This window comes from Pan troglodytes, chromosome 18 (genome assembly GCF_028858775.2).
Source record: "Pan troglodytes isolate AG18354 chromosome 18, NHGRI_mPanTro3-v2.0_pri, whole genome shotgun sequence".
In the NCBI taxonomy this organism is placed as follows: Eukaryota; Metazoa; Chordata; class Mammalia; order Primates; family Hominidae; genus Pan; species Pan troglodytes.
The window spans coordinates 38,803,490-38,875,578 of NC_072416.2; the positions used below are offsets into that span (position 1 = coordinate 38,803,490).

Consider the following 72,089-nt stretch of genomic DNA (forward strand, 5'->3'; position numbering starts at 1 on the left):
GGTGGCTGCAATGGCTAAGCTTGCTTCTCTGTCTCTCTCCATCAGTCAGTCAACCAATCAATTGATCAGTCATCTATCAATCAGCTATCCACCTATTAATCTATAATCAATAATCTATTAATCTATATAATTTACTTCTATAATCAATCATTGATCTATCCCATGTACCTTCCTATCTACCCTTTATCATGTCTATCCATCTATCATTTATGCCTCTATCATGTCTATCTTTCAATAATTTATCTATCACCAGGCACAGTAGCATGTGCCTGTAGTCCCAGTAACTCAGGAGGCTGAGGCAGGAGGACTGCTTGATGCTAGCAGATCAAGTCCAGACTGGGCAAGATAGTGAGATCTCATCTCTAAAAAAAATTTTTAAATCATCTGTCATCACTCTCTATTCATCTATCTATCCATGTATCTATCATGTATTTCATCTGTCACTTAGCACCTATGAATCATCCATCATCTATCAATCAATTATCTATATCATGTCTATATATCTATATATCTATGTATCAATTTATCCATCAATCATCTATCTGTCTGTTTTTGAGGCGATATTCACAAAATATACAATCAATCCCTTTAAAGTGCACAATTCAGTGGCATTTATTATGCTCTATAGTTCCAGAACATTTTCTTCGAAATAAAAAAAACGCGAGGCTGAGTGTGATGGCTCATGCCTGTAATCCAGCACTGTGGGAGGCTGAGGCAGGACGATCGCTTGAGCTCAGCAGTTTGAGACCAGCCTGGGCAACATAGTGAGATCCTGTCTACAAAAAAAAAAATCACAAAATTAGCAGGGTATGGTGGCACACGCCTGTGGTTCCAGCTACTCAGGAGGCTGGGGCAGGATTGCTTGAGCCCGGGAGATCAAGGCTGCAGTGAGTTATGACTGCACTGCTGCATTCCAGCCTGGGTGACAGGGTGAGGCCCTGTCTGTCTCATTAAAAAATAAAAAATAAGTACAAAAATTTTAAAAAAGGACTGCCCCTGCCCCATTTTCCTTCCCCTGCCCCAGCCCCTGACACCCACTCATCTGCTTTCTGTCCTGATGAGCCTATTCTGCACATTTGTGTCTGGCTTCTTTCACCCAGCACATACTCTTTGAGGTCTATCCGTCGTGTTATGGTGGAATGGCACCACGCCTTATGGACAGGCTGTTTGTCCATTTGTCTGTTGATGAACACTCAGGCTGTCCCAACTTTGGGAGGCTACGGCCATCCATGCATAAAGGTATGGCCGCACAGCTGTTCTCAGTTCTCATGCCTCTGAGGCCAGATGGGCTGCCACACCCTATTCCCACCAGCCACCCTCACATGCAGCCAAGTGGCCTGCAGTACTCGACACTGCTTCCCTGTTGCTGAAAGCTCCTCGGTGGCCTCTGGGCTAAGTCCTGTCTCTGTAGTGTGGCCTCCAAGGCCCGCCAGCCACAGCCCTCCCTTCCCCTGCCCTCCCTTCCCCTGCATGCAGCACGAACACCCTGCAATGTGCTCCCAGTTCCCCCCAGGCCCCTGCACAAGTGGCCTCCTCTCCCTAGAAGGGCCAGCAGCACCCTGTGTGGCAGCTTAGACATCCTTTCTCTTGCCTTCGTGCTCCTCCCACAGGGACCAGCATGATCCCGTCCCCTAGTCCTATTTGGGCTCAGCCAGTATTTCTGTGCAATGTTGCAGGTTCTGCCCCGCCACCGTCACAGGAATCCTAAGAACATTGGCATGAGGCTTGGTGGAGGGCATGTTGGGCCATGTCTTCTGGTGACTTTCCCCCAAGGAGGGGCTTGGGGATCAGGCCCACTCCTTTCCAAAACTCACTCTTTCCCCCACAGGCAACCCACTCCCTCTCCTCCATCTCTCCCCAAGACCCGCAGCAGACACCACCAGACTCTGAGGCAGGGAGGAAGGACTGCATTTGCCAATGGAGGCTTTTACTGGGGGGGACTCAGGATGGCGCCTGGCCTGAAGGCTGAGGGCCCGGGAAAGGCACACGGTGGCGGTGGGGTCTCTCTCAGGCAGGCGCTGGCTCTGCAGACAGCTCCCCCTGGTGACCCCTCTTTGGCACTGAGTTGGGAACATGGTATCCACACTCCCGGCTAGCAAGCAGAGGCCCGTGTGGCCAGGTGGCGGCTGGCAGTGTAGGCTGGCGGGGTGATGGCCACAGGGGCTGGGTTTGGCACCAGTGGGAGCTGGGGCCCCAGGGGACTCAGAGGCTGGGCAGCCCCCGCTGCTGGCAGGGTAGTCACATTGGCCACGGAGATGGCTACGAATAGGGAATCCAATAAATTAGGCTGTAGAAAGAGGAGGTGAGGGGCCGAGGGGGCGGGGCCTACATTCTCGCTCGGCAGGCAGTGCTGTGCGTCCCTCTCCCGTGGGATCTTCGGGGCTCTTGTGGGGGAGAAGATGCAGGTGAGGTGCTCTGTGTGACCGTGGGTACCACTGGGTGGCTTTTATGGCATCGCATGGGATGGGAGCCTTGGCTGGCCACCCTCAGGGGATGGATCGTGGGGTCTTTGAGAGACTGACGAGGAGGGATGCCACCTGCAGTGCCAGGGGCTGTGGCCTGAGGGGCTCCTGGGGCTCAGATGCGCTGCTGTGCGGTCAGCACTGGGCCCCTTGTACTCTAGCTTCCTCCACGGAGCAAAGTAGAGGACTCACTGCCTTGGACAGGGCCCAGTAACTGTGGAACAGCTCCCCCCAGGGAGTGGGAGGGACAGGGCGAGGGTTACGCAGGGCGCCACCCTCCTCATCTACTTTCCCAAGGTCGGGAAGGGTCTTCTAGGAGGAGGGGCCAGGCATGCAGTGTCGGGGTGCGTGCGCAGGTGGGTGCTGCTGTCTCCTTCATGTGATCCGAGCTTGGGGGCGGGGCAGGGGCTGGGGAGAGTGGTGTCAGGTGGAGGCACCCTGGAGGCCACCAGGGCCTTGTGGGCTAGGTGCCGGCACGTGCGCTGGGGCCACGGCCTCGCCCAGGATTTGGCAGAGCTCCTGGAGGTGCTGCTGCATCTTGGGAATGCCCGCCAGCTGCTGCTCCAGCCGCTGCTTCTCCTCTGTCAGACTCAGGCGGGCAGCCGAGCCCAGCTTCTCGAACTTCCAGCCGCCCTCCCCATTGAACTGTAGCAAGTGTGTGTGGTACTTCCTGGCCAGGAGAGGGACAGGGTCAGGGGCATGGCACGAGGGCTGCTGATGACAGCCGCCTGCTGCTGCCGCGGGGCCCAACAGGCCACCTCCTCCCCTCAGGCAGCCACTCCCACTGACCCCAGGCAGGGAGACAGGGCACCTACCACAGGGAGGGCCAGTGGGTGATGGAGAGCAGGGCAATGCCTGCGTCCTTGGCTGCCTGGAAGATCTTGCCTTCCACGTCGATTCTCATGGCAGCACTGGTGCATTCATCCAGGAGGGCGTACTTGGGTCTAGGGGTCCGGGCTGAGAGGAGAGTCTTTGCACCCTCCAGGGCCCAACACCCCAGCCTGGCTCAGGCTCCACTGAGCCCAGGCCTCCCCACAGCTGCTACTTCTCCTTCCAGGGGACCCCAGGGAGCCTGCCGGCCTGGAGTGCTCACCTGTGGTAGAACATGCGGGCCATGCCGATTCTCTGCTTCTCACCACCCGGCGGGACGTCCTTCCAGTCACACATAGCCTCCCAACCTAGGCAGGGGCAATGGTCTTGGCTCAGTTCCACCAGTACCCAGACCTGGGGGTCAGCCGGGGAGCTGGGGCAGCTGTGGAAATGAGCTAGCTGTGATGACAGGGCCCCTGTCCCTCTGCGTCTTTGTCTGTCTGACAGACATTAATCATGGAGGAGTGGGGACTGGAATCATGCCTTCCCCTAGAAGAGATATGGTGGAGTCCAAGCCCCAACACTTCAGTGTGACCTTATTTGGAGACAGGGCCTTCGCAGAGGTGATCACACTAAGATGAGGTCATCAGACCGGACCCTAATTCAATGACTGTGTCCTCATAAAAAGGGGGTGTGCGGGCAGAGGACGTGCACAGGGGAACACAAGGTGAAGATATACAGGGAGAAGTGGACCATCTGTGAGCCAAGGACAGAGGCCTGGAACACATCCTTCTGTCATGGCACCTGGAAGGAACCCACCCTGCTAGTACCAGGATCTCGGACTGCTGGATCCAGGAGATGATCCACCCCTGTGGTTTATGGCAGCCCCAGGACACCCATACAGTTCCTTAGTACAGAGCTCCAGAGCGGCCTGAGTGCTCTCCCCAGACCGGGGGCTTGTCACCCACAGGGGTTGGGCCTCCTGTCACTGCCCCGTGCCAGCACTTTGGCAAGGCTCGAGTGGGCTGCTTGAACGAGCAGGTGAGCTGGCTGCTCCATTAGGCCAGGGCGCTGTGGCAGAAGTGGCCCCTCCTGTCTTCTCACCCATGCTGCCTTCCCCAGCGGCCCAGGGCTAGAAGTGGCAACAGGGTACATGGCCACCCAGAGTAGAGATTACACTTCCCAGGTGGCCTTGTGGTGAGGTGTAAGCATGAGACTAAGTTGTGGCCAATGAGATATAACCGTAAGTATTCAATATGGCGGCTTCTGGAACCTTCCTTAAAAGATAGAAGGCACGTACCTTTTGCCCCTTCCCTTCTACTTCCTCCATCCTATAGCCTGGGACATGATGTGAGGGCTGCAGCAGCCCTCCTGGATCATGAGGTGACTTTGGGAATGGAGGCCACACACAGCAGAGTGACATGGTAGAAAATCCTAGAGCCTTGGGGCCTTCACAGAGCAGGGCCAGCCCTGGCAACTGTGGCCTGGCTCTCTTGGGACCTAACAGCTCAGTAGGATAAACTCACAGATGATCTTAGCCACTACTGCGGGGAGGCCGGTTCTGTTCCTCGCAGCTCAACTCCATCCTAACGGCTCATGCTGGCCAGCCACAGGCCCTGGGCATTCAGGCTGCCACAGAGGCAGGAGGGGCCATGTGCTCCCAGGCCAAGGGCAGCAGGAGCAAGAGGCAGGGCCGGGCCAGGGGCTGTTCCACCACCATTGCCACCTGTGTTCCTGCTTCCTCCACAGGCAGGTGACAACACCCTGGTCATTTCCTGCAGGAGCCACTTCTTCTCATGTTGCCACTGAGGGAGGGCTTGGTGCCCATGCCCTTGAACCATGAAGGAGAGCCCCAGCAAGGCGAGGTCCTTGCCCAGGGCCATCTCGCACCCAGCAGTGGGGGCTGAAAGCAGAACCCAGAGGCTCAGAATTCAAAGACAGAACTGAATGTTCCATCTACTGTGTCCCTGTAGCTGCACCCCCCTCTCCTACTCCGCTCTCCCGGCCTGACAGACACTGTGGACAAGCAGTATTCCTTGATAAGCCCAGGACAAGAAAACAGCTCAGTCTGGCCTCCTTTTTCAGTGAACTCATCTCTGAATCCACCCGACTCTGCTGGCCCCAGCCCCCTCCAAGCTTCTGCACAGACCTCCTGACAGTAGCCATCACTGCACACATGTGCCTGCCCCTCCCAAGCTGCCCCTGCCCACCAACCCCATGGTCTTTCCAAGAGTGTCTGATCCCGCTCAGGGAAAGCCTAGGCTCCCGCCTGGTCCGGAGGGCCCTCTGTGAGCCAGCCTCTCACACCACCAAGCCTGCGGGCCGCACTCTGCCCTGCTGCCCCTGGCTCCTGGATGGGGTAACCACTCAGCATTCTGCAGGGCTCAGCTCAGACCCCTTTTCTCTGGGAGAGGGTATCCTGGGTCCCCCAATGAGGTGCGCATCCCTGCTAGGTGCCCTCTTCCCTAGAGCACCCATGCCAGCTGGGGCCATCTGTGTGGTGTTGGTCCTCCCTGGTAGGCGGGCCTCAGAGGTAGCACCTTCTGCCCTGCCCCTGTGGCACCTGGCACTTTAGACTCCTGGATGTTGAGATAGTCTTCACTGCCTGGAGGCCAAGGGAGAGGCCAGTGTGGGACAAAGGGCGGCTGCCAGCCCCAGGCCTCCTACCTCCCTCCTGCTGCAGGATGTGGTGCAGGTTCATGATGTCCAGGATGGCTTCCAGGTCCTGCTCTGAGTAGCCCTTCCTTTGCATGTCCTCCACTGAGTCCAGGTAGGTCACCTGGTCATGCAGGGAAACCACAGACATGTAGGGCCTGTGGGAAAGCTGGGTGTCCACGGAGGGAAGGGCCAGCCCTGCCTCACCCAAGATACTCTGCCCCTCCCAAGCAGTGTAGATTCTGTCTGCTGTAGACAAAATAATGGCCCCCCAAAAATGTTCATGTCCTAATTCCCAGAGTCTAACATACAAATATGTTAGATGGCATGGCAGTGGGAAATTAGATTTCAAGTTAAATTAAGGTTGCAAAGGTGGCAGGAGCAAAAAGCCGCAGCAGCAAAAATCCGCGGCGGCGGGGGCAAAAAGCCGCAGCGGGCAAAAAGCCACGGCGGCAAAAAGCCGCGTTGGCGGGGGGGCAAAAAGCCGAGGTGAGGCAAAAAGCCTTGGTGGGCAAAAAGCTGAGGCGGGGTGGAGGCAAAAAGTCACGGCGGGTAAAAAGCCTCGGCGGCGTGGGGGGCCAAAAGCCGCAGCGGCGGGTGGGGGCAAAAAGCCAGGGCGGGCAAAAAGCCACGGCAGCGGAGGGCAAAATAGTGGAGATGGGGTAGAAGGCCGGCACAGCTTGGCATTGCTGGAGTGTGATTTGATAGGAAATGTGCAGCCAAAGACAAAAAAAGATGTAAGTAGGCTTGACTCATTGCAGCTAAGAACCCAGATGTCATCTTGAGGGTATTAACTAATAAGCAGTTTAAATCAGAATGGCACATTCTGATTTGTTGTTTGTATGTTCACATTTGGCAGGCATAGATACTGTTTGAAGAGAGAAAATTCAGTAGAGAGAGGTAACAAACTTAAATATGTGCCAAGTCTAGAAACAAGAGACCAGGGGTATAAGGACCTTTCAAAATAAAATGCAAGATTTGAAAACTGATTGGCTGGGGGATGAGGAAAATGCAGGTCTTTAAGGTCAATCTCTGTTTTGCTTTAAGGTATTAGGGGGTGGTTTTATCACATATTGTAGAATATGTCATTTCAGTTTTGAACATCTTGAGTTAAATTGTCCTAACATATCTTATGAATTTGATTTTCTTCCCTGGGAAGCTAATATTTCAAAAACTTAAAGAGTATAGGTTTCCAACTTGTATCCAATTTATAAAACTATCTCTAGGCTGCTGATTTCAGGAGGAGGCTCATGAATATTCTCTTTGCAGAGAATATATCAGGAGTTAACAACAGCTTCAATATTTGTTGACGACGAGTTAACTAAGCCACCTCTTAGTGTATTTAACAGGAAATCTTAGCTGAAGATATTCAATAATGAACCAACAGTGACTAAAAAATTCAGTATTTAAGTATATTTCATTCTAATTAATTTGAATTGAAGTAGCCGTATACAGCTAGTATTTACTACATTGAACAATGCAAATAAGAGGAAAAAATTAATAACCATCTCTAATACCACATGCCAAAATCCTCATCAATTTATTCTAGCTAAAGGAGTTGATCAGAAGCAGCAGTTGAAAGCACCAACTAAACCAGCTGGGGTTAGTTCACTGTCATTCTCTCAGAACCATCTCTTCTCTGAACAAAACAAGTACAAGAGTTCATTGTGAATCTGCATTATCATTGCCTATTTTAAGGTTTTGATGTTGACACTAATTTGTGAAATCCCTCCTGTGGTGTGATATTTCATTTTCCTTGCTTTCTGTTAGGACAAGAATGCTTCAGCTCTTAATTTAAAATTATGCTTCTCCCTCCTAGGTTGAGTGAACTTAGAATGCATTCTCTGACATGTCCAAGTTTTTGTTAATATGAATTTGGGGAAAAAAGCATACTTAATTAGCTAAGACTTCTTATTCTAGGCTTGACCCTGTGTTCGACATCTTTTGAATTTCTAGTTGCATGGGCTGCTCTCTGACACTGGTTAGTGACCTGGAAGCTATATTAATGTTAGGGGAGGTGGTGTATGAGCATTAGAGGTATCCTTGCAAGGAAAGACTTGTCTTATCTCAATACGTCTTTTTTTTGCCCACAAGAAAGTCAATGTTTGAGTCTTCTAAAATCTTCCTATTTCCAAGTTGCAGAGTACCATTGATTCCTAAACAAAGACCTAATTTTTGACTCAGAGATGTGACAAGGTAGTGAATCACCATTATAATTTAACAATCTTCAAGATAAAATTATCTCTGATATTTAGATTTTGCCCAATTATTAAGATATTTGGGTGTTTCATTAAGAATGGAAGACTCTAGTCTCTTGAGCAGAGACTATAAAGGCCTCAGATGATCATTTTTAATTTTATGCTCTTTTTTTTAACACCTTCAACACAGTTGGAAGCAGCCAATATTCCCCAGAGTTGTTGTGTTTTTTAAACCAAATGCATGGTTCAGTGGTAGAAAACTGGGCTGATCCAAGCTGTTTTCAGTAAACACTTCATTTCAGGTGACCTATTTCATATTAAATAATCTCTAGATCCTGTCTTCGAAACTAACTAGATCAGATAACCTACCCTGGATTTTCTCCTTTTAGGGTCTGTGAGCTGCAGTCACTTTTGTGAAAATGATTGCAATGACAAGATAGAGTTGTAGATGGGGAAAATGTTTTGACTAATTTAAGCATAGTGGTATTTCATATGAGAATTTAAGTTACACACTTTTGAAAATCATAATGGAGTCTCTTGGCTGAGCTTTAAAAAAAATAGCGTTTAGGCTAAAAAGGGAACTGCTACCTCTCCTAAAATCAGAAAGATGTTACAGTAATTCTCCATTCTCTAGAATTATCAGGAAGCACTTTTATGATGATTTACTTTTGCTCTTGGGAGTGTGAGCCTGTGTAGTCGTGGAACCATCAATTAGAATGGTGGCTTTCTGATCCCAAAGTCGTTCATTCTGAAAACAATATTTTTCATAAATTTGAAAGTCAGAAGTTTTGATCTTGCCATTCCCAAGTAACTCTCTTAATGAGAGGCATCAGCATGCTTCAGTGACAGCTGTCACCTTCCACTGCTGAGGGTCATCTTTGAGTTCTCCATTTCACTCCCTACATTCCAATTTAGCTGCAGTTCTCTTGGCCAGTCCTATGAAATACATCCATGGCCTAACGACTCCTCACCACTACTACCACTCATCCTGACAGCATTCTCACCTAAGTCACTACCTTTTTTCTTGGGATTACGGTAGCCTCCCAATTTATTTGCTCACATCACCTATTTATTCTACACAGTGCACCAGATACACCCCTTTGAAATGCAAATACAATCATGTTATTCTCTGGTGAAATTATCTCATATATTCCTATCGCATTTAAAATTAATTCAGAATCATCCCATGATTATCAAAACCCTACATGCTCTTCCACAACATGGTTTACTTCCAAGATATCTCTTCAACTTTTTTTTCACTGTACTGAATTGGTGACTAATAGTCATATTTTTGTTTTTGCTCAAAAAGTCTTGACTTGTGAATTTTTCAGTTTCTCCTTTATCCACAGGTAACTGTTTCCTCATAAGTCTAATTGCTTGCTTCAATGGCCTATTCAGAGAAAGGACATTTGGGAACTTTTCAAGGACAATGACAAAAAGGCAAATAACCCAGGATAAAAATTAGAAAGAAACCAACTGAAAAACTGCTCTGTGATGTGTCCATTCATCTTGCAGATTTATACCTTTCTTGTAATACAGCAGTTTGGAAAGACTTTTGTTGTAGAATGTGTGAAGGGATATTTGTGAGTGCCTTGAGGCCTATGTGAAAAAGAAAATATCTTCAGATAAAAAGTAGAAAGAAGCTCTCTGAGAAACTGCTTTGTGATGTGTGCATTCACCTCACAGAGTTAAACCTTACTTTTGATTTAGTACTTTCAAAACACTGTTTTTCTGCATTCTGCGAATAGACATTTGGGAGATCATTGAGACCAATGGCAAAAAAGCAGATATCCAAGGATGAAAACTAGAAGGAAGCTATCTGAGAAACCACTTTGTGATGTGTGCATTCAACTCACAGATTGAAACCTTTATTTTCATACAGCAGTTTGGAAACACTGTTTTTGTAGAATCTGCAAATTGATATTTGAGAGCACATTGAGGCCTAAGGGGTAAAAGTAAGTATCTTCAGATTAAAACTAGAAAGAAACTTTTTGAGAAACTGCTTTGTGATGTGTGTATTCATCTCACAGACTGAAACCTTTCTTTTGATTCAGCAGTTTGGAAATACTGTTTTTGTCCATTCTGCAAATGAACATTTTGGAGCTCATTGAGGCCAATGGTGAAAAAGAGAATATCCCAGTGTAAAAATTAGAATGAAACTATCTGAGAAATGGTTTTGTGATGTGTGCATTCATCACACAAATTTAAACATTTCTTTTCATTCAGCAGTTAGGAAACTCTGATTTTGTAGATTCTCTGAAGGGCTATTTGGAAGTGCACTGAGATCTACTGTGAAAAAGAAAATATATTTAGATAAAAACTAGAAAGAATCTTTCTGAGAAACTGATTTGTGATGTGTGCATTCATCTCGAAATGTTAAAACTTTATTTAGATTCAGCAGTTTGGGAGCACTGTTTATGTCCATTCTGCGAATGGACATTTGAGAGCTCATTAAGGGCAATGGCAAAAAAATAATATCCCAGGATAAATACTAGAAGGAAGCTATCTGCAAAACCGCTTTGCTATGTGTGCATTCATCTGTCAGAGTTAAAACTTTCCTTTCATTCAGGGGTTTAAAACAGTGTTTTTGTCCATTTTGCAAATGGACATTTGGGAGCTCATTGTGGTCAATGGCAAAAAAGCAATTATCCCAGGATAAATACAAGAAACAAGGTATCTGAGAAACCGCTTTGTGATGTGTGCATTCATCTCACAGAGTTAAACCCTTCTTTTCATTCAGCAGTATAGAAACACTTTTCTTGTAGAATCTGCAAAGGGATATTTGGGAGTGCATTGAGGCCTATGGTGAAAAAGAAAATATCTTCAGATAAAAGCTAGAAAGAAGCTTTTGGAGAAGCTGCTTTGTGACGTGTGCATTCATCTCACAGAGTTAAACCTTTCTTTTGATTCTGGATTTTGGAAACACTGTGTTTGTCCATTCTGGAAATAGCCATTTTTGAGCTCATTGAGGCCAATGGTGAAAAATAAAATATCCCAGCATAAAAACTAGAAGGAAGCTATCTGAGAAACTGCTTTGTGATGTGTGCATTCATCTCACTGATTTAAACCCTTCTTTTATTCAGCAGTTTGGAAACACTGCTTTTGTTCTTACTGTGAAAGGACATTTTGGAGCTCATTGGGGCCAATGGCAAAAAAGCGAATATCCCAGGATAAAAACAAGAGTGAAGCTGTCTGAAAAACTGCTTTTTGATGTGTGCATTCACCTGGCAGAGGTAAACTTTCCTTTTCAGTCAGCAGTTTGGAAACGCTGTTTTTGTAGAATCTGTGAAGGGATATTTGCAAGTGCATTGAGGCCTGTGGTGAAAAAGGAAATATGTTCAGATAAAAATTAGAAAGAAGTTTCCTGAGAAACTGCTTAAAGAGGTGTGCATTCCTCTCACACGGTTAAACCTTTCCTTTGATTCAGCAGTTTGGAAACACTGTTTTTGTACATTCTGGGAATGGACATTAGAGAACTCACTGATGCCATTTGTGAAAAACAGTATACCCCAGGAAAAAAACTGGAAGGATATTATCTGAGAAACCCCTTTGTGAAGTCAGCATTCTTCTCTCAGAGTTAAATCTTTCTTTTCATTCAGAAGTTTGGAAACACTGTTTTTGTTGAATCTGCCAAGTAATATTAGGGCATACGTTGAGGCCTAGGGTGAAAAAGAAAATATATTCAGATAAAAACGAAAAGAAGCTTTCTGAGAAACTGCTTTGTGATGTGTGCATTCATCTCACTGAGTGAAAACTTACTCTTGATTCAGCAGTTTGGAGACACTTCTTTGTGCATTCTGTGAATGGACATTTAGGAGCTCATTGAGTCCAAAGGTGAAAAAGTGAATATCTGAGGATAAAAACTACTACGAAGCTATTGTGAAACCGTTATGTGATGTCTGCATTTATCTCACAGAATTAAATCTTTCTTTTCATTCATTAGTTTGGAAACACTGTTTTTGTGGAAACTGCCAAGGAATATTAGGGAGTTCATTGAGGCTTAGGGTGAAAAAGAAAATATCTTCAAATAAAAACTAGAAAGATGGTTTCTGAGAAATTGCTTTGTTATATGTGCATTCATCTCACAGAGTTACACCTTTCTTTACCTTCAGCAGTTTGTAAACACTGTTGTTGTCCATTCTGACTACGGACATTTGGGAGGTCTTTGAGGCCAAAGGTGAAAAAGCGAACATAACAGGATAAAAATTAGGCGGAAACTATCTGAGAAACTGCTCTGTGTTGTCTGCTTTTATCTCATAAAGTAAAACCTTTCTTTTCATTTGTCAGTTTGGAAACACTGTTTTTCTGGAATCTGCCAAGTAATATTAGGTAGTGCATTGAGGTCTATGGTGAAAAAGAAAATACATTCAGATTAAAACTTGAAAGAAGCTGAGAAACTGCTTTGTCATGTGTGCATTCATCTCTCAGAGTTAAGCTTTTCTTTTGATTCAGCAGTTTGGAAACACTGTTTTTGTCCATTATGCGAGTGGACATTTGGGAGCTCTTTGAGGCCAATGGTGAAAAAGTGAATATCCCAGGATAAAAACTAGAAGGAAGCTATCTGAGAAACCACTTTATGATGTGTGCATTCATATCACAGAGTTAAATTCTTCTTTTCATTCAGCAGTTTGGAAAAATTTTTTGTTTGAATCTGCCAAGGTATATTTGGGAGTGTGTTGAGGACTATGTTGAAAAAGAAAATATGTTGAGATAAAAACTATAAAGAAGCTTTCTGAGAAAATGCTTTGTCATGTGTACATTCCTCTCAGAGTTAAACCTTTCTTTTGATTCAGCAATTTGGAAACACTGTTTTTGTCCATTCTACAAATGGACATTTGGGAGCTTGATGAGGGCAAAGGCAAGAAAGCCAATATTGAAGGATAAAAACTAGAAGGAAGCTATCTGGAAAATATCTTTGTGATGTGTGCATTCATCTCACAGAGTTAAACCTTTCTTTTGATTCAATTGTTTGGAAACACTGTTTTTGTCCATTCTCTGAATGGACATTTTGAAACTCATTGAGGCCAATGGTGAAAAAGTGAATATCTCAGAATAAAAACTAGAAGGAAGTTATCTGAAAAGCCACCTGGTTTGGTGTTCATTCAACTCGCAGAGTTATAACATACTTTTCATTCAGCAGTTCTGAAAAACTGATTTTGTAGAATCTGTGAAGGGATATTTGGGAGCGCATTGAGGCCTATGGTGAAAAAGAAAATGTCTTCAGATAAAAAACAAGACAGAAGCTTTCTGAGAAACTGCTTCATGAGTTGTGCTCTCATCTCAAACAGATAAACCTTTCTTTTGATTCAGCAGTTTGGAAACACGGTTTTTGCCCTTATGCGAATGGACACTTGTGAGCTCCTTAAGGCAATGCCATAAAACTGAATATCACAGGACAAAAACTATAAGGAAGCTATCTGAGAAACTGCTTCATGATGTGTACATTCACCTCATAGAGTTAAACGTTTATTTTCACTCAGCAGTTGCTAAACAATGTTTGTGTAGAAACTGCAAAGGTATATTGGGGAGCACATAGAGGCCTATGGTGAAAATGAAAATGTCTTCAGATATAAATTATAAAGAACCTTTCTGAGAAACTGCTTTGTGATGTGTGCTTTTATTTCACAGAATTAAACCCTCCTCTTGACTCACCTGTTTGGAAACACTGTTTTTGTCTATTGTAAGAGTGGACATTTGGGAGCTCATTGTGGCCAATGGAGAAAAAGCAAATATCCCAAGATAAAAACTAGAAGGAAGCTATCTGGGAAACTGCTTTGTGATGTGGGCATTCATCTCACAGAGTTAAACATTTCTTTTCATTCAGCATTTTGGAAACACCGTTTTGTAGGATCTGTGAAGGGACATTTTCGACCACCTATAGGCCTATGTTGAAAAAAAAATTTTCAGATACTAACTAGAAAGTATGTTACTGAGAAACCACTTTGTGACATGTGCATTTTCTCACAGAGTTAAACCCTTCTTTTCATTCAGTAGTTTGGAAACACTGTTTTTGTACATTCTGTGAATGGACATTTAGGAGCTCACTGAGGCCAATGGCAAAAAAGGAGTGTCCCAGAAAAAAAACAGGAAGGAAGCTGTCTGAGAATCCACTTTGTGATGTGCGTTCACCTCACAGAGTTAAACCTTTCTTTTCATTCAGCAGTTTGGAAACACTGTTTTTGTAGAATCTGCAAAGAGATATTTGGGAGGGCATTGAGAGCTAAGGCAAAAAAGCAAACATCCGAGGAAAAAAACTAGAAAGAAATTATCCGAGAAATGGCATTATGAACTGTGCATTCATTTTACAGTGTTAAACCTTTATTTTCATTCAGTAGTTTGGAAATGCTGTTTTTGTCAAATCAGCAAAGGGATATTTTGGAGTGCATTGAGGCCAATGGTGAAAAAGAAAATATCTTCAGATAAAAAGTAGAAGGAAGCTTTCTGAGAAACTGCTTTTTGATGTGTGCATTCATCTCACAGAGATAAACTTTCCATGGATGCAGCAGTTTGGAAACACCAGTTTGTCTTTTCTGTGAGTGGACATTTGGGAGATCATAGAGGCTACTGGAGAAAAAGCAAATATCCAGACACAAAAACTAGAAGGAAACTATCTGAGAAAATACTTTGTTACGTATGCATTCATCTCGCAAATTTAAACCTTTTTTTCATTAAGCAGTTTGGAAACAATGATTTTGTAGAATATGTGAAGGCATATTTGGGAGAATTTTGAGACTATGGTGAAAAAGAAAATACAGATAAAAACTAGAAAGAAGCTTTCTGAGAAACTGCTTTGACAGGTGTACATTCCTCTCACAGCTAAACCTCTCTTTTGATAGAGTAGTATGGAAACACTGTTTTTGTCCATTCTGTGAATGGACACTTGGAAACCCATTGAGACCAATTGTGAAAAAGTGAATATCCCTGGATAAAAACTAAAAAAAAATCTATCTGAGAAACTGCTTTGTGATGTGTGCAATCATCTTGCAGAGTTAAATCTTTCTTTTAAATCAGCAGTTATCTGCAAAGGGATATTTGGGAGCACTTTGAGGCGTATGGTGAAACAGAAATCATCTTCACATAAAAACTAGAAAGAAGCTTTCTGAGAAACTGCTTTGTGACGTGTGCATTCATCTTACAGACTTTACCTTTCCTTTTCATACAGCAGTTTGGAAACACTGTTTTTGTCCATTCTGGGAATGGAAATTTGCAAGCTCATTGAAGCCAGTGGTGGAAAAGCCAATATCCCAGGATATAAACTAGAAGGAAACTATCTGATAAATAACTTTGTGATGTGTACATTCAGGTCAGAGTTAAACCATACTTTTGATTCAGCAGTTTGGGAACACATTTTTTGTCCAATGTGCAAATGGACAATTGGGAGCTCATTGAGGAAAATGGAAAAAGGGGAATATCCCAGGTTAAAAACTACAAAGAAGCTATCTGAGAAACTATTTTGTCATGTGTGCATTCACCTCACAAAGTTAAACCTTTCTTTTCATTCAGCATTTTGGAAACACTGTGTTTGTACGATTGGTGAAGGGATATTTGAGAGTATATTGCACCCTATGGTGAAAAAGAAAATATCTTCAGATAAAAACTAGAAGGAACCTTTCTGAGAAACCACTTTGTGATGTGTGCATTCGTCTCACAGAGTTAAACCTTTCTTTTGATTCAGCACTTTGGAAACACTGTTTTCATCCTTTCTATGAATGGTCATTTGGAAGCTCATTGAGGCCAGTGGTGAGAAAGCTAATATCCCAGGATAAAAACTAGAATAAATCTGTCTGAGAAACCACATTGTGATGTGTGCATTTGTCCTACAGATTTAAACCTTTCTTTTTCATGCTGCAGTTTTGAAACACTGTTGTAGAATCTGTGCAGGACTATTTGTGTGTACATTGAGGCCTAAGGTGAAGAAGAAAATATCTTCAGATAAAAACTGGAAAGAAGCTTTCTGAGAAACTGCTTTGTGATGTGTGCATTCATCTCACAGAGTTAAAACTTTCTGTTGATTCAGCAGTTTGGAATAACTGTTTTTGTCAATTCTGCAAATGGACGTTTGGGAGCTCATTCAGGCCAAAGGCAAAAAAAGTGAATATCCCAGAATAAAAATTAGAAGAAAGCTGTCTGAGAAACTGCATTGTGATGTGTGCATTCAACATGCAGCATTAAACCTTTCTTTTCTTTGAGCAGTTTGGAAACGCTGTTTTCAAGAATCTGTGAAGGGATATTTGGGAGCCCATATAGACCTAGGTTGAAAATATCTTCAGATAGAAACTAGAAAGAAGCTTTCTGAGAAGCAGCATTTTGATGCGTGCATTCATCTCATGGAGTTACCACTTTCTTTTGATTCAGTGGTTTCAAAACACAGTTTTTGTCCATTCTGCAAATTGACATTTGGGAGTTCGAGGCCAGTGGTGAAAAAGCATATCCTAGGATAAAAACTAGAAGGAAGCTGTCTCAGAAACTGTTTTTTGATGTGTGCATTCATCTCGCAGATTTAAACCTTTCTTTTCCTTCAGGAGTTTGGAAACACTGTTTTTGTCCGTTCTGTGAATGAACATTTGGGAGCTCATGGAGGCCAATAGCAAAAAAGTGAATATCCCTGGATAAAAACAAGAAGGAAGATATCAGAGAAAAGGCATTGTGATGTGTGCCTTCATTTTGCAGAGATAAACCTTTCTTTTCTTTCAGCATTTTAAAAATCCTATTTTTGAAGAATCAGCAAAGGGATATTTGGGAGCACATTGAGGCCTATGGTGAAAAGGAAAATATCTTCAGATAAAAATTATAAAGAAGCTTTATGAGAAACTGCTTGGTGATGTGTGCATTCATCTCATAGAGTTTCACTTTCTTTCAGTTCAGCGGTTTAAAAATTCTGTTTTTGTCCATTCTGTGAATGGACATTTTGAATCTCATTGAAGCCAGTGGTGAAAAACTGAATATCTCAGGAAAAAAAATAGAATGAAGCTATCTAAAAACCCACTTTGTGTTGTATGCATTAACCTCAAAGAGTTAAACTTTTCTTTTCATTCAGCAGTTTGGAAACACTGTTTATGTAGAATATGCAAAAGAATATATGGGAGCATATTGAGGCCTATGTTGCAAAGGAAAATATCTTCAGATAAAAACTAGAAGGAAGCTATCTGAGAAACTGCTTTGTGATGTGTGCATTCATCTCACAGAGTTAAAACTTCCTTTTTACTGAGCAATTGGGAAACCCTGTTTTTGCCCATTCTTTGAATGGACATTTTGGAGATCTTTGAGGCCACTGGTGAAAAAATGAATATCCCAGGATAAAAAATAGAATGAAGCTATCTGAGAAACCCCTTTGTGGTGTGCACATTCATCTCACACAGATAAACCTTTCTTTTCATTCAGCAGTTTTGAAAGGCTGTTTTGTAGAATCTTCAAAGTGATACTTGGGAGGGCATACAGGCCTATGTTGAAAAAGAAAATATCTTCACACAACAAAAATAAAGAAAGTTTCTGAGAAACTCCTTTGTGATGTGTGCATTTGCCTCACAGATTTTAACTTTTCTTTTCATTCAGGAGTTTGGAAAAACTGTTTTTGAAGAATCTGCAAAGGGTTACTTGGGAGTGCATTGAGGTTATGGTGAAAAAGAGACTGTATTCATATAAATAGTAGAAAGAAGCTTTCTGAGAAACTGCTTTGTGATTTGTCCATTCATCTCACAGAGTTAGACATTTCTTTTGACGTAGCAATTTGTAACACTGTTTTTTTGTCCATTCTGTGAATGGATATTTGAGAGCTCATTGAGGTCAATGGCAAAAAAAGCAAATATCCCAGGATAGAAATTAGAAGAAAACTATCTGAGAAACCACTTTGAGATGTGTGCATTCATCTCTCAGAGTTAAACTTTCTTTTCATTCAGCAATTTGCAAACACTGTTTTTGTAAAACCTGCACAGGTATATTTGGGAGCCTATGGTGAAAAAGAAAATACCGTTATGTAAAAACTAGAAAGAAGCTTTCTGAGAAACTGATTTTTGACGTATGCCTTCATCTCACAGAGTTAAACCTTTCTTTTCATTCAGCATTATGGAAACACTGTTTATCTAGAATCTGTGAAGGGATATTTGGGAGCACATTGAGGCCTATGGTGAAAAAGAAAATATCTTCAGGTAAAAACTGGAACTAAACTTCCTGAGAAACTCCTCTGTGATGTGTGCATTCATCTCACAGAGTTAAACCATTCTCACTCAGCAGTTTAGAAACACTATTTTTGCCTATTCTTTGAGTGGACTTTTTGGAGCTTATTGAGGCTAATGACAAAAAGGCAAATATCCCTAAATAAAAACTAGAAGGAAGCTATCTGAGAAACCACATTGCAATGTTCGGATTCATCTCACAGAGTTAAACTTTCATTTTCATTCAGCAGTTTGGGAACACTGTTTTTGTAGTAACTGCAAAGGGACATTTGGGAGCACATTCAAGCCTATGGTGAAAAAGAAAATAAATTCAGATTAAAAACTAGAAAGAGGATTTCTGAGAAACTGCTTTCTGATGTGTGCACATAAATTGTCTTACAGAGTTAAACCTTTCATTTGATTCAACAGTTTGGAAACACTGTTTTTCTCCATTCTGCAAATGGACATTTGGGTGCTCATGGAGGCCGATGGCAAATAAGAAAATATCCCCAGAAAAAACTAGAAGGAAACTATCTTAGAATCCTCTTTGTGATGTATGCAGTCATCTCACAAAATTAAACTTTTTTTTCATTCAACAGTTTGGAAACACCACTTTTTCCTTTCTGTCAATGGACATTTGGGAGCACATTGAAGCCAATGTCAAAAAAGCACATATCAAAGGATACACACTAGAAGGAAGATGCCTGAGAAACCACTTTGAGATGTGTGCATTCATCTCACAGAATTAAACCTTTCTGTTCTCTTTTTAAATTTTACTTTAAGATCTAGGGCACAAGTGCACAATGTGCAGGTTTGTTACATATGTATACATGTGCCATGTTGGTGTGTGCACCCGTTAAATCATCAGTTATATTAAGTATATCTCCTAATGCTATCCCTGCCCCCTCCACCGACCCCATGACAGGCCCTGGTGTGTGATGTTCCCCTTCCTGTGTCCAAGAGTTCTCATGGTTCAATTCGCACCTATGAGTGAGAACATGCAGTGTTTGGTTTTCTGTCCTTGTGATAGTTGGCTGAGAATGATGGTTTCTGCATGAGAATGGTGGAATCTGCACAGGGATATTTGGGGTTGCTTTGAAGCCTATAGTGAAAAAAGTGAACATCCCAGAATGAAAACTAGAAGGAAGCTATCTGAGAAACCACTTTGTGATTGGTTCATTCATCTCACAGAATTAAACCATTATTTTCATTCAACAATTTGGAAACAATGCTTTTCTGGATCTGCAGAGGGCTATCTGGGAGAGCATTGAGTCCTATGGTGAAAAATAAAATATCTTCACATAAAAACAATAAAGAAGATTTCTGAGAAACTGCTTTGTCATGTGTGCATTCAACTCTCAGAAATAAAAATTTCTTTTGATCCAGCAGTTTGGAAATACTGTTTTTGTTCCTTCTGTGAATGGATATTTGGGAGCTTTTTGATGCCAATGGTGAAAAAGCAAATATCCCAGGATAAAAACTAGAAGGAAGCTATCTAGAAACCACTTTTTGATATGTGCATTCATCCCTCAGAGTTAAACTTTTCTTTTCAGTGAGCAGTTTTGAAACAGTATATTTTAGAATCTGCAAAGGGACTTTTAGGAGTGCATTGAGGACTATGGTGAAAAAGAAATATCTTCAGGTAAAAACCAGAAAGAAGCTTTCTGAGAAACTGCTTTGTTATGTATAAATTCCGCTCACACAATTACACCTCTCTTTACATACAAAAACTTGTAAACACTGTTTTTGTCCATTTCTGTGAATGTATATTTGGGAGCTCGTTGAGGCCAAGGGAAATAATGAATATGCTTGGATCAAAACTACAAGGAAGCTATCTCAGAAACCGCTTTGTGATGTCTGCATTAGTCTCACAGAGTGAAGCCATTCTTTTCATTCAGCAGTTTGGAAACACTGTTTCTGTAGAATCTGTGAAGGGATATTTGGGAGCGTATTGAGGCCTATGGTGAAAAAGAAAATATCTTCAGATGAAAACTAGAAAGAAGCTTTCTGAAAAACTGCTTTGGGATGTGTGCATTTATCTCACAAATTTAAACCTTTCTTTTGATTCAGCAGTTTGGAAACTGTATTTCTCCATTGGGTAAATGGACATTTGGAAGCTCATTGAGGCCAATTGTGAAAAAGCAAATATCCCAGGATAAAATCTCGAAGGAAGCTGTCTGAGAATCTGCTTTGTCATGTGTACCTTCATCTCACAGAGTTAAACCTTTCTATTCTTTCAGCAGTTGGAACACTATTTTTAAAAAATCTGTGATGGGATATTTGGGAATGCATTGAGACCTATTGTGAAAAAGAAAATGTCTTCAGAAAAAAACCAGAAAGAAGTTTTCTGAGAAACTGCTTTGTGATGTGTGCATTCCTCTCAGAGAGCTAAACCTTTCTTTTGATTCAGTAGTTTGGAAAAACTGATTTTGTCCATTCTGTGAATGGACATTTGGGAGATCATTGAAGCCAATGGTCATAAATAAAATCTCCCATGATAAAAAATAGAAGGAAGCTATCTGAGAATCCACTTTGTCATGTGTAGATTCACCTCGCAGAGTTAAATTTTCTATTCATTCAGCAGTTTGGAAACACTGTTTTTAAAGAATCTGCAATTTGATATTTGGAAGCTCATCGAGGACTATGGTGAAAAAGAAAATACCTTCAGATAAAAACTAGAAGGAAGCTTTCTGAGAAACTGCTTTGTGAAGTTTGCATTCATCTCATAGAGTTAAACCATTCTTTTGATTCAGCAGTTTGGAAACACTCTTTTTGTCAATTCTGCATATGAACACTGGGATCTTGGTGAGGCCAATGGCAAAAAAGTGAATATCCCAGGAAAAAACTAGAAGAAATATATCTGAGACACTGCTTCACAAAGGGTACATTCATCCTACAGAGTTAAATCTTTTTTTTTTTCCATTCAGCAGTTTGGAAACACTGTTTTTGTATAATCTGCAAAGGGATATTTGGGAGCACCTTGAGGTCTATGGTGAAAATAAAGTAAATTCAGATAAAAACTAGAAGAAGCTTTCTGAGAAACTGCTTTCTGATATGTGCATTCATCTCACAGAATTAAACTTTCTTTGATTCAGCTGTTTTGAAACACTGTTTTTGTCCATTCTGTGAACGGACATTTGGGAGCTCATTGAGGCCAACATCAAAATATTGAATATCCCATGATAAAAACTACAATAAAGCAGTCTGAGAAACCGTTTTGTGATGTGTGCATTCATCTAACAGAGAAAAACCTATCTTTTGATTCAGCTGTTTGGAAACACCGTGATTGTCCATTCTGCGAATGGATATCTGAGTGCTCATTCAGTCCAATAGCGAAAAAGCAATTATCCCAGGATAAATAGTGGAAGGAAGCTGTCTTAGAAACCACTTTGTGATATGTCCATTCATCTCCCACAGTTAAACCTTTCTTTTGATACATCACTTTGGAAACACTGTTTTTGTACAATCTGGGAAGGGGTATTTTGGAGTGCATTGAGGTCTATGGTGAAAAACAAAATAAGTTCAGTTGAAAACTAGAAAGAAGTTTTCTGAGAAACTGCTTTGTGAGGTGTGCATTCATCTCACAGTGTAAAACCTTTCTTTAGATTCAGCAGTTTGGAAACACTGTTTTTGTCCATTCTGCCAATGGACATTTGGGAGCACATTGAGGCCAATAGCAAAAAAGTGAGTATCCCACAGTAAAAACTAGAAGGAAGCAAACTGAGAAACCAGTTTGCATTGTGTGCAAACTGCCTCCCACAGTTAAACTTTTCTTTTGATTCTGCAGTTGGAGACACTGTGTTTGTCCATTCTGTGAATGCACTTTTGGGAGCTCATTGAGGCCAATGGTGAAAAAAGCAAATATCCCAGGATAAAAACTGGAAGGAAGCTATCTGAGAAACTGCTTCATGATGTGTGCATTCATAAGTCAGTGTTAAACATTTCTTTACATTTAGCAGTTTGGAAACACTGTTTTTGTTGAATCTGTGTAAGGATATTTGGAAATGCATTGAGGTATATGGTGAAAAAGAATATATCTTCAAATAAACTTAGAAAGAAACTTTCTGAGAAACTGCTTTGTGACAAGTGGATTTATCTCACAGAGTTAAAACTTTTTCTCATACAGCTCTTTTCAAACACTGTTTTTGTCCATTCTGCAAATGAACATTTGAGAGCTCATTGAGGCCAATGGCGAAAAAGTGAATATCCAAGAATAAAAACAAGAAGGAAGTTGCCTTAGAAACCATAATGTGATGTGTGCATTCATCTCGCATAGTTAAACCTTTCTTTTGATACAGCAGTTCAGAAACACTTTTTGTCCATTCTGCAAATGGACATTTGGGAGCTCTTTGAGGCCCATGGCAAAAAAGTGAATATCCAAGGTTAAAAACTGGAAGGAATCTATCTGAGAGCCCACTTTATGATGTGAACATTCATCTTGCAGAGTTAAACTATTTTTGATTGAGCAGTTTGTAAACTCTGTTTTTGTCCATTCTGTGAATGAACACTTGGGAGCTCATTGAGGCCAATGGTGAAAAAGTTAATATCCCAGGATAAAAACCAGTAGGAAGATATCTGAGAAATAACTTAGTGATGTACGCATTCGTTTGGCAGAATTAAACCTTTATATTTATTCAGTAGTTTGGAAGCACGGTTTTTGTAGAATCTGTGAAGGGATCTTAGGCAGCACATTCAGGCCTTCAATGAAAAAGAAAATATATTCAGATAAAAACCAGAAAGAAGATTTCAGTGAAACAGCTTAGTGATGTGTGAATTCATCTCACAGAGTTAAAAAAAATTCCATCATTCAGCAATTTGGAAACACTGTTTTTGTAGAACCTTCAAAGGGATATTTGGGAACACATTGAGGCCTATAGTGAAAAACAAAGTATATTCAGATGAAAATTAGAAAGAAGCTCTCTAAGAAACTGCTTTGTGATGTGTGCATTCATCTCACAGAGTTAAACTTTTCTTTTGATTCAGCAGTTTGGAAAAACTGTTATTGTCCATTTTGTGAATGGACATTTTGGAGCTCACTGATGTCAATGATGAAAAAGCAAATATCACAAGATAAAATCTAGAAAGAAGCTATCTGGAAACTGCTTTGTGATGTGTGCATTCACATCACAGAGACAAACGTTTCCTTTCATTCGGTAATTTGGAAACACTGTTTTTGTCCATTCTGGAAATGAACTATTGTAAGCTCATTGAGGCCAAAGGTGAAAAAGCGAATATTCCAGGATAAAACCTTGAAGGAAGCTATCTGAGAAACCACTTTGTGATGTGTGCATTCATCTCACAGAGTTAACCTTTCTATATGTTTAGCAGTTTCAAAACACTATTTTGTAGAATATGCAAAGGGATATGTGGGAGCACATCAAAGCCTCTGGTGAAAAAAAATATCCTCAGAAAGGAACTAGAAAAAAGCTTTCTGAGAAACTGGTTTTTGATGTGGGTATTCATCTTAAAGAGTTAAACCTTTCTTTTGATTCACCAGTTTGCAAGCACTGTTTTTCTCCTTTCCACGAATGGACATTTTGGAGCTCATTGAGGCCAATGGCGAAAAAGCAAATATCCCAGTATAAAAAGTAGAAGGAAGTTATCTGAGACACAGATTTGTGATGTGTGAATTCATCTCACAGATTTAAATTTTCTTTTGATTCAGCAATTTGGAAACACTATTTTTGTAAAACCTGTGAAGAGATATTTGGAAGTGCATGGAGGCCTATGGAGAAAAAAACTATTTTCAGATAAAAACTAGAAAGAAACTTTCTGAGAAACTGCTTTTTGATGTGTGCATTCATCTCACAGATTTAAAATTTTCTTTTGATTCAGCAGTTTGGAAACACTGTTTCTGTCCATTCTATGAAAGGACATTTGAAAGCTCATCAAGGCCAACAAAGACAAAGAGACTATCCCAGGAAAACAACTAGAAAGAAGCTATCTGAGAAACTGCTTTGTTATGTGTGCATTCATCTCACAGATCTACATCTTTCTTTGGTTCAGCAGTTTGGAAACACTGTTTCCGTCCATTCTGCAAAAGGATATATGAAGGCTCATTGAGGCCAATGGTGAAAAAGCTAATATCCAAGGATAAAAACTGGAAGGAATCTATCTGAAAAATGGCTTTGTGATGTCTGCATTCATCTTGCAGAGTTAAACTTTTCTTTTGATTGAGCAGTTTGGAAACTCTGTTTTTGTCCATTCTGCAAATGGACACTTAGAAACTCATTGAGGCCAATTGCAGAAAAGTGAATATCCCATTATAAAAGCTAGTAGGAAGCTATCTGAAACACTGCTTTGTGATGTGTGCACTCATCTTGCAGAATTAAACTTGCCTTTTCATTCAGCAGTTTGGAAGCACTGTTTTTGTAGAACCTTCAAAGGGATATTTGGGAGTGCATTGAGGCCTACATTGAAAAAGAAAATATCTTCAGATAAAAACTGGAAGGAAGCTTTCTGAGAAACTGCCATTTGAAGTTTGCATTCATCTCATAGAGTTAAACCTTTCTTTTTTATGGTGGTTTGAAAGTACTCTTTTTGTCAATTCTGCATATTAACATTAGGGATCTCAGTGAGGCCAATGGCAAAAGAAGGAATATCCCAGGAAAAAACCTAGAAGAACCTATCTGAGAAACTGCTTTACAAAGTGTGCATTCATCTACCAGAATTAAATCTTTTTTTCATTCAACAATATGGAAACACTGCTTTTGTAGAATCTGTGAAGGGATATTTTGAAGTGTCTTGAAGTCTATGGTGAAAAAGAAAGTAAATTCAGATAAAAACTAGAAGAAGTTTTCAGATAAACTGCTTTCTGATGTGTGCATTCATTCCACAGAGTTAAATGTTTATTTGATTCAGCAGTTTTGAAACACTGTTTATGTCCATTCTGTGAATGGATATTTGGAAGCTTATTGAGGCCAATGTTGAAACAGCAAATATCCCAAGATTAAAACTACAATAAAGCAGTGTGAGAAACTGCTTGGTGATATGTGCATTCATCTAGCAGAGATAAATCTTTCTTTTTGATTCAGCTGTTTGGAAACACTGTGATTGTCAATTCTCCGAATGGACACTTGGTATGTCATTGAGGCCAATGGAGAACAAATGAATATCACAGGATAAAAACTAGTAGGAAAATATCTGAGAAAACCCTTTGTGATGTACGCATTCATCTGGCAAAATTAATCTTTTATTTCATTCAGCAGTTTGGAAGCACGGTTTTTGGAGAATCTGCAAAGGGATCTTAGGGAGCACATTCAGGCCTACAGTGGAAAAGAAAATATCTTCAGGTAAAAACTAGAAAGAAGGTTTTGGTGAAACAGCTTTGTGATGTGTGCTTTCATCTCACAGAGTAAACCATTTTATCATTCAGCAGTGTAGAAACACTGTGTTTGGAGAATCTTTGAGGTTATATTTGGGAGCACATTGAAGCTAATTGTGAAAAAGAAAGTATATTCAGGTAAAAACTAGAAAGAAGCTCTATAAGAAACTGCTTTGTGATGTGTGCATTCATCTCACAGAATTAAACTTTTCTTTTGATTCAGCACTTTGGAAACACTGTTTCTGTCCATTCTGCAAACGGACATTTTGGAGCTCATTGAGGCCAGTGTTGAAAAAGTAAATAACCCAGGATAAAATCTAGAATGAAGCTATCTGGAAACCACTTTCTGGTGTGTGCATTCATCGCACAAAGATAAAATTGTTTTTTCATTCAGCAATTAGGAAACATTGTTTTTGTCCATTCTGTGAATGGACATTTGGGAGCTTATTGAGGCCAATGGCAAAAAGGCGAATTTTCCAGGATAAAAACTAGAAGGAAGCTATAGAAGAAACCACTTTGTGATGCGTGCATTCATCTCACAGAATTAACTTTCCTATACATTCAGTAGTTTGGAAACACTATTTTTGTAGAATCTACAAAGGGATATGTTGTACTGCATTGAAGGCTCTGGTGAAAAAAAAATATCCTCAGACAAAAACTAGAGAAAAGCTTTCTGAGAAACTGGTTTTTTAGGGTGGCATTTATCTCATAGAGTTAAGCCTTTCTTTTGATTAAGCAGTTTGCAAACACTGTTTTTGTCTATTCTGCAAATGGACATTTGGGAGCTCATTGAGGCCAATTGAGAAAAAGCAAATATTCCAGGATTAAAACTGGAAGGAAGCTCTCTGAGAAACTGCTTTGTGATGTGTACATTCATCCCTTTTCATTCAGCTGCTTGGAAACACTGTGTTTTTAGAATCTGCGAAGGGATATTTGGGAGGGCATTGAGGCCTGTGGTGAAAAAGAAAATATCTTCAGTTAAAAACTAGAAAGAAGCATTCTGCTTTGTGTTGTGTGCATTAATCTCACAGAGTTAAACTTTTCCTTGATTCACCAGTTTGGAAACACTCTTTCAGTCCATTCCGTGAAGGGACGCTGGGGAGGTGATTGAGGCCAATGGCAAAAAGGCGAGTATCCCAGGATAAAAACAAGAAAGAAACTATCTGACAAACGACTTTGTGATGTGTGCTTCATCTCACAGAGATAAACCCTCCTCTCATTCAGCAGTCTGAAAACTCTATTTTTCTAGAATCTGTGAAGGGATATTTGGGAGTACATTTTGTCCTATTGTGAAAAAGAAAATATCTTCAGGTTAAAGCCAGAAAGAAGCTTTTAGTGAAACTGCTTTCTGATGTGTGCATTGATCTCATAGAGTGAAAACTTTCTTTTGATTCAGGAGTTTGGAAACACTGTTTCTGTCCATTCTGTGAATGGACTTTTGAAAAGTCATTGAGGTCAATCATGAAAAAGTGAATATCCCAGGATAAAAACAAAAGGAAGCTATCTGAGAAACCGCTTTGTGATATATGCATTCATCTCACAGAATTAAAATTTGCTTTTCCTTCATTAGTTTGGAAACACTGTTTTTGCAGAATCTGTGAAGGCAAATTTAGGAGCATGTTGAAGCCTACGGTGGAAAAGAAAGTAAATTCAGATAAAAACGAGAAATAAGCAGTCTGAGAAACTGCTTTGTAATGTGTGCATTCGTTTCACAGTGTTGAACTTTTGTTTTAATTCACCAGTTTGGAAACACTGTTTTTGTCCATTCTGCAAATGGATATTTGGCAGCTCAGTGAGGCCAAAGGCGAAACAGTGAATATCCCATGATAAAAACTACAATGAAGTTATCTGAGAGACTGCCCTGTGATGTGTGCATTCATCTCTCATTGTTAAAGGTTTCTTTTGATTCAGCAGTTTGGAAACACTGTTTTTTTAGTATCTTTGAAAGGCTATGTGGGAGCACATTGAGGCCTGTGGTGAAAACAAAATATCTTCAGATAAAAACTGGAAAGAAGCTTTCTGAGAAACTCCTTTTGATGTTTGCATTCATCTCACAGAGTTAAAACTTTCTTTTCATTCAGCAGTTTGGAAACACTCTTTTTCCACATTTCAGAGCTCAATGAGGCCGATGGCAAAAAAGTGAATATCCCAGGACAAAAACAAGAAGAAAGCTATCTGAGAAACCGCTTTGTCACGTGTGCATCCATTTAGCAAAGTTAAGCTTTTCTTTTTCATTCAGCTGTTTGGAAATAATGTTTTTCTAGAATCTGTGATGGGATTTTTGTGAGCTCATTAAGGCCTATGGTGAAAAAGGGAATATCACAGAACAAAAACTAGAAGGAAGCTATCTGAGAAACTACTTTGTGATATGTAAAACTGTTGTTTCATTCAGCACTTTGGAAACACTGTTTTTGTAGAATCTGAGAAGTGATATTTGGGAGTGCATTGGGGCATGTGGTGAAAAAGAAAATATCTTCACATAAAAACTAGAAAGAAACTTTTTGAGAAACTGCTTTGCAATGTGTGCATTCATCTCACAGAGGTAAAACCTTCTTTGGATTCAGCAATTTGGAAACACATTTTTTGTACATACTGTGAATGGATATTTGGGAGCTCTTTGAGGCCAATGTTGAAAAAGTAAATATTCCTAGATAAAAATTAGCAGGAAGGTAACTGAGAAATAACTTTGTGATAGGTGCATTCATGTCACAGACTTAAAACTTACTTTTGAGTCAGCCTTTTGGAAAAAGAGTTTATGTCCATTCTGAGAATGGAAATTAGCATGCCCATTGAGGCCATTGCAAAAAACTGAATATCCCAGGATAAGAAGCAGAATGAACCTATCTGGAAACCGCTTTGTGATGTATGCATTCATCTGGCAGTGTTAAAACATTCTTTTGATTTAGCAGTTTGGAAACACTGTTTTCATTCATTCTGTGAATGGACATTTGGTTGCTCATTGATGCCAATTTCAAAAAAGTGAATAACCCAAAACAGAAACAACAAAGAAGCTATCTGAGAACCCACTTTGTGATGTGTGTATTCATCTCACAGTTGAACCTTTCTTTTCATTTAGAAGTTTGAAAACATTGTTTTTGTAGAATCTGCGAAGTGATAATTTGCAGTGCATTGAGGCCTGTGGTGAAAAAGGAAATATCTTCAGAAAGAAGCTTTCTGAGAAACTGCTTTTTGATGTGTGCATTTATCTCACAGAGTTAAACCTTTCTTTTGATTCAGCAGTTTGGAAACTGAGGCCTATATTGAAAAGAATATGTTTACATAAAAACTGGAAAGAAACTTTCTGAGCAACTACTTTGTGACATATGAATGATGTATGAATTCATCTCACAGAATTAAACCTTTCTTTTGATTTAATAGTATTGAAACACTGTTTTTGCCAATTCTGCAAAAGCAGATTTTGGAGCTCATTGAGGGCAATGATGAAAAAGTGGATATAACAGCATAAAAACTAGAAGGAAGCCATGTGAGAAACAGCTTTGGGCTGCGTGCATTCATATCCCAGAGATAAAACTGTCTTTCATTAAGTAGTTTGGAAACACTGTTTTTGTAGAGACTGTGAAGAGATATTTAGGAGCACAATGAGGTCTGTGGTAAAAAAGAAAATATCTTCAGATAAGAATTAGAAAGTAGTTTTATGAGAAACTGCTTTATGATGTGTTCATTCATCTTACAGAGTTAAACCTTTCTTTTGATTCACTAGTTTGGAAACACTTTTTGTCCATTCTGAAAATAAACATTTGTGGTCTCACTGAGGCCAAAGGTGAAAAGGAAACATCCCAGAATAAAAACTAGAAGGAAGCAATCCTACAAACTGCTCTGTGATGTGTGCATTGATTACAGAGAGTTAAACCTCTCTTTGGATTAAGCAGTCTGGAAACACTGTTTTTGTCCATTCTGCTAATGTACATTTGGGAGCTCGTTGAGGACAGTGGTGAAAAAGGAATAACCCCAGATGACAATTAGAAGGAAGCTATCTGAGAAACTGCTTTGTGATGGATGTGGGCATTCATCTCGCAGAATTAAACCTTTCTTTTCATTCAGCAGTTGGAAACAGTGTTTTTGTCCATTCTGTGAATGGACATTTGGGAGCTCATGGAGGCCAAAGTTAAGTAGCAAATGTTCCCTGATAAAACTGGAAGGAACCTATATGAGAAACTGCTTCGGTTATGTGCATACATCACACAGAATTAAACTTTATTGAGGAGTTTGGAAACACTGTTTTGCAGAATCTGCAAAGGGATATTTTGCAGTGCATTGAGGCCTGTGGTGAAAAAGGAAACACCTTCAGATAAAAACTAGAAAGAAGCTTTCTGAGAAACTGCATTTTTATGTGTGCATTTATCTCACAGTTTTAAATATTTCTTTTGATTCAGCATTTTGGAAACACTTTTTTTTTTTTACATTCTGTGAATGGACGTTTTAGGACTCATTGAGGCCAATAGCAAAAAAGTGAATATCCGTGGCTATTCACTAGAAGGAAGCTATCTGAGAAACTGCTCTGTGATGCGTGCATTCACCTCACAGAGTTAAACCTTTGTTTTGATTCTGCTGTTTGATAACACTGTTTTTGTAGAAACTGCAAAGGAATATTTGGATGTGCATTGAAGTCTATGGTGAAAACGAAAATATCTTCAGATAAAATCTAGAAAGAAGCTTTCTGAGAAACTGCTTTGTAATGTGTGCATTTATCTCATGAAGTTAATATTTTCTTTTAATTCAATAGTTTGGAAACACTGTTTATTTCAATTCTGTGAATGGATGGATCTCATTGAGTCAAATGGCGAAAATGGGAACATCCCAGGATAAAAACTACAAGGAAGCTAACGGTGAAACCACTTTTTGATGTGTGCATTCATCTCGCAGATTTAAACCTTTATTTCATTCAGAAGTTAGGAAATACTGTTTTTGTAGAATCTGCAAAGGGATATTTGGGATCCTGCTGAGGCCTATTTTGAAAAAGAAAATAACTTCAGATGAAAACTAAAAAGAAGCATTGTGAAACTGCTTTGAGATGTGTGCATTCATCTGACAGAGTTAATCCATTCTTTTCATTCAGAAGTTTGGAAACAGTGTTTTTGTAGAATGTGTGAGAGTATATTTTGAAGTGCATTGAGGCGTATGGTGGAAAAGGAAATATCTTAAGATAAGAACAAGACAGAAGCTTTCTGAGAAACTGCTTTTTGATGTGTGCATTCATCTCACAGAGTTGAACATTTGTTTTGATTTAGCAATTTGGAAACACTGTTTTTGTCCATTCTATGAATGGAAATTTGGGAACTCATTGAAAACAATGGGGAAAGTGAATATCCCAGGGTAAATATAGAAGAAGAATATCTGAGAAACTGCTTTGTGATGGATGTGGGCATTCATCTCACAGAGTTAAACCTTTCTTTTCATTCAGCAGTTGGAAACAGTGTTTTTATCCATTCTGTGAATGGACATTTGGGAGCTCATGGAGGCCAAAAGTTAAGTAGCAAATGTTCCCTGATAAAACTGGAAGGAACCTATATGAGAAACTGCTTTGGTTATGTGCATACATCACACAGAATTAAACCTTATTTTCTTTCAGCAATATGGAAACACTGTTTTTGTGGAATCTGCAAGGGGATATTTTGGAGTATATTAAGGCATATGGTGAAAAATAAAATTCGGATAAAAAGTAGAAAAAAGCTTTCTGAGAAGCTGCTTTGTTATGTGCACTTTCAACACACAGAGTTAAACCTTTCTTTTGATTCAGCAATTTGGAAACACCATTTTTATCTATTTGGAGAATGGACATTTAGGAACTCTTTGCAGCCAATGGCAAAAAAGTGAATATACCAGGATAAAAACTAGAAGAAAGTTTTCTGAGAACCAGCTTTGTGATGTGAGCATTCATCTCACAAAGTTAAACCTTTCTTCTGATTCAACAGTTTGGAAACACCGTTTTTATCTATTCAGAGAATGGACATTTCAGATCTCTTTGAGCCCCAAAGTGAAAAAGCGAATCTCCCATGATAAAAAACAGAAGGAATCTATCTGATAAACTGCCTTGTGATGTGTACATTCACCTCAAAGAGTTAAACTTTTCATTCAGCAGTTTGGAAAAACTGTTTTGGTAGAATCTGCAAAGGTGTACTTGGGAGCACATTGGGGCCAAACTAGAAGTTTCCTTTTAGTTTTTATCTGATGATACTTTCTCGTTCACCAGAGGTCTCAATGTGCTCCCACCTATCCCTTCGCAGAGACTACAAAAACAGTGATTCCAAACTGCTGAATGAAAATAAAGGTTTCAGTCTGTGGGATGAATGCACATATCACAAAGCCACTTCTCATATAGCATCTTTCTAGCTTTCATCCTGGGATATTCACTTTTTCACCTTTGGCTTCAATGAGCTCCCAAATGTCCATTCACAGAATGGACAAAAACAGTGTTTCCAAACTGCGGAAAGAAAAGAAAGGTTTCAATATGTGGGATGAATGCGCACATCACAAAGCAGCTTCTCAGATCGGTTCCTTCTCATTTTTATCTGAGATTTTTGATTTTTCCCCGCTGGCCTCAATGAGCTCTCAAATGTTCATTTGCAGAATGGACAAAAACAGTTTCCAAACTGCTGTATAAAAAGAAACTTTATCTCTGTGAAATGAAAACACAAATCATTAAGAGCTTTGTCAGAGTGCTTCCTTCTAGTTTTTATCCTAGGATATTCCCTTTTTCACCATTGGCCTCAACAAGCTCCAAATGTCCATTCACAGAATGGACAGTGTTTCCAAACCAAGGAATCAAAAGAAAAGTTTATCTTTGTGAGATGAAGGCACCCTTCACACAGCAATTTCTCAGAAAACTTCTTTCTAGTTTTTATCTGAAGATATTTTATTTTTCACCATCAGCCTCAATGTGCTCCCAAATATCCCTTTGCAGATTCTACAAAAACAGCATTTCCAAACAGCTGAATGAAAAAAAAGTTTAACTCTGTGAGATGAATGCACACATCACAAAGTGGTTTCTCAGATAGCTTCCTTGTAGTTTTCATCTGGGCATATTTTCTTTTTCACCATTGGCCTCAATGAGCTCCCAAATATCCATTCAGAGTATGGACAAACAGTGATTCCAAACTGCTGCATGAAAAGAAAGGTTTAACACTGTGAGATGAATGCACACATCACAAAGTAGTTTATCAAAAATCTTCTGTCTAGTTTTTATCTGAAGATATTTTCCTTTTCAGCATAGGCCTCAAGGCACTTGCTAATATTCCTTCACAGATTCTACAAAACAGTGTTTCCAAACTGCTGAATGAAAAAGAAGTTTTAACTCTGCGTGATGAATGCACACATCCAGAGCAGTGTCTCAGATAGCTTCCTTTTCGTGTTTATCCTGGGACATTTGCTTTTTCACCATTGGCCTCATTGAGCTCCCAAATGTTCATTCGGATCATGGACAAACACAGTGATTCCAAACTGCTGCCTCAAAGGAAATGCTTAAATCTGTGAGATGAATGCACACATAACAAATTGCTCTCTCACATAGCTTCCCTCTAGTTTTTATCTTGGGATATATGCGTTTTTGCCATGGGCCACAATGAGCTCCCAAATGTCCATTCACAGATTGGAAAAACAGTGTTTCCAAACAGCTGAATCAAGAGTAAGGTTTAACTCTGTCAGATGAATGCATACTTCACAAGGTAGTTTCTCAGAAACCATCTTTCTATTTTTTATCTAAATATATTTTCCTTTTCACCATAGGCCTCAAAGCACTCGCAAATATCCCTTTGTAGTTTGTACAAAAACAGTGCTTTCAAACTGCTGAATGAAAAGAAAGGTTTAAAGGACTTTGTGAGATGAATGGACACTTTGTAAAGCAGCTTCCCAGACAGCTTATTGTAGTTTTTTTCCTGGCATATTCACTTTTTCACCTGCAGCCTCAATGAGCTCCCAAATATGCATTCACAGAAAAGGCAATAGCAGTGTTTCCTAACTGCTGAATCAAAAGAATGTTTTAATTCTGTGAGAAGAATGCACACATCACAAAGCAGTTTCTCGGAAAACTTCTTTTTAGTTTTTATCTGAATATATTTTTTCAACATATGCCTCATTACCTTCCCAAGTATCCCTTCGCAGATTCTACAAAATCAGTTTTTCCAAACTTCTGAATGAAAGGAATGTTTTAACTCTGTGAGATGAATGCACACATCACAAAGCAGTTTCTCAGAAACCTTCTATCCAATTTTTTTCTGAAATTATTTTCTTTCTCATCATCAGCCTAAATGTGGTCCCAGATGTCCATTCGCAGAATGAAAAAAACAATGTTTCCGAACAGCTGAATAAAAAGAAAGTTTTACCTAGGTGCAGTGAATGCAGACATCACAAAGCAGTTTATCAGAAAGCTTCTTCATAGTTTCTATAATGGGACATTCGATTTTTCACCATTGGACTCAATGAGCTCCCAAATATCCATTCAAACAGTGGACAAAAACGGTATTTCCAAACTGCTGAATGAAAAGAAAGTTTTAACTCTGCCAGATGAATGCATACATTGCAAGTCTGTTTCTCAGATAGCTTCCTTCTAGTTTTTATCCTGGTATATTCATTGTTTCTCCATTGGTCTCCATGAGCTCTGAAATGTCCACTCGCAGAATGGGAAAAAAAAGTGTTTCCAAACCACTAAATCAAAAGAAAATTTTAACTATGTGTGATGAATTCACATATCACAAAACAGTTTCTCAGAAAGTTTTTTTCCAGTTTTTATCTGAGGGTATTTTGTTTTTCACCATAGGCTTCAATGCACTCTGAAATATCCCCTTGCAGATTCTTCAAAAACAGTGCTTCCAAACTGCTGAATGAAAAAAAGGTTTAAATCAGGGAGATGAATGCATATATAATGCAGCAGTTTCTCACATTTCTTCTTTCAAATTTTTAGCTGAAGAGATTTTCTTTTTCATCACAGACCCCACTGTGCTCCAAAATATAACTTCAAAGATACTACAAAAACAGTGTTTCCAAACAGCTGAATTAAAAGAGATGTTTACCTCTACGAGATGAATACACACATCAAAAAGCAGTTTCTCAGATTGCTTCCTCTTAGTTTTTATCCTGGGACATTCGCCTTTTCACCATTGACCTCAATAAGCTCCCAAATGTCCATTCACTGAATAGATAAAAGAGTGTTTCCAAACTCCTGAATCAAAATAAATGGTTAACACTGTGAGCTGAATGTGCTCATCACAAAGCAGTTTCTCAGAGAGATTCTTCCTAGTTTTTATCTGAAGATATTTTCCTTATCACCATAGGCCTCAAAGCAACCCCAGATACCCTTTTGCAGGTTCTGCAAAAAGAGTGTTTCCAAACTGCTGAATGAAATGAAAGTTTTAAATCTGTGAAATGAATGCACACATCAGAAAGTACTTTCTTAGATAGCTTCCTTCTAGTTTTTATCTTGGGATATTCACTTTTCACCATTGGATTGAATGAACTCCAAAAAGTCCATTCACAGAATGGACAAAAACTTTTTCCACACTGCTGAATCAAATGAAAGGTTTATCTCTGTGAGATGAATGCCCACATCACAAAGTAGTTTCTCAGAAATTTCTGTCTAGTTTTTATCTGAATTTATGTTGTTTTTCACCATTGGCCTCAGTGAGCTCCTAAATGTCCACTCACAGGTTCTACAAAAACAGTGCCATTAAACTGCTGAATGAAAAGAAAGATTTAACTCCTCGAGCTGAAGGAACACATCAAAAAGCAGTTTCTCAGATACCTTCCTTCTAGTTTTTAACCTGGGGTATTCCCTTTCTTTGCCATTGGCCTCAGAGAACTCCAAAATGTGCTTTCACACAATGGACAAAAAGAGTTCCATATTACTGAGAAAGGTTTAACTCTGTGAGATGAATGCACACATCACAAAGCACACATCACAAAGCAGTTTCTCAGAAAGCTTTTTTATAATTTTTATCTGAAGATATTTTCTTTTTCACCACATGCCTCAATGCCCTCCTAAATATCCCTTCGCAGATGCTACAAATACAGTGTTTCCAAACAGCTGAATAAAAAGAAAGGTTTACCTCAACCAGATGAATACACACATCACAAAGCAGTTTATCAGATAGGTTCTTCATAGTTTTTATCATGGGACATTCGATTTTTCACCATTGGACCCAAAGAGCTCCCAAATGTCCATTTGCAGAATGGACAAAAACAGTGTTTCCAAAAGGTTGAATGAAAAGAAAAGTTCAATTCTTCGAGATGAGTGTACACATCACAAAGCAGTTTCTCAGACAGCTTTCTCTTAGTTTTTATATTGGGACATTTTGTTTCTCACTTTTGGCTTCAATGAGCTCCCTAATATCCATTTGCAGAATGGACAAAAGCAGCGATTCCAAAATGCTGAATCAAAAGAAAAGTTCAACTCTGTGAGCTGAATGCACACATCACAAAGCAGTCACACAGAAAACTTTTTTCTATATTTTATCTGAGGACATTTTCTTTTTCACCATAGTCCTCAACGTGCTCCCAAATATCCATTCACAGATTCTACAAAAATGGTGGCTCCAAACTGCCTAATGAAAAAAAGGTTTAACTCAGGGAGTTGAATGCACACATCACAAAGCAGTTTCTCAGATAGCTTCCTCTTATTTTTTATCCTTGGACATTCTCTTTTTCCCCATTGGCCCCAATTTTCTCCCAAATGTCCATTCACAGAATGGACAAAAAGAGTGATTCCAAACTGCTGAATCAAAAGAAAGGTTTAATTCAGTGAGATGAATGCACACATCATAAAGAAGTTTCTCAGAATGATTCTTTCTATTTTTTATCTGAAGATATTTACTTTTTCACCATAGGCCTCAATATGCTCCTAAATATCCCTCTGCAGACACTACTAGAAGGAAGATAGCTTCCTTCTAGTTTTTATCCTGGGATATTCCCTTTTTCTCCATTGCTCTCAATGAGCTCCCAAATGTTCAATCACAGAATGGGCAACAACAGTGTTTCCAAACTGCTGAACGAAAAGAAAAGAAAGTTTTAACTCTGCAAGATGAATATACACATCAGAAAGCGGTTTCTCATATAGCTTCCTCTCAGTTTTAATCCTGAGACATTCACCTTATCACCATTGGCCTCACGGTGCCCCCAAATATCCATTCACAGAATGGACTGAAACAGTGTTCCAAGGTGCTGAATCATAAGACAATTTTAACTCTGTGACATGAATGCATACATCTCAAAGCACTGTCTCAGAAAGATACATTCTAGTTATTACCTGAAGACATTTTCTTTGCCATAATATGCCTCAGTCAGCTGTGAAATGTCAATTCGCAGATTCTACCAAAAAATGTTTTCCAACTGCTGCATGAAAATAAAGATTTAACTCCTCAATTGAATGCACACATCACAAAGCGGTTTCTCAGATAGCTTCTTTCTAGTTTTTATGCTGGGATATTTGCTTTTTAGCCATTCACCTCAATCATCCCTCAAATGTCCATTCACAAAATGGACAAAAAAACCGTTTCCAAAGTGCTAAATGAAAAGAAATGTTTAAATCTGTGAGATGAATGCACATATCACAAAGCGGTTTCTTGGATAGCTTACTTCTAGTTTTTATCCTTGGGTATTTGCTTTTTCAACATTGGACTCAGTGAGCTCCCAAAGATCCATTCACAGAATGGACAGAACACTGTTTCCAAACTGCCAAATGAAAAGAACTGTTTGACACTGCAAGATGAATGCACACATCCCAAAGAGTTTCCTCAGATAACTTCTCTCTAATTTCCTTTTTCACCATAGGCCTCAATGAGCTCCCAAATATCCCTTTGCAGATGCTACAAAAAAAGTGTTTCTAAACTACTGAATGACAAGAAAGGTTTCACTTTGTTGGATGAATGCACACACCACAAAGCGGTTTCACAGATTGATTCCTTCTACTTTTTATCTTGGGATTTTCGAGTTTTTCCTTTTGGCCTCAGTGAGATCCCAAATGTCCATTCACAGAATGGACAAAAGCAGTGTTTCCACACTGCCGAGTCAAAGGAATGCTTTAACTAAGTGAGGTAAATGCACACATCACAAAGGAGTATCTCAGAAAGTTTCCTTCTACTTTTTATGTGAAGATATTTTCTTTTTCACAATAGGCTTCAATGTGCACCAAAATATCCATTTGCAGTTTCCTCAAAAACAGTGTTTCTAAACTGCTGAATGAAAAGTATGGCTTTACTCTGTGAGATGAAAGCACAAGTCACAAAACGGTTTCTCAGATAGCTTCTTCTAGTTTTTATAATAGGATATTCACTTTTTTGCCTTGGGCCTCAAATAGCTCCAAAATGTCCACTCACAGAGTGGACAAAAACAGTGTTTTCAAACTGCTAAATAAAAAGAAATGTTTATCCCTGTGAAGTGAATGCAAACATCACCAAGCAGTTTCTCAGAAAACTTCTTTCTCATTTTTATCTGAAGATATTTTCTTTTTCACCATAGGCCTCATTAGGCTCCCAAATATCCCTCGCAGATTCTACAAAAAGAGTGTTTCCAAACTGCTGGATAAAAAAAAAGTTTAACTCTGTGAGATGAATGCACACATCACAAAGCGGTTTTTCAGATAATTTCTTTTAGTTTTTATCCTGGGTTATTTGCTTTTTCACCATTTGCCTCAATGAGCTCCCAAATATTCACTCACAGAATGGACAAAAACAGTTTTTCCAAACTCCTAAATGAAAAGAAAGGTTTAACTCTGCAAGGTGAATGCACATATCACAAAGCAGTATCTCAGATAACTTCCTTTGCATTATTATCCTGGGAAAGTCACTTTTTTGCCTTTGGCCTCAATGAACTCCCAAATGTCCATTCAGAGCAGACAATCACAGTCTTTCCAAACTGCTGAATCAAAAGAAAGGTTTAATGCTCTGAAATGAATGCACTCATCATGAAGTGGTTTCTCAGATTGCTTCCTTCTGGTTTTTATCCTGGGATGTTCGCTCTTTCACCCTTGGCCTCAATGAGCTCCCAAATGTCCATTTGCAGACTGGACAAAAACAGTGATTCCAAACTGCTGAAACAAAAGAAAGGTTTAACTGTGTGGGATGAAGGCAAACATTACAAAAAGTTTCTCAGATAGCTTCCTTCTAGTTTTTATCCTGGGATATACCCCTTTTCACCATGGGACTTAATGAGTTCCAAAATGTCCATTCACAGAATGGACTAAAACACGGTTTCCAAATTGGTGAATCAAGGGTAAGGTTTAACTCTGTGAGATGAATGCACACATCACAAAGCAGTTTCTCAGAAAGATTCTTTCTAGTTTTTATCTGAAGTTATTTTCTTTGTCAATATAGGCATCAATGCGCTCCCAAGTATCCCTTTACTATTCTAAAAAAACAGTGTTTCCAAATTGCTGAAGAAAAAGAAGGGTTTAATTCTAGTGATGAATGCACACTTCTTAAAGTGGTTTCTCAGATAGCTTCCTTCTAGTTTTTTTCCTGTGATATTCGCTTTTTCACCATTGGCCTCAATGAGCTCCATAATGTCCTTTTGCAGAATGGGCAAGAACAGTGTTTCCAAACTGCTGCATCAAAAGAATGGTTTAACTCTGTGAGATGAATGCACACATCACAAAGAAGTTTCTCAGAAAGCTTCTTTCTAGTTTTTATCTGAAGACATTTTCTTTTTCAGCATAGGCCTCAATTTGCTCCCAAATATCTCTTCCCAGGTTATCCAAAAACAGTGCTTGCAAACTGATGGATGAAAAGAAAGTTTTAACTCTGTGAGATGAATGCACACATCACAAACCGGTTTCTAAGATAGCTATCCTCCAGTTTATATCTTGAGATATTGACTTTTCTGCCATTGTCCTCAATGAGCTCCTGAATACCACTTCAGAGATTCTACAAAAAAAGTGTTTCTAAACTGCTGAATGAAAAGTTATGTTTCACTCTGTGATATCAATGCACACATCACAAAGCAGAGTCTCAGATAGCTTCCTTCTAGTTTTTATCCTGCAGCATTCCCTTTTTCAGCATAGGCCTCAATTAGCTCATAAGTGTCCATTCACAGAATGGACAAAACAGTGTTTCCAAACTGCTAAATCAAAAGGAAGGTTTAACTCAGTGAGATGAATGTACACATCACAAAGCACTTTCTCAGAAAGCTTCTTTCTGGTTTTTATCTGAGCTTATTTTTTTTTCACGATAGACCTCAATGTGCCCCCAAATATCCCTTCTCAGATTCTAAAAAAGAGTGTTTCAACACTGCTGAAAGAAATGAGAGATTTAACTCTGTGAGATGAATGAACAGAATACAACGTGGTTTCTCAGATAGCTTCCTTCTAGTTTTTACACTGGGATATTCCCTTTTGCACCATTGGCCTCAATGAGCTCCCAAATGTGCACTCACAGAATGGGCAAAAACAGTGTTTCCAAACTGCTGAATCACAAGAAAGAGGTAACTATATGAGATCCATTAACACAGCACAAAGCAGTTTCTCAGGACGCTTCTTTCTATTCTTTATCTGTAGCTATTTTCTTTTTCACCATAGGCTTCACTGTGATCCCAAATATCCCTTCGCAATTCTATAAAAACAGCATTTCCAATCTGCTGAATGAAAAGAAAGATTTAACTCTGCAGGATCAATGCACACATCACAGATCGGAGTCTTAGATAGCTTCCTTCCAGTTTTTATCCTGGGGTATTCGCTTTTTCACCATAGGCTTCAATGAGCTCACAAATGTCCATTTGCAGAAAGGACAAAACAGTGTTTCCAAACTGCTAAATCAAAAGGAAGGTTTAACTCAGTGAGACGAATGTACACATCACAAAACACTTTCTCAGAAAGCTTCTTTCTCGTTTTTATCTGAGCATATTTCCTTTTCACCATAGGCCTCAATGTGCCCCCAAATATCCCTTCTCAGATTCTAAAAAAGAGTGTTTCAACACTGCTGAAAGAAAAGAAAGATTTAACTCTGTGAGATGAATGAACAGAACACAACGTGGTTTCTCAGATAGCTTTCTTCTAGTTTTTATCCTGGGATATTCCCTTTTGCACTATTGGTCTCAATGAGCTCCCAAATGTCCATTTGCATAATGGGCAAAAACAGTGTTTCCAAACTGCTGAATCAAAAGAAAGATTTAACTATGTGAGATCTATGCACACATCACAAAGCAGTTTCTTAGAACGCTTCTTTCTGGATTTTATCTATAGATATTTTCTTTTTCACCATAGGCCTCACTGTAATCCCAAATATCCCTTCACAGATTCTATAAAAACAGCATTTCCAATCTGCTGAATGAAAAGAAAGGTTTAACACTGCAGGATCAATGCACCCATCACAGAGTAGTTTCTCAGATAGCTTCCTTCTAGTTTTTATCCTGGGATATTATCTTTTTCACCACTGACCTCAATGAGCTCCCAAATGTCCATTTGCAGAATGGACCAAAACAGTGTTTCTAAACTGCTGAATCAAAACAAAGTTTTAGCTTTGTGAGATGAATGCACACATCACAAAGCAGTTTCTCAGAAAGCTTCTTTCTAGTTTTTATCTGAAGATATTTTCCTTTTCACCATAGGCCTCAATGAGCTCCAAAATATCCCTTTGCAGATTCTACAAAACCGTGTTTCCAAACTGCTGAATGAAAAGAAATGTTTAAGTCATGAGACAAATGCACTTATCACAAATCAGTTTCTCTGTTAGCGTTCTTTTCATTTTTATCCTTGGATATTTTCTCTTTGACAATTGGCCTCAATGATCTCATAAATGTCCATTCACAAAATGGACAAAAACACTGTTTCCAAACTGCTGAATGAAAAGAAAATTTTATCACTGTGAGATGAATGCACAAATCACAGAGCAGTTTCTCAGGTAGATTCCTTCACGTTTTTCCTGTTACATTCACTTTTACACTTTTGGCCACAAAGAGCTCCTGAAAGTCCATTCACAGAATGCACAAAAGCAGTGTTTCCAAAATACTGAATCAAAAGAATGATTTAGCTCTGTAAGACGAATGCACACAGCACAAAGCTGTTTCTCAGAAAGGTTCCTTTTGGCTTTTATCCTAGGTTATTCACTTTTTTGCCATTTGCCTCAATGAGCTGCCAAATGTCCATTTGCAGAATGGACAAAAACACTGTTTCCATACTTCTGAACGAAAACAAAGTTTAACACTATGACAGGATGAAGTCTCAATTAGCTCCCAAATATCCATTTGAAGAATGGGGAAAAAATTTTTTCCAAACTCCTGAATCAAAAGGATGGTTTAACTCTGTTAGATGAACACACACATCACAAAGCATTTTCTAAGAAAGCTTCATTCTAGTTTCTGTGTGAAGATATTTTCTTTTTAACCATAGGCATTGATGATCTCCCAAATATCCCTTCACAGATTCTACAAAAACAGTGTTTCCAAGCTGCTGAATGAAAATAAAGGTTTAACTCTGCGAGCTGAATGCACACATCACAAAGCAGTTTCTCAGATAGCATCCTTCTAGTTAATCCTGGGATATATGCTTTTTCACCATTGGCCTGAGTGGGCTCGAAAATGTCCATTTGCAGAATGGACAAAAACAGTGTTTCCAAATGGTTTAATGAAAAGAAACGTTTATCTCTTCGTGATGAATGCACTCATCACAAAGCTGTTTCTCAGGTGGCTTCACTCTGGTTTTTATCCTGGGATGCTTTCTTTTCCTTCACTGGCCTCATTGTGCTCCAAATATTCCTTCACAGATTCTACAAAAACACTGTTTCCACACTGCTGAATGAAAGGAAAGGTTTAACACTACGAGATGAATGCACACATTGAAAAGCGGTTTCTCAGATAGATTCCTTTTAGTTTTTATCCTGGGATATTCGATTTTTCTCCATTGGCTTTGATGAGCTCCCAAATGTCCATTTGCAGAATTTACAAAAACAGTGTTTCCAAACTGCTGAATCAAAAGAAATGTTTCTCTGTGAGATGAAATTACATATCAGAAAGCAGTTCCTCAGAAATCTTCCTTCTAATTTTTATCTGAGGATATTTTTCTTTTCACCATAAGCCTCAATGTGCTCCCAAGTATCCCTTCACAAATTCTTCACAAACAGTGTTTCCAAACTGCTAATGGAAAAGAATACTTAAACTCTGCAATATGAATGCACACATCCCAAAGCAGTTTCTCATAGCTTCCTTCTGGGTTTTTACTTTTGTATATTCTCTTTTCTGCAATTGGTCTCAATGAGCTCCCAAAATCCATTCGCAGAATGGACAAAAACAGTGTTTCCAAACTGCTGAATGAAAAGAAATGTTTACCTCTGTGAGATGAATGCACACATCAGAAAGCAGTTTCTCAGATAGCTTCCTTCTAGTTTTTATCCTGGGATATACACTTTTTCACCTTTGGCCTAAATGATCTCCCACATCTCCATTCACTGAATGGAAAAAAAAAAACAGTGTTTGCAAACTGCTGAATCAAAAGAAAGTTTAAACTCTGTGAGATCATTGCACACATCACAAAACAGTATCTCAGAAAGCTTTATTGTAGTTTTCTTCTGAAGATATTTTGTTTTTCACCTTAGGCCTCAATGCCCTCCCAAATATGCCTTTGTAGGTTCTACAAAAAGTGTTTCCAAACTGCTAAATGAAAAGAAAGCATTAACTCTATGAGACCATCAAAAAGCGGTTTCTCAGATAGCTTCATTCTGGTTTTTATCCTGGGATATGCACTCTTTTGCCATTGGCCTCAGAGCTCCCTAATATGCATTCGCAGAAGAGACAAAAATAGTGTTTCCAAACTACTGAATCAAAAGAAAGGTTTAACTCTATGAGTTGAAGGAACCCATCACAAAGCAGTTTTTCTGAAAGCTTCTTTCTAGCTTTAATCTGAAGATAATTTTTTTACCATAGGCCCCATTATGCTCCTAAATACCCCTTATCAGATTTTATAAAAACAGTTTTTCCAAACTAATGAATGAAAATAAAAGATTAACTCTATGAGAAGAAGGCAGACATCACAAAGCAGTTTCTCAGGTCGCTTCCTTCTAGTTTTTATCCTACAATATTTGCTTTTTCAGCATTGGCCTAAATGAGCTCCCAAATGTATGTTCCCAGAATATGCAAAAACAGTATTTACAAACTGCCAAATCAAAAGGAAAAGTTATCTGTGTGCAACGAATGCACTTATCACAAAGCTATTTCTCAGGTAGCTTAGTTCTGGTTTTTATCCTGGGATATTCACTTTTCCTCCATTGGCCTCAATGAGCTCCCAAATGTCCATTCACAGAAGGGACAAAAACACGGTTTCCAAACTGCTGAATCAAAAGAAAGGTTTAACTCTGTGAGATGAAGGAACTTATCACAAATCAGTTTCTCAGAAGGCTTCTTTCTAGTTTAAATCTGAAGATATTTTCTTTTTCACCATGGGACCAAATGTGCTCCCAATTACCCCTTCACAGATTCTACAAAAACAGTGTTTCCAAACTTCTGAATGAAAAGAAAAGATTACCTCTACAAGATGAAGGCAGACATCACAAAGCTTTTTCTCAGATGGCTTTCTTCTAGTTTTTACCCTGGGATATTCACTTTTTCACCATTGGCCTCAATGAGCTGCCAAATGTACATTCACAAAATAGAGAAAAACAGTGTTCCCAATTGCTGAATCAAAAGAAAAGTTTAACTGTGTGAGATGAAGGAACACATCACAAAGCAGTTTCTCACAAAGCTTCTTTCTAGTTTTATGCTGAAAATACTTTCTTTTTCACCAGAGGCTCCAATGCCCTCCCAAACATCCCTTCATAGATTCTACAAAAACAGATTTTCCACACTACTGAATGAAAAGAATGGTTTAACTCTATGAGATGAATGTATACATCACAAAATTGTTTCTCAGATAGCTTCCTTCTAGTTCTTATCCTGAGATATTTGATTTTTTTGCCAATGACCTCAATGAGCTCCGAAATGAACATTCACAGAATTTACAAAAACAGTGTCCCCAAACTGCTAAATCAAAAGAAAGGTTTAATTCTGTGAGATGAAAGGACATATCTCAAAGCATTTTCTCAGAAATCTTTCTAGTTTTTATCTGAAGATATTTTCCTTTTCACCATAGGTCTCAATGCGCTCCCAAATATCTCTTCACAGATTCATCAAAAATAGTGTTTCCAAACTGCTGAAGGAAAAGAATGGTTTAACTCCACGAGATGAAAGCAAACATCTCAAAGCAATTTCTCATAGCTTCCTTCTGGGATTTTATTTTTGGATATTCGCTTTTTTACTGTTGGCCTCAATGAGCTCAAAAATCAATTCACAGAATGGACAAACACAGTGTTTCCAAACTGCTGAATGAAAAGAAACATTTTTCTCAGAGAGATGAATGAGCATATGACAAAGTGGTTTCTCCAATAGCTTCTTTCCAGTTCTTACCCTGGTATATTCTTTTTTTCACCATTGGCCTCAAAGAGCTCCCAAATGTCCATTCATATAATGGACAAAAACAGGGTTTCCAAACTGCTGAATCAAAAGAATGGTTTAACTCTGTGAGATGCATGCACAAATCACAAAGCAGTTTCTCAGAAAGATTCTTTCTAATTTTTATCTGAAGATATTTCCTTTTTCATCATTAGCCTCAATCCGATCCAAAAGATTGCTTCTCAGATTCTACAAAAACAGCATTTCCACAGTGCTGAATAAAAAAAAAAAATGAAACCTGCAAGATGAATGCACATATCACAAGGCAGTTTCTCAGATAAATTCCTTCTAGTTTTTATCCTGGTATATTAGCTTTTTCATCTTTGGTGTCAACAGGCTCCCAAATCTCCTTTCACAGAATTGACAAATCCGTCTTTCCAAACAGCTGAATGAAAAGAAAGATTTAACTCTATGAGATGAATGCACATATCACAAAGTGGTTTCTCACATAGCTTCCTTCCAGTTTTTATCCTGGGATATTTGGTTTTTTGCCACTGACCTAGATGAGCTGCCAAATGTCCATTTGCAGAATGGACAAAAACAGTGTTTCCAAACTGCTGAATCAAAAGAATGGTTTAACTCTGTGAGATGCATGCACAAATCACAAAGCAGTTTCTCACAAAGATTCTTTCTAATTTTTATCTGAAGATATTTCCTTTTTCATCATTGGCCTCAATCCGATCCAAAAGATTGCTTCTTAAATTCTACAAAAACAGCATTTCCACACTGCTGAATCAAAAAAAAAAAAAAAAAAGAATCCTGTGTGATGAATGCACACATCACAAGGCAGTTTCTCAGATAGTTTCCTTCTAGTTTTTATCCTGGTATATTAGCTTTCTCATCTTTGGCCTCAATGGGCTCCCAAATCTCCTTTCACAAAATTGACAAATCCATCTTTCCAAACTGCTGAATGAAAAGAAAGATTTAACTCTATGAGATGAATGCACATATCACTAAGCTGTTTCTCACGTAGCTTCCTTCTAGTTTTTATCCTGGGATATTCACTTTCTCACCACTGGCCTAGATGAGCTCCCAAATGTCCATTCACAGAAAGGACAAAAGCAGTGTTTACAAACTGCTGAATCAAAAAAAATCTTAACTCTGTGAGATGAAGGCACACATCACAACGCAGTTTCTCAGAAAGCTTCTTTCTATTTTTTATCTAAAGATATTTTCTTTTTAAGCATAGGCCACAACATTCCCCAATTATCCCTTCACAGATTCTACAAAAACAGTGTTTCCAAACTGCTGAACAAAAAGAAAGGTTTAATTATGAGTGATTAATGCACACATCACAAAACGATTTCTCAGGTAGCTTCTTTCTAGTTTTCGTCATGGGATTTTCATTTTTTGCAATTGGCCTCAATGAGCCCCCATATGTCCATTTGCAGAATGGACAAAAATGTGTTTCCAAACTGTTATATGAAAAGAAATGTTTACCTCTGAGAGATGAATGCACACATCACAAATCACTTTATCAGATAGCTTCCTTCTAGTTTTCATCCTAGGATATTTGCTTTTTTGCCATTGGCCTCAGTGAGCTACGAAATGTCTATTCACAGAATGGACAAAAACAGTGTTTCCAAATTTCAGAATCAAATGAAATTTTTAACTCTGTGAGATGAAGGCACACATCACAAAGCAGTTTCTAAGAAAGCTTCTTTCTAGTTTTTATCTGAAGATATTTTCTTTTCCAACACAGGCCTCAGTGCACTCCAAAATATCTCTTCACAGACTCTACAAAAACAGTGTTTCCAAACTGTGAATGAAAAGCCTGTTTAACTCTGTGAGATAAATGTACACATCAAAAAGTCGTTTCTCAGATAACTTCCTTGTAGTTTTATCCCATAATACTCACTTTTTTGCCATTGGCTTCAAAGAGCTCCCAAATGTCCATTCACAGAATGAACAAAAATAATGTTTCCAAACTGCTGAATCAAAAGAAAGGTTTCACTCTGAGAGGTATGCAGACATCCAAAAGTGGTTTCTCACAAAGCTTCCTTCTAGTTTTATCCTGGGATATTCATTTTTTCACCATTGGCCTCAATGAGCTCCCAAATGTCCATTCACAGAATGGACAAAACAGTTTTTCCAAACTGCTGAATGAATATAAATGTTTCACTCTGTGAGATGAATGCACATTGGAAAGTGGTTTCTTAGAAAATTTCTTCCAGCTTTTATCTTGAGATGATCTCTTTTTCACCTTTGGCCTCAATGAGCTACCAAATATGCATACACAGAATGGACAAAAACAGTGTTTCCAAACTGTTGAGTCAAAAAAATTTTTTATAGGAGCGGTGAGAGAGGGCATCCCTGTCTTGTGCCAGTTTTCAAAGGGAATGCTTCCAGTTTTTGCCCATTCAGTATGATATTGGCTGTGGGTTTGTCATAGATAGCTCTTATTATTTTGAAATATGTCCCATCAATACCTAATTTATTGAGAGTTTTTAGCATGAAGGGTTGTTGAATTTTGTCAAAGGCTTTTTCTGCATCTATTGAGATAATCATGTGGTTTTTGTCTTTGGCTCTGTTTATATGCTGGATTACATTTATTGATTTGCGTATGTTGAACCAGCCTTGCATCCCAGGGATGAAGCCCACTTGATCATGGTGGATAAGCTTTTTGATGTGCTGCTGGATTCTGTTTGCCAGTATTTTATTGAGGATTTTTGCATCAATGTTCATCAAGGATATTGGTCTAAAATTCTCTTTTTTGGTTGTGTCTCTGCCAGGCTTTGGTATCAGAATGATGCTGGCCTCATAAAATGAGTTAGGGAGGATTCCCTCTTTTTCTATTGATTGGAATAGTTTCAGAAGGAATGGTACCAGTTCCTCCTTGTACCTCTGGTAGAATTCGGCTGTGAATCCATCTGGTCCTGGACTCTTTTTGGTTGGTAAACTATTGATTATTGCCATAATTTCAGCTCCTGTTATTGGTCTATTCAGAGATTCAACTTCTTCCTGGTTTAGTCTTGGGAGATTGTATGTGTCGAGGAATGTATCCATTTCTTCTAGATTTTCTAGTTTATTTGCGTGGAGGTGTTTGCAGTATTCTCTGATGGTAGTTTGTATTTCTGTGGGATCGGTGGTGATATCCCCTTTATCATTTTTTATTGCATCTATTTGATTCTTCTCTATTTTTTTCTTTATTAGTCTTGCTAGCGGTCTATCAATTTTGTTGATCCTTTCAAAAAACCAGCTCCTGGATTCATTAATTTTTTGAAGGGTTTTTTGTGTCTCTATTTCCTTCAGTTCTGCTCTGATTTTAGTTATTTCTTGCCTTCTGCTAGCTTTTGAATGTGTTTGCTCTTGCTTTTCTAGTTCTTTTAATTGTGATGTTAGGGTGTCAATTTTGGATCTTTCCTGCTTTCTCTTGTGGGCATTTAGTGCTATAAATTTCCCTCTGCACACTGCTTTGAATGCGTCCCAGAGATTCTGGTATGTTGTGTCTTTGTTCTCGTTGGTTTCAAAGAACATCTTTATTTCTGCCTTCATTTCATTATGTACCCAGCAGTCATTCAGGAGCAGGTTGTTCAGTTTCCATGTAGTTGAGCGGCTTTGAGTGAGATTCTTAATCCTGAGTTCTAATTAAACTAAAGAGCTTCTGCACAGCTAAAGAAACTACCATCAGAGTGAATAGGCAACCTACAACATGGGAGAAAATTTTCGCAACCTACTCATCTGACAAAGGGCTAATATCCAGAATCTACAGTGAACTCAAACAAATTTACAAGAAAAAAACAAACAACCCCATCAAAAAGTGGGCGAAGGACATGAACAGACACTTCTCAAAAGAAGACATTTATGCAGCCAAAAAACACATGAAAAAATGCTCATCATCACTGGCCATCAGAGAAATGCAAATCAAAACCACTATGAGATATCATCTCACACCAGTTAGAATGGTGATCATTAAAAAGTCAGGAAACAACAGGTGCTGGAGAGGATATGGAGAAATAGGAACACTTTTACACTGTTGGTGGGACTGTAAACTAGTTCAACCATTGTGGAAGTCAGTGTGGCAATTCCTCAGGGATCTAGAACTAGAAATACCATTTGACCCAGCCATCCCATTACTGGGTATATACCCAAATGACTATAAATCATGCTGCTATAAAGACACATGCACACGTATGTTTATTGCGGCATTATTCACAATAGCAAAGACTTGGAACCAACCCAAATGTCCAACAATGATAGACTGGATTAAGAAAATGTGGCACATATACACCATGGAATACTATGCAGCCATAAAAAATGATGAGTTCATATCCTTTGTCGGGACATGGATGAAATTGGAAACCATCATTCTCAGTAAACTATCGCAAGAACAAAAAACCAAACACTGCATATTCTCACTCATAGGTGGGAATTGAACAATGAGATCACATGGACACAGGAAGGGGAATATCATACTCTGGGGACTGTGGTGGGGAGGGGGGAGGGGGGAGGGATAGCATTGGGAGATATACCTAATGCTAGATGACGAGTTAGTGGGTGCAGCGCACCAGCATGGCACATGTATACATATGTAACTAACCTGCACAATGTGCACATGTACCCTAAAACTTAAAGTATAATAAAAAAAAAAATTTTTTTTAACTCTGTGAGATGAATACACACATCACAAGGCCGTTTCTCAGATAGATTCCTTTTAGTTTTTACCCAGGTATACTCACTATTTTGCATTTGACTTCAATGAGCTCCAAAATATGCATACATAGAGTGGAGAAAAACAGTATTTCCAACCTGCTGAATGAAAAGTGAGGTTTAACTCTGTGAGATGAATGCACACGTCACAAAGTGGTATCTCAGGTAGATTCCTTCTAGTTTTTATCATGGGATAATCGATTTTTTGCAATTGGCTTGGATGAGCTCCCAAGTGTCCATTCGCAGAATGGACAAAAACAGTGTTTCCAAACTACTTAATAAAAAGAAAGGTTAAACTCTGTGAGATGAATGCACACATCACAAAGTAGTTTCTCAGAAATCTTCTCTCTAGTTTTTATCTGAAGATATTTTGTTTTCATCATAGGCCTCAATGCACTCACAAATATCAATTGAGAGATTCTACAAAAACAGTGTTTCCAAACTTCTGAATGAAAAGGAGGGTTTCACTCTGCGAGGTGAATGCACACATCACAAAGTGGTTTCTCACACATCTTCATTCTAGTTTTTGTCCTGCGATATTTGCTTTTTTTGCCATTGGCCTGAATGAGGTCCCAAATGTCCATGCACAGAAAGGACAAAAGCAGTTTTTCCAAACTGTTGAATCAAAATAAGGATTTAAATCTGCCAAAAGAATGCACACATCCCAAGGCAGTTTCTCAGATAGCTTCCTTCTAGATTTTATACTGGGATATTTGCTTTTTCACCATTGGAGTCAATGAGCTCCCAAATGTCCATTCATAGAATGGACAAAAACAGTGTTTCCAAACTGCTGAATCAAAAAAAATTTAACTCTGTGAGATGAATGCAAACATCACAAGGCAGTTTCTCAGATAGATTCCTTCAAGTTTTTATCCTGGTATAACAGCTTTTTGCCTTTGGCCTAAATGAGCTCCCAAATCTCCATTTGCATAATGGATAGAAACAGTGTCTCCAACTTGCTGAATGAAAAGAAAGGTTTAACTCTATGAGATGAGTGAACACATCACAAAGCGGTTTCTCAGATAACTTTCTTCTAGTTTTTATCCTGGGATATTCGCTTTCTCACCATTGGCCTAGATGAGCTCAAAAATGTGCTTTTGCAGAATGGACAAAACAGTTTTTCCAAACTGCTGAATGAAAATAAATGTTTAACTCTGTGAGATGAATACACACATCACAAGACTGTTTCTCAGAAAGCTTCTTTCTATTTTTCATCTGAACATATTTTCTTTTTCACCATAGGCTTCAATATGCTCCCAAATATCCCTTCACAGATCCTACAAAAACAGTGTTTCCAAACTGCTGAATGTAAAGAAAGGCTTATCTCTATGAGATGAATGCATGCATCACAAAGTTGTTTGTCAGATAGCTTCCTTCTAGTTTTTGTCCTGGGATATTCACTTTTTTGCCTTGTCTTCATTGAGCTCCTAAATGTCCATTCACAGAATGGACAAAAATAGTGTTTACAAACTGCTGTATGAAAAGAAAGTGTTAACTCTGTTAGATGAATGCACACATCACAAAGTGGTTTCTCAGATAGATTACTTCTAGTTTTTATCGTGGGATATTCACTTTTTGCCATTGGCATCAATGAGATCCTAAATGTCCTTTCGCAGAATGGACCAAAACAGTGTTTCAAAAATGCAGAATCAAAAGAAAGGTTTAGCTCTGTGAGATGAAGGCACACATCATTACGCAGCTTCTCAGAAACCTTCTTTCTAGTTTTTATCTAAAGATATTTCCTTTTTCACCATAAGCCTTAACACACTCCCAAATTTCCCTTCACAGATTCTTTAAAAAAGTGTTTCCAAACTGCTAAATGAAAAGAAAAGTTTATCTCTGTGAGGCAAAGGCTCACATCACTAAGCAGTTTCTCAGATAGCTTCCTTCTAGTTTTTATCCTGTGATATTTACTTTTTCCCTTTTGGCCTCACTGAGCTCCCAAATGTACTTTCACAGAATGGACAAAAACAGAGTTTCCAAACACCTGAATCAGAAGAAAAGTTTAACCTTGTGAGACGAATGCAAACATCACAAAGCACTTTCTCAGAAAGCTTCTTTCTTTTTTTTATCTTGAGATATTTTCTTTTTCACCAAAGGCCTCAATGCACTCCAAATTATCCCTTTTCAGATTTTTCAAAAAGAGTGTTTTCAATCTTCTGGCTAAAAAGGACATTTTAACTCTATGAGATGAATGCACACATTACAAAGTGGTTTCTCAGATAGATTCCTTCTAGGTTTTATCTGAAGTTACTTTATATTTCACCATAGACATCAATGCACTCCTAAATATCACTTGACAGATTCTACAAAACAGTGTTTCCAAACAGTTGAATTCAAAGAAAACTTTGTCTATGAGAGATGATTGCCCACATCACAAAGTGGTTTCTCTGATACCTTCTTTCTAGTTTTTATCCTGGGACATTTACTTTTTCACCATTGTCCTCAATAAGCTCAAAATGTCCATTGACAGAATGGACAAAAACATTGATTCAAAACTGTTGAATTGAAAGAAAGTTTTGACTCTGTGAGATGAATGCACACATCACAAAGCAGATCCTCAGATAGCTTCCTTCTAGTTTTTATCCAGGGTTATTCACACTTTCCTCATGGGCCTCAATGAGCTCCCAAATGTCAATTTGCAGAATTGAAAAAGACAGTGTTTACACTGCTGTATGAAAAGAGAGGTTTAACTGTGCCAGAGGAATGTACACATGACAAAGCAGTTTCTCAGAAAGCTTCTTTCTAGTTTTTATCTGAGGATATTTCCTTTTTCACCATGGTCCTGAACAGACTTCCAAATATCCCTTTTCATATTCTACAAAAAAAGTGTTTCTGAACTGCTAAATGAAAAGAAGTTTTAACCCTGCAAGATGAATGCACACATCACAAAGAGGTTTCTCAGATAGCTTCCTTCTAGTTTTTATTCTGGGATATTCACTTTTTCACCATGGGACTCAATGAGATCCCAAATGTCCATTCGCAGAATGGGCAAAAACAGTATTTCCAAACTGCTGAAACAAAAGAAAGGTTTAACTCTTTGAGATGACTGCACACATCACAAAACAGTATCTCAGAAAGCTTCTGTTAGTTTTCAATTTGAAGATATTTTCTTTTTCACCATAACCTCATTATGCTCCCAAATATCCTTCCACAGGTTCTACAAAAAGAGTGCTTCCAAAATGCTGAATGAAAAGAATGCTTTAACTCTGCAAGCTGAATGCACACATCACAGATTGGTTTCACAGATAGCTTCCTTCTAGTTTTTATTGGGGATATCCAGTTTTTCACAACTGGCCTCAAAGATCTCCAAAATGTGCATTTGTAGAACAGACAAAAACAGTGTTTCCAAACTACTGAATCAAAAGAAAGGTTTATTTCTGTGAAATGAATGCACATATCACAAAGCAGTTTCTCAGAAAATTATTTCTGGTTTTTATCTGAAGATATTGTCTCTTTCACCATATGCCTCAATGCACTACCTAATATCTGTTGGCAGATTCTATAAAAAAATTGTTTCCAAACTGCTGAATGAAAAGAAAGGTTTAACTCTGTGAGATAAATGCAGACATCACAGAGCAGTTTCTCAGATAGCTTCCTCCTAGTTTTTATCCCGGCATATGCACGTTTTTGCCTTTGGCCTCAATGAGCTCCCTAAAGTCCATTGGCAGAATGGACAACAATGTGTTCTCAAACTGCTGAAAGAAAAGAAAAGTTTAACTCTGTGAGATGAATGCACACATCATTAAGCAGTTTCTCAGATAACTTCTTTCTAGTTTTTATCCTGGGATGTTCACTTTTTCTCCATTGGCCTACATGCACTCCAATTTTTCATTCGCAGAATGGAGAAAAACAGTGTTTCCAAACTGCTGAATGAAAAGAAAGGTTTAACTCTGCAAGCTGAATGCACACATCCCAAAGCAGTTTCCCAGATAGCTTCCTCCTAATGTTTATCCGGGGACATTCGATTTTTGGCCATTGGCTTCATTGCGCTCCCAAATGTCCATTCACAGAATGAACAAAAACATTGTTTCCAAACTGCTGCATCAAAAGAAAGGTTTAACTATGTGAGATCAATGCACACATCACAAAGCAGTTTCTCAGACATCTTTTTTCTAGTTTTTATCTGAAGATATTTTCTTTTTCACCATAGGCCTCAATGTACTCCCAAATATCCCTTCACAGATTCTACAAAACAGTGGTTCCAAACTGCTGAAAGAAGAAAGTTTTAACTCTTTGAGATGAGTGCACTCATCAGAAAGCAGTTTCTTAGAGACCTTCTTGATAGTTTTTGTAATGGGATATTCGTTTTTTTGCCTTTGGCCTCCATTGTCTACCAAATGTCCATTAGGAGAATGGACGAAAATATTGTTTTAAAACTGCTGAATCAAACAAATTTTAACTCTGTGAGATGGATGACACACCACAAAGCAGTTTCTAAGAAAGGTTCTTCCTAATTTTTATCTGAAGTTATTTTCTTTTTGTACATATGCCTCATTGTGCTTCCAAATGTCCATTTGCATATTCTACAAAACAGTTCTTCCAAAAGCACAGTTGAAAAGCAGAATAAAAAGAAAGATTAAACTCCTCAACCTTAATGCAAACATCACAAATCTGTTTCTCAAATAATGTCCTTCCAGTATTTATCCTGGGATAATTGCTTTTTTGCCTTTGGCTTCAATGAGCTCCAAAATGTCCATTCACAGAATGGACAAATACAGTGTTTCCAAACTGCTGAATCAAAAGTAAAATTTATCCTGTGAGATCAATGCACACATCACAGAACGGTTTCTCAGATAGCTTCCTTCTAGTTTTTATCCTGGGATATTCTGTTTTTCTCCACTGGCCTCAATGAGCACCCAAATGTTCACTTGCAGATTGGACAAAAACAGTGTTCCACAAGAGCTGAATGAAAAGAAAGTTTTAATTCTGTGAGTTGAATACAAACATAACACAGTGGTTGCTGAGATAGCTTCCACTTAGTTTTTTCCCTGGGACACTTGTTTTTTTGCCATTGGCTTCAATGAGCTTCAAAATGTCCATTCTGAGAATGGACAAAAACAATGTTTCCAAAATGCTTAATAAAAAGAAAGTTTTAACTGTGTGAGAAAAATGCACACATCACAAAGCAGTTTCTCAGAGAGCTTCTTTCTAGTTTTTATTTGAAGATATTTTGTTTATCACCATAGGCCTCAATGCACTCCCAAATATCCCCTCACAGTTTCTACAAAAACAGTATTTTCAAACTGCTGAATGAAAAAAAGTTTTAACTCTGGGAGATGAATGCTCCCATCACAAAGTAGTTCCCCAGATAGTTTCCTTCTGTTTTTTATCCTGGGATATTCGCTTTTCCTCATTGGCCTAAATTAGATCTCAAATATCCATTTGCAGAATGGACAAAAACAGTGTTTCCAAGCTGCTGAATAAAAATAAAGGTTTAACTGTGTGAGATGAATGCATACATCACAAAGCAGTTTCTCAGATAGCTTCTTTCCAGTTTTTATCCTGGGATATTCACTTTTTCCTGATTGACCTCAAACAGCTCCCAAATGTACATTTTCAGGATGGGAAAAAAACAGTGTTTCCAAACTCCTGAATTAAAAGAAAGTTTTCATCTGTGAGATGAATGCAAATACCACAAACCAGTTTCTCAGAAAGCTTCTTTCTAGTTTTTAACTGAAGATATTTTATTTTTCACCATAGGCCTCATTGTGCTCCAAATATTCCCTCTTAGATTCTACAAAAATGGTGTTTCCAAACTGATCGATGAAAAGAAAGGAGTAACTCTGCAAGATGAATACACACATCACTAAGCAGTTTTTTAAAGATAATTTCCTTCTAGGTTTTATCACGCTAAATTTGCTTTTCCCCATTGGCCTCAATGAGCTCCAAAATGTCCAATCACAGAATGAACAAAAACAGTGTTTCCAAACTGCTGAATCAACATAAAGATTTAACTCTCTGAGATGAATGCATACATCACAAGCTGTTTCTCAGATAGCTTATTTCTAGTTTTCATCTGAAGATATTTTCTTTCTCATCATAGGTTTCAATGCGCTCCCCAATATCCATTCACAGATTTTTAAAAAAATATTGCTTGCAAACTGTTGAAGGAAAAGAAAGGTATAACTCTGTGAGATGAATTCACACATCACAAAAATATTTCTCAGATAGCTTCCTCTTAGTTTTTATCTTGAGACATTCAATTTTTCACCCTTGGCCTCAGTGAGCTCCCAAATGTCCATTTGCAGATCTACAAAAAAATGGTTTCCAAACTGCTGAATGAAAAGAAAGATTTAATTCCTTGAGATGAATGCTCACATGACATAGATGTTTCTCAGATAGCTTCCTCTCAGTTTTCATCCCTGTACATTTGATTTTTGGCCATTGGCCACAATGAGCTTCAAAATGTCCTTTCATCGAATGAACAGAAAAAGTGTTTACAAACTGCTGAATGAAAAGGAAGGTTTAATTCTAAGAGATGAATGCCCACATCACAAAGCATTTTCTCAGATTGCTTCTTTCTAGTTTTTGTCATGGGATATTCACTTTTTTGTCATTGGCCTTGATTAGCTCCCAAATATCCATTCACAGAATAGACTAAAACAGTGTTTCCTAACTTCTGAAACAAAAGAAAGGTTTAACTCTGTGAGATGAAAGCACACATCACAAAGCAGTTTCTCAGAAAACTTCTTTCTAGTTTTTATCTGATGATATTTACCTTAGGCCTCAATGCACCACAAATTTCCATTTGCAGATTTTAGAAATCAGTGTTTCCAAACAGCTGAAGGAAAAGAAAGATTTTACTCCTCGAGGTGAATGAACACATCACAAAGTGGTTTCTTAGATTGCTTCCATCTCTTTGTATCGTGGGATATCATCTTTTTCACCTTTGGCCTCAATGAGCTTCCAAATGTAGATGTGTAGAATGGAAAAAACAGTGTTTCCAAACTGCTGAATCAAGAGAAAGTTTTTGTCTCTCTGAGATGAAAGCACACATCACAAAACGGTTTCTCAGATAGATTCCACTTAGTGTTTATACTGGGATGTTCACTTTTTCACCATTGGCCTCAATAAGCTCCCAAATGTCCATTCACAGAGTGGACAAAAACAGTTTTTTTCAAACTGCTGAATCAAAAAAGGTTTATCTCAGTGAGGTGAATGCTTGCTTCACAAAGCAGTTTCTCAGAAATCCTCTTTCTAGTTTTTATCTGAAAATATTTTCTTTTTCACTATAGGCCTCAATGCGCTCCCCACTGTCCATTCTCAGATTCTACAAAAACAGCTTTTCCAAACTGCTGAATAAAAAGAAAGATATAACTCCTCGAGCTGAATGCACACATCACAAACAGGTTTATCAGATAGCTTCCTTCTGTTTTCATTCTGGAATATTTGGTATTTCACCATTGGCATCAGCGAGGTCCAAAATGTCCTTTTGCAGAATGGACAAAAGCAGTGTTTCCAAACTGATGAATCAAAAGAAAGTTTAAATCTGTTAGATGAATGCACACATCACAAAGTGGTTTCTAAGACAGTTTCCTTCTGTTTTTATTCTGGGATATCCCCTTTTTTGCCATTGGCATCAAAGAGCTCCAAAATGTCCATTCGCAGAATGGACAAAAACAGTGTTTCTAAACAGCTGAATGAACACAAATATTTAACTCTTGAGATTAATGCACACATCACAAAGCAGTCTCTCAGAAAGCTTTTCTAGATTTATCTGAAGATATTTTCTTTTTCACCATAGGCCTCAATGAGATCCCAAATATCCCTTTGCAGATTCTTCAAAAACAGTTTTTGCAAACTGCTGAATAAAAAGAGAGTTTTAACTTGGCAAAATGAGTGCACACATCAAAAGCAGTTTCTCAGAGAGCTTCCACATAGTATTCATCCTGGGATGTTCGATTTCTTGCCATTGGCCTCACTGAGCTCCCAAATGTCCATTCACAGAATGGACAAAAATAGTTTCCAAATTGCAGAATCAAAAGAAACTTTTAACTCTGTGAGATGAGTGCATATGTCACAAAGCAGTTTCTCAGAAAGATTCTTTCTAATTTTTATATGAAGGTATTTTGTTTTTGATCATAGGCCTCAACGTGCTCCCGAATATTTCTTTGCAGATGCTACAAAAAGAGTTTTTCCAAACTGCCTAATGAAAAGAAAGGTTTACCTCAGTGAGATGAATGCATACATCACAAAGAGGTTTCTTAAGTAGGTTCAGTCTCATCTTCTTCCTGGGATAGTCCCTTTTTCGACATTGGCCTCAATGAGTTCTCAAATGTCCATTCAGAATGGAAGAAAAAAGCAGTTTTTCAAAACTGTTGAAGGAAAGGAAAGATTTAACTCTGCTAGATGAATGCACACATCACAAAGCAGCTTCACAGAGTGCTTCCTTCTGTTTTTGTTCTAGGTTATTTGCTTTTTTTTGCAATTGGCCCCCATGAGCTCCCTTAAGTCCATTTGAAAAATTGACAAAAACAGTGTTTCCAAACTGCTGAATGAAAAGAAAGATTTAAGTCTGTGAGATGAATGCAAGCACCCAAACTGTTTTCTCAGATAGCTTCCTCTAAGTTTTTATCCTGGGGCATTCCCTTTTTCACTATTGGCTTGAAAGAGCAGCAAAATGTCCATTTGCAGAAAAGACAAAAACAGTATTTCCAAACTGCTGAATCAAAAGAAAGCTTTAACTCTCTGAGACAAATGCACACATCAGAAAGAGGTTTCTCATAGTGCTTCCTTCTAGTTTTTATCCTGGGATATTCTCTTCTTTGCCATTGACCTCAATGAACTCCCAAATGTCCATTTGCATAATGGGCAAAAACAAAGTTTAAAAGCACTGAATCAAAAGAATGGTTTAACCCTGAGAGATGAATGCACACATCACAAAGCAGTTTTTCAAAAAGATTTTTTTTGTTTCCAACTGAAGATATTTTCTTTTCAACCATAAGCCTCAATTCACTCCCAAATGTCCATTCATAGATTCTACAAAAAAAGTGTTTTGGAACTGCAGAATGAATAGAAAGATTTAACTCTGTGAGATGAATGCAAACATCACAAAGTGGTTTCTCAGACAGATTCCTCTTAGTGTTTATCCTGGGGCATTCCATTTTTTGCCATTGTCCTTAATGAACACCAAAATGTTCATTCACAGCATGGACAAAAACAGCGTTTCCAAACTTCTGACTCAAAAGAAACATTTAACTCTATGAGATGAACGCACACATCACAAAGAAGTTTCTCAGAAAGCTTCTTTCTAGTTTTTATCTGAAGGTATTATATTTTCACCCCAGTTCTCAATGTGCACCCAAATATCCCTTTGCAGATTCTGGTTTCTCAGATAGATTCCTCTTAGTGTTTATCCTGGGGCATTCCATTTTTTGCCATTGTCCTTAATGAACACCAAAATGTCCGTTCAGAGAATGGACAAAAACAGTGTTCCTAAACTGTTGAATCAAAAGAAAGGTTTAATTCTGTAAGGTGAATGCAGACATCACAAAGCACTTTCTCAGAAAGCTTCTTTCTGGTTTTTATCTGAAGATCCCTTCATATATTCTACATAAACAGTGTTTCCAAACTGTTGAAGCAAAAGAAACTTTTAACTCTGTGAGATGAATACACACATCAGAAAAATGTTTCTGAGATAGCTTCCATCTAATTTTTATCCTGGCATATTCACTTTTTCACCATTGGCCTCAATGAGCTCCCAAATGTCCAGACAAAAACAGTGTTTCCAAACTACTGAACAAAAAAAAAGGATTAACTATGTGATATGAATGCACACATAACAGAGTGGTATCTCAGATAGTTTCCTTCTAGTTTTTATCCAGTGATATTTGCTTTTTTGCCATTTGCCTCAATGAGCTCCTATATGTCCACCACAGAATGGACAAAAACAGTTTTTCCGAGCTGCCAAATGAAAAGAAAGTTTTAACTCTGCGAGTTGAATGCACATTTCACAAAAAGTTTTCTCAGATAGCTTCCTTCTTCTTTTCATCCTGGGACATTGAATTTTTCGTCATTGGGCTTAAAGGACTCCCAAATATCCAATTGCAAAATAAACAAAAACAGTGTTTCCAAACAGCTGAATTAAAAGAAAGGTATAACTTTGTGAGATGAATGCATACAACATAAAGCAGTTTCTCTGAAAGCTTCTTTCTATTTTTCATCTGAAGGTATTTTCTTTTCCATCATAGGCCTCAATGTGCTCCCAAATATACCTTCACAGATTCTACAAAAAGAGTGTTTCCAAACTGCTGAATGAAAAGAAAGGTTTAACTCTGCGAGATGAATGAGCACATCACAAGGCAGTTTCTCAGATAGCTTACTCTGAGTTTATATCCTGTGATATTCAATTTTTTGCCATTTGCCTCAGTGAGCTCCCAAATGTGCATTCCAAGAATGGACAAATAAAGTGTTTCCAAACTGTTGAATCAAAACAAAGTTTTAACTCAGTGAGATGAAAACACACATCACAAAGCAGTTTCTCAGATAGATTCCTCTTAGTTTTTATCCTAGGACATTGAACTTTTCATCATTGGGCTTAAAGGTCTCCCAAATATCCAGTCGAAGAATTAAAAAAACAGTGTTTCCAAACAGCTGAATTAAAAGAAAGGTGTAACTTTGTGAGGTGAATGCATACAACACAAAGCAGTTTATCAGAAAGCTTCTATTTCTTATCTGAAGATATTTTCTTTTTCATCATAGGCCTCAATGTGCTCCCAAATATACCTTCACAGATTCTACAAAAAGAGTGTTTCCAAACTGCTGAATGAAAAGAAAGGTTTAACTCTGCGAGATGAATGTGCACATCACAAGGCAGTTTCTCAGATAGCTTCCTCTGAGTTTATATCCTGTGACATTCAATTTTTCGCCTTTTGCCTCAGTGAGCTCCCAAATGTGCATTCCAAGAATGGACAAATAAAGCGTTTCCAAACTGCTGAATCAAAAGAAAGGTTTAACTCTGTGAGATGAAACACATCACAAAGGAGTTTCTCAGATAGTTTCCTCTTACTTTTTATCCTGGGACAATTTGATTTTTTGCCATTGGCCTCAAAGAGCTCCCAAATGTCCATTCAGAGAATGGACAAAAGCAGTGTTTCTAAACTTTTGAATTCAAAGAAAGGTTTAAATGTCTGAAATGAATGCACACATCACAAAGCAGTTTCTCAGAAAGCTACTTTCTCATTTTTATCTGAAGATATTTTCTTTTTCAAAATAGGCCTCAAATCACTCCCAAATATCCCTTCACAGATTCTACAAAAACAGTGTTTCCAAGCTGCTGAATGAAAAGAAAGGTTTAACTTGCTAGATGAATGTGCACATAACAAAGCAGTTTCTCAGATAGCTTCCTCTGAGTTTTTATCCTGTGACATTCAATTTTTCACCATTGTCCTCAAAGAGCTCTGAAATGTGCATTTCCAGAATGGACAAATAAAGTGTTTCCAAACTGCTGAATCAAAATAAAGTTTAACTCTGTGAGATGAATGCACACATCACAGAGCAGTTTCTCAGAAAGCATTTTTTCTAGTTTTTATCTACAGATATTTTCTATTTGAACATAGGCCTCAATGCACTCTGAAATAACCCTTCACAGATGCTAAAAAACGAGTTTTTCCAAACTGCTTAATGAAAAGGAAAGTTTACCTCTTTGAGATGAATGAACACATCATAGAAAGTTTTCTAATATAGCTTTCTTCTAGTTTTCACCCTGAAATATTTTCTTTTTCGCCATTGGCCTCAATGAGCTCCCAAATTTCCATTTGCAGAATGGAAAAAAACAGTGTTTCCAAACTTCTGAATCAAAAGAAAGTTTTAAGTCTGTGAGATGAATGCACACATCACAAAGTAATTTCTCAGAAAGTTTCTTTCTATTTTTATCTGAAGATATTTTCTTTTTCATCGTAGGCCACAATGTGCTCCCAAATATTTATTTGCAGATGCTACAAAAACAGTTTTTCCAAACTGCTTAATGAAAAGAAAGTTTTACCTCAGCAAGATGAATGCACATGTCACATGGGTTTCTCAGATAGCTTCCTTCTCATTTTCTTCCTGGGATATTCGTTTCTTCGCAATTGGCCTCAGTGAGCTCCCACATGTCCATTTGCAGAATGGAAATTAAACAGTGTTTCAAAACTGCTGAGTGAAAGGACAGGTTTAACTCTGCTAGATGAATGCACACATCACAAAGCAGTTTCACAGATAGCTTCTTTCTGTTTTTAGTCTAGGTTATTTGCTTTTTTGCCATTGGCCTCAATGAGCTCCCTAAAGTCCGTTTGCAGAAAAGACAAAAACAGTGTTTCCAAACCACTGAATCAAAAGAAAATTTTAACTCTCTGAGACAAATGCACACATCACAAAGCAGTTTCTCATAGAGCTTCCTTCTAATTTTTATCCTGGGATATTTTCTTCTCACCTTTGACCTCAAATAGCTCCCAAGTGTCCATTCACAGAATGGACAAAAACAGTGTTTAAAAGCTGCTGAAACAAAAGAATGGTTTAACCCTGTGAGACGAATGCAAACATCACAAAGCAGTTTTTCAAAAAGATTTTTTTAGTTTCTATTTGAAGATGATTTCTTTTCAACCATAGGCCTCAGTTCACTCCCAAATGTCCATTTGTAGATTCTACAAAAACAGTGTTTCCAAACTGCTGAAAGAAAAATAAGATTTACATCCTCAAGCTGAATGCACACATCACAAAGAGCTTCCTTCTGCTTTTATAGCTTCCTCAGATAGCTTCCTTCTGTTTTTATACTATGATATTCACCTTATTGCCTTTGGCCTCAATGAGCTCCCAAAAGTCCATTGACAGAATTGACAAAAACAGTGTTTCCAAACTGCTGAACCAAAAGAAAGTTTTAACTCTGTGCGGTGAATGCACACATCACAAAATGGTTTCTCAGATAGCTTCCTTCCAGTTTTTATCCTGGGATATTTGCTTTTTCCCCATTGGTCTCAATGAGATCCCAAATATCCATTCATAGAGTGGACAAAAACAGTGTTTCCAAACTGCTGAATCAATAAAAGGTTTAACTCTGTGCAATGAATGCACACATCACAAAGCAGTTTTTCAGAAAGCTTCTTTCTAGTTTTTACCTGAAGACATTTACTTTTTCATCATAAGCCGCACTGTGCTCCCAAATATTTCTTTGCAGATTCCACAAATACAATTTTTCCAAACTGCTTAATGAAAAGAAAGGTTTATCTCTGTGAGATAAATGCACACATCACAAAGATTTTTCTCTGTCAGCTTCTTTCTGGTTTCTTCCTGGGATATTCATTTTTTTGCCATTAACCTCAAAGAGCTCCTAAATGCCCGTTCACAGAAAGGAAAAAAGCAAAGTGTCAAAACTTCAGAATGAAATAAAAGGTTTAACTCTGCAAGATGAATGCACACGTCACAAAGCAGTTTCTCAGATAGCATCCTCTTGTTTTTATTCTGGTTTTTTTCCTTTTTTGCCATTGGCCAAATGAGCTCCCAAATATCCAGACGAAAACAGTTTTTCCAAACTACTCAATGAAAAGAAAGTTTTAACTATGTAAGATGCATGCACACACAGCAAAGAAGTTTCTCAGAAAGCTTCTTTCTGGTTTTTATCTGAAGATATTTTCTTTTTCATCACAGGCCTCAAGGTGTTCCCAAATATCCCTTGGCAGATTCTACAAAACCAGTGTTTCAAAACTGCTGAATGAAAAGAAAAGTTTAACTGAGAGAGATGAATGCACACACCACAAAGCAGTTTCTCATATAGCTCCCTTCTACTTTTTATCTGGTGATATTCCCTTTTTCACCATTGGCCTCAATGAGCAACCATATGTCCACTCACAGAATGGACAAAAATAGTGTTTCAAAACTGCGGAATGAAAAGAAAGGTTTAACTCAGTGAGATGAGTTTACATATCACATAAAGGTTTCTCAGATAGCTTCCTTCTACTTTTCATTCTGGGATATTCGATTTTTTGTCATTGGCCTGAATGAGCTCTGAAATGTCCATTCCCAGAATGGAAAAAAATCAGTTTTTCCAAACTGCTAAGTCTAAAGAAAGGTGTAACTTTGTGAGATGAATGCACAGAACACAAAGCAGTTCCTCAGAAACTATTTTTTGACTTTTTATCTGATGATAGTTTCTTTTTCACCATAGGCCTCAATTTGCTCCCAAATATCTTATACCAGATCCTACAAAAACAGTTTTTCCAAACTTCTTAATGAAAAGAAAGATTTACCTCTGCAAGACGAATGCACACATCACAAAGAGGTTCCTGAGATAGCTTCTTTCTGGTTTTCTTCATGGGATATTCACTTTTTCGACTTTGGCCTCAAAGAGGTCCCAAATGTCTTTTCACAGAATGGACAAAAACATTGTATCCAAATTGCTGAATCAAAAGTAAGTTTTAACTCTGTGATATAAATGTCCACATCACAAAGCGGTTTCTCATATACATTCTTTCTGTTTTATTCGGTGATATTCACTTTTTTACCTTTTGCCTCAATGAGCTCCCAAAGGTCCATTTGCAGAATAAATGAAAATCGTGTTTCTAAACTGCTGAAACAAAAGAAAGGTTTAACACTGCAAGATGAATGCACACATCACAAAACAGTTCCTTAGATAGCTTCCTTCTAGTTTTTATCTTGGGATATTCACTCTTTCACCATTGGCCTCAATGAGCTCCCAAATATGCATTCCCAGATTGGACAAATAAAGTGTTTCCAAACTGCTGAATCAAAAGAAAAGTTTAAATCTGTCAGGTGAATGCACACATCACAAAGCAGTTTCTCAGAGTGCTTCTTTCTAGTTTTTATCTTCAGATATTTTCTTTTTGAACATAGACCTCAATGAGCTCCCAAATAAACCTTTGCAGAGGCTACAAAAACAGTTTTTCCAACCTGATTAATGAAAAGAAATGTTTACCTCTGTCAGATGAATGAACACATCACAAAAAGATTTCTAATATAGCTTATTCTAGTTTTCATCCTGAAACATTCCCCTTTACGCTATTGGCCTCAATGAGCTCCAAGTTGTCTGTTCTGAGACTCTACAAAAACTGTGTTACCAAACTGCTGAATGAAAAGAAATATTTAACTCCTCAAGCTGAATGCACACATCACAAAGCACTTTCTGAGATGGCTTCCTTTTCGTTTTTATCCTGGGATATTCAATTTTCACCATAGGCCTTAGTGAGCTCCCATATGGCCATCCACAGAATGGATATAAACAGTGTTTCCAAACTGTTGAATCAAAAGAAAAGTTTGACTCTGTGAGAGGAATTCACATATCCCAAAGCAGTTTCTCAGAAAGCTTCTTTCTAGTTTTTAATCTGAAGATATTTTCTTTTTCACCATAGGCCTCAATGAGCTATGCAAGTATAACTTCACAAATTCTACAAAAACAACGTTTCCAAACTGCTGAATGAAATATACGATTTAACTCCATGAGCTGAATACACACATCACAAAGAGGTTTCTCAGATAGTGCCTTGTAGTTGTTTCCTGGAATATTCATTTTTTCACCTTTTGCCTCAATGAGCTCCCAAAAGTCCATTCGCTGAATGCACAAAAACAGTGTTTCCAAACTGCTGAATCAAAAGAAAGATTAAACTCTGCTAGATGAATGCAAACATCATAAAAGGGTTTCTCAGATAGCTTCCTCATAGTCTTTATCGGGGGATATTTTCTTTTTCACCATTGTCCTCAATGTGCTCCCAATTGTCCATCTGGAGATTCTACAAAAACCGTGTTACCAAACTGCTGAAGAAAAAAAAATATTTAATGCCTCAAACTAAATGCACACATCACAAAGCGATTTCTGAGATAGCTTCAACTAGTTTTTATCCTGAGATATGCACTGTTTCACCATAGGCCTTAATGAGCTCCTGTATGGCCATCCACAGGAATGGACATAAACAGTGTTTCCAAACTGCTGAATCAAAAGAAATGTTTACCTCTGTGAGACAAATGCACACATCACAAACAGTTTCTCAGAGAGCTTCTTTCTATTTTTTACCTGAAGATAATTTATTTTACACCAAAGGCCTCAATGTGCTCCCAAACATCCCTTTGCAGATTCTACAAAAAAAGTGTTTCCAAACTGCTGAATAAAAATAAGGGTTTAACACTGTGAGATGAATGCAAACATCACAAGGTGGTTTCTCAGATAGCTTCCTTTTAGTTTTTATCCTGGGACATTTGATTTTTTGCCATTGGCCTCAATGAGCTCCCAGATGTTCATACTCAGAATGGACAAAAACAGTGTTTCCAAACTGTTGAGTTGAAAGAAAAGTTTAATTCTGTGAGGTGAATGCACACATCTCAAAGCAGTTTCTCAGAAATCTTCTTTCTTGTTTTTATCTGAAGATATTTTCTTTTGGACCATAGGCCTCAATGCGGTATGCAAATAACGCTTCACATGTTCTACAAAAACAATGTTTCCAAACTGCTGAATGAAATGTAAGATTTAACTCCATGAGCTGAATACACACATCACAAAGCAGTTTCTCAGATAGTGCCTTGTAGTTTTTTCCAGGGATATTCACTTTTTCACGTTTTGCCTCAATGAGCTCCAAAGTGTCCATTCACAGAATGCACAAAAACAGTGTTTGCAAACTGCTGAATCAAAAGAAAGGTTTAACTCTGCAAGATGAATGCACACATCACAAAGCAATTTCTCAGATAGCTTCTTTGTAGTTTTTATCTGACAATATTTTCTTTTTCAACATAGGCCTCAATGTGCTCCCAAATATCTCTTTGTAGATTCTACAAAAACAGCATTTCCAGTCTGCTGAATGAAAAGAAATATTTAACTCTGCGAGATGAATGGACACATCACAAAGCAGTTTCTCAGGTAGCTTCTTTCTAGTTTTAATCCTGGGATAATCACTTTTTAGCCATTGGCCTCAGTGAGCTCACAAATGTCCACTCACAGAATGGACAAAAAAAAGTTTCCAAACTGCTGAATGAAAAGAAAATGTTTATCTCTGTGAGATGAATGCACACAACACAAAGCAGTTTCTCAAAAAGTTTCATTCTACTTTTATCTGAAGATATTTTCTTTTTCAGTACAGGCCTTAACATGCTCACAAATTTTCCTTCACGGATCCTACCAAAGCAGTCTTTCCAAACTGCTGAATGAAAAGAAAGGTTTACCTCTACGAGATGAATCCACACATCACAAGGGGTGTCTAAGATAGTTTCCTTCTAGTTTTTATCCTTGAATATTCACTTTTTCACTATTGGCCTCAATGAGCTCCCAAATATCCAATTGCAGAATAGAGAAAAACAGAGTTTACAAACTGCTGTGTCTAAGTAAATTTTTAACTATGTGAATTAAATGCACCCAATGAAAAGCAGTTTCTCAGAAAACTTCTTTCTAGTTTTTATCTGAAGATATATCCTTTCTCACCGTAGGCCTCAAGGTGCTCCAAAATATCCCTTCTGAGATTCTACAAAAACAGTGTTTCCAAACTGCTAAATACAAAGAATGCTTTAAATCTGTGAGATGAATGCACCAATACCAAAGCAGTTTCTCAGAATGCTTCTTTCTAGTTTTCATCTGAAGATGTTTTCTATTTCACCATAGGCCTCAATGGGCTCCCAAATATAACTTCGTTGATACTGCAATAACAGTGTTTCCAAACAGCTGAATGAAAAGGAAGCTTTTAAACTGTGAAGTGAATGCACACATCACAAAGCTGTTTCTCAAAAGCTTCTTTCTAGTTTTTATGTGAAGATATTTCCTTTTTCACCAAAGGCCTCAATGTGTTCCCAAATATCCCTTTGCAGCTTCTACAAAAACAGTGTTTCCAAACTGCTGCATGAAAAGAAAGTTTTAACTCTGTGAGATTTATGCACACATCACAAAGCAGTTTCTCAGATAGCTTCTCCTTGTTTTTATCCTGGGATATTTGCATTTTTGCCATTAGCCTCAATGTGCTCTTAAATATCCATTTGCAGAATGGAGAAAAAGATTGTTTCCAAACTGCTGAATCAAAGGAAAGTTTTAGCTCTGTGGGATGAATGCACACATCACAAAGCAGTTTGCCAGAAAGCTTCATTGCAGTTTTGATCCTGGGATTTTCACTTTTTCATCATTGGCTTCAATGAGCTCACAAGTATCCATTCACAGAAAGGATAAAAACAGGGTTTCCAAACTGCTGAATCAAAAGAAAGTTTTACTCTGCAAGATAAATGCACACATCACAAAGTGGATTCTCAGGTAGTTTGCTTCTAGTTTTTATCCTTTGATATTAACTTTTTCACCTTTGGCCTCAAGGAGCTCCCAAAAGTCCACTCACAGAATGGACAAAAACAGTGTTTCCAAACTGCTGAATCAAAAGAAAGATTTCACATTGTGAGATGAATGCACACATCACAAAGTGGATTCTCAGGTAGCTTGCTTCTAGTTTTTATCCTTTGATATTGACTTTTTCACCATTGGCCTCAATGAGCTCCCAAAAGTCCATTCACAGAATGGACAAAAACAGAGTTTCCAAACTGCTGAATCAAAAGAAAGATTTCACACTGTGAGATGAATTCACACATCACAAAGTGATTTCTCACGTAGCTTCCTTCTAGTTTTTATCCTTAGATATTAGCTTTTTTGCCATTGGTCTCAATGAGCTCCCATATGTCCATTCAAAGAATGGACAAAAAGAGTGTTTCCAAACTGCTGAATCAGAGGAAAGTTTTAACTCTGTGAGAGGACTGCACACATCACAAGGCAGTTTCTAAGAAAGCTTCTTTCTAGTTTTTATCTGAAGATATTTTCTTTTTCACCATAGGCCTCAATGCACTCCCATATATCCCTTTGAGGATTCTACAAAAACAGTGTTTCAAACAGCTGAATGAAAAGAAATGTTTAACTCTCTGAAATGAATGAACATATCACAAAGTGGTTTCTCAGATAGCTTCCTTCTAGTTTTTATCCTGGGTATCTTCTTTTTCACCACAGTCCTCAATAAGCTCCGAAAAATCCATTCACAGAATGGACAAAAACTGAGATTTCAAACTGCTGAATCAAAAGAAAGTTTTCACTGTGAGATGAACACACACATTCAAAAGTGGTTTCTCATAGCTTCCTTCTAGTTGTTATTTTTTGGATATTTGCATTTTTGCTATTGGCCTCAGTGAGCTCCCAAACTTTGCAAGATGAATACACACACCATAACATGGCTTCTCAGATAGTTCCCTTCTACATTTTATCCTGGGATGTTCACTTTTTCACCTTTGGCCTCAGTTATCACCCAAATGTCCATTTGCACATTGGAAAAAACAGTGTTTCCTAACTGCTCAATTAAAAGAAAGTTTGATCTCTGTGAGATGAATGTAAACGTCACAAAATGGTTTCTCAGATAGCTTCCTTCTAGTATTTATCTGAAGATATTTTCCTTTTCACCATATGCCTCAATGCGCTCCCAAATATCCCTTCACAGATTCTACAAAAACAGTGTTTCCCTACTGCTGAATGAAAAGAAATGTTTAAGCCAGTGAGACAAATGCACACAACACAAAAAGATTTTCCATATAGCTTCCTTCTTGTTTTTATCCTTGGATATTCGCTCTTTTGCAATTGGCCTCAATGAGCTCAACATGTCCATTTGCAAAATTGACAAAAACAGTATTTTCAAACTGCTGAATTTAAAGAAAGGTTTAAATCTGTGGGATGAATGGACATATCACAAAGCAGTTTCTCACAAAGCTTCTTTCCCATTTTTTTCAGAAGATAATTTCTTTAACACCATAGACCTCAATGCGCTCTCAAATATCAATTCGCTAATTCCACAAAAACAGTGTTTCCAAACTGCTCAATGAACAGAAATATTTAATTATGAGAGATGAATGTACCCATCACAAAGTATTTTCTCAGATAGCTTCCTTCTAGTGAATATCCTTCTATATTCGCTTTTTCGCCATTGGCCACAGAGTGCTCCAAAATGGCCATTTGCAGAATGGAAATAAACATTGTTTCCAATCTGCTGAATGAAAATAAACGTTTAACTCTGTGACACGAAGGTACACATCACAAAGCAGTTTCTCAGAAAGCTTCTTTCTAGTTTTTATGTGACAATATTTCCTTTTCCACTATAGGCCTCAATGCACTGCCAAATATCCCTTCACAGATTCTACAAAAACAGTCTTTCCAAACTGCCAAATGAAAAGCAGGTTTTAACTCTGTGAAGTGAATGCACACATCACAAAACGGTTTCTCAGGTTGCTTCCTTCTAGTTTTCATCCTTGGATATTCACTTTTTCAACATAGGCCTCAATGAGCTCCCAAATGTCCATTTATAGTATGGACAAAACAGTATTTCCAAACTGCTGAATCTAAAGAAAGGTTTAACCCTGTGAGATGAATGCACAGCTCACAAAGCATTTTCTCATAGCTTCTTTCTAGTTTTAATCTGAAAATATTTCCTTTTTCAGCAAAGGCCTCTGTATGCTCCCAAATACCCTTTTGCAGATTCTACAAAAACAGTGTTTCCAAACCACTAAATTAAAAAAAAGGTTTAACTCTGCAATGTGATGGCACATTTTATTGAGCAGTTTCTCCCTTAGCTTCCTTCTAGTATTTTTCCTGGGGTATTCCCTTTTTTGCCATTGGTTTCAATGAGCTCTGAAATGTCCACTCACAGAATGGGGAAAAAAAAACAGTGTTTCCAAAGTGCTGAATCAAAAGAAAGGTTTCCCTCTCTAAGATGAATGCACACATCAGAATGCCATTTCTCATAAAACTTCTTTCTAGTTTTTATTAGAAGATGTTTTCTTTTTCACCAAAGTCCTCAATGCACTCCCACATATCACTTTGCAGATACTAAAAAAATAGTGTTTACAAACTGCTCAATGAAAAGAAAGGTTTAACTCTGTGAGATAAATGCACACATCACAATGCAGTTTCTCAGATAGCTTTCTTCTATTTTTTTTCCTGGTATATGCCCTTTTTCACATTGGCCTCTATGAACTACCAAATATCAATTCACAGAATGGACCAAAACAGTGTTTCAAAACTGCTGAATCAAAAGAAAGGTTTAACACTGTGAGAAGAATGCACATATCACAAATTGGTTTCTCAAATGGCTTTCTTCTAGTTTTTATCCCAGGATATTCGCTTTTTTGTCATTGGCCTCAATGAGCTCCCAAATGTCAATTCGAAGAAAGGAAAAAGACAGTGTTCGAAAACTGCTGAATAAAGCAAAGTTTTAACTCTGTGAGATGAATGCACACATCACAAAGCAGTTTCTCAGAAAGCTAATTTCTAGTTTTTATCTGAAGTTATTTTCTGTTTCACCTCAGGCCTCTATGCGCTCCTAAATATCTCTTTGAAGGATCTACAAAAATAGTGTTTCAAACAGCTGATTGAAAAGAAAGGTTTAACTCTCTGAGATGAATGAACATATCACAAAGCTGTTTCTGAGATAGTTTCCTTCTAGTTTTTATCCTGGAATATTTGCTTTTTCACCACTGGCTTCAATAAGCTCCCAAACATCCATTCCCAGAATGGACAAAAACAGAGTTTCCAAACTGTTGAATCTAAAGAAAATGTGAGCTCTGTGAGAGAATGCACACTTTCCAAAGCAGTTTCTCATAGTTTCCTTCTAGTTTTTATTTTTGGAAATTTACTCTTTTGCTATTGGCCTCAATGATCTCCCATTCACAGAATGGACAAAAAGTATGATTCCAAACTGCTGAATGAAAACAAGGTTTAACTTTGTGAGATGAATGTGCACATCACCAATCGTTTTCACAAATAGTTTCCTTGTAGTTTTTATCCTTGGATATTTGCTTTTTTTCCATTGGCCTAAATGAGCTCCCAATTGACCATTCACAGAATGGGCAAAAACAGTGTTTCCAAACTGCTGAATCAAAAGAAAGGTTTAAATTTGTGAGATGAATGCACACACCACAAAGCAGTTACTAAGAAAGCTCCTTTCTAGTTTTTATCTGAAGATATTTCAATGCCCTCCAAAATACACCTTCACAGATTCTACAAAAACATTGTTTCCAAACAGCTGAATAAAAAGAAATATTTACTTCTGAAAAATGAATACACACATCACAACACGGTTTCTCAGCTCCATTCAAGGTTTTATCCTGTGATATTCTTTTTTTTCACCGCTGGCCTCAATTTGCTCTCAAATGTCCATTCACAGATTGGACAAACACAGTTTCTCCAAATTGCTCAATTAAAACAAATTTTTATCTCTGTGAGACAAATGCAAACATCACAAAGCAGTTTCTCAGATAGCTTCCTTATAGTTTTTATCTTAGAATATTTTCTTTTTTGCCATTGGCCCCAAGGAGCTCCCAACTATCCATTCTCAGAATGGACAAAACAGTGTTTCCAAACTGCTGAATGAAAAGAAGAGTTTAACTCAGTGAGATGAATGCACACATCACAATGCAGTTCCTCAGAAAGCTTTTTTCTGATTCTTTT

General features: G+C 38.3%; 1 protein-coding gene across 1 annotated transcript; it reads right to left on the minus strand.

Moving 5' to 3' along the window:
* Positions 1–2,778: 2,778 nt before the first annotated feature.
* Positions 2,779–13,831, minus strand: LOC129137302 (ATP-binding cassette sub-family D member 1-like). Its single transcript, XM_054668264.1, has 6 exons — positions 13,778–13,831; positions 8,792–8,873; positions 5,940–6,176; positions 3,556–3,640; positions 3,278–3,406; positions 2,779–3,132 (listed from the first exon to the last, which is right to left on the minus strand). The coding sequence occupies exons 1-6, from the start codon at positions 13,829–13,831 to the stop codon at positions 2,886–2,888; spliced, it is 834 nt and encodes a 277-aa protein (XP_054524239.1). The 3' UTR covers positions 2,779–2,885.
* Positions 13,832–72,089: the final 58,258 nt, after the last annotated feature.

Coding starts and splice junctions, on each gene's coding strand:
- LOC129137302 (XM_054668264.1), bottom strand. CDS start 13,831: ATGAGCTCCCAAATGTCCACTCTTACAATAGACAAAAACAGTGTTTCC. Junction 8,874..13,777: donor AAAACAGTGTTTCCAAACAG/GTGAGTCAAGAG, acceptor TATTGTTTTCAG/AATGAACGACTTTGGGATCA. Junction 6,177..8,791: donor TCACACTCCCAAGAGCAAAA/GTAAATCATCAT, acceptor TTTTGTCTACAG/CAGACAGAATCTACACTGCT.